The 72089-nt window shown below is 34.2% G+C and overlaps 4 protein-coding genes across 5 annotated transcripts; 2 read left to right on the top strand and 2 right to left on the bottom strand.

Annotated features, from left to right (window-relative positions):
- The first annotated feature begins 3534 nt into the window (after positions 1-3534).
- On the top strand, positions 3535-9491 carry LOC147386693 (protein FAR1-RELATED SEQUENCE 5-like). Of its 2 annotated transcripts, none has more exons than XM_086424250.1 (6): positions 3535-6324; positions 6417-6533; positions 7976-8066; positions 8569-8674; positions 8760-8846; positions 8928-9491. In XM_086424250.1, exon 1 carries the CDS (start codon positions 4009-4011, stop codon positions 6052-6054), a length of 2046 nt encoding a protein of 681 aa, XP_086280376.1. In that variant the 5' UTR covers positions 3535-4008; the 3' UTR covers positions 6055-6324; positions 6417-6533; positions 7976-8066; positions 8569-8674; positions 8760-8846; positions 8928-9491. The 2 variants fall into 2 exon arrangements, with proteins under 2 accessions (XP_086280376.1, XP_086280374.1); XM_086424248.1 differs by having other exon boundaries at positions 8485-8674; positions 8928-9490.
- A 5921-nt stretch (positions 9492-15412) lies between these two features.
- On the top strand, positions 15413-23773 carry LOC147386694 (cytochrome c-type biogenesis protein CcmE homolog, mitochondrial-like). The gene has a single exon (XM_086422565.1). The coding sequence runs from the start codon at positions 15700-15702 to the stop codon at positions 16444-16446; it is 747 nt and encodes a 248-aa protein (XP_086278691.1). The 5' UTR covers positions 15413-15699; the 3' UTR covers positions 16447-23773.
- On the bottom strand, positions 21595-31575 carry LOC147386695 (uncharacterized). Its single transcript, XM_086424600.1, has 9 exons — positions 31521-31575; positions 31120-31401; positions 29415-30530; positions 29011-29084; positions 27845-28066; positions 27516-27753; positions 26987-27321; positions 26542-26914; positions 21595-21731 (listed from the first exon to the last, which is right to left on the bottom strand). Exons 1-9 carry the CDS (start codon positions 31573-31575, stop codon positions 21595-21597), a joined length of 2832 nt encoding a protein of 943 aa, XP_086280726.1.
- Positions 31576-46605: 15030 nt separating this feature from the next.
- LOC147386696 (DNA double-strand break repair RAD50 ATPase) lies at positions 46606-50236 on the bottom strand. The gene is given in 3 exon segments (XM_086424201.1): positions 46606-48075; positions 48078-48291; positions 49692-50236. Coding segments are annotated over 3 exon segments (1791 nt in total). The 5' UTR covers positions 49944-50236; the 3' UTR covers positions 46606-46750.
- Positions 50237-72089: the final 21853 nt, after the last annotated feature.

Here is a 72089-nt window from a genome sequence, read left to right on the forward strand (position 1 = left end):
TTTTTGTAAGGATGATCTCTATGGTGAGGGAATCATCCTTGCAAAAAATCAACCCATTCCAAAACTTCTAACCCCATCAAAAATGATTTACAAAAATTAGACGGTCTAAAATTTTTCAACTTGTAAACATGCGGCTAGAAGTTTCATAATGGGCTGATTTTTGGCAAGGATGATCTCCTCACCATAAAGATCATCCTTTAAAAAAAAAATCAGCCTTTTCCAAACATTTTTGCCCATATAAGACAAAATGCGTTGTAGCTTTATGTGTATACGGATCCTAATCCTATATATATATAGGGTCCCGTTCAGCAACAAACATTTTGACAAAACATTTTTCAAAACATGGGTTAGAAGTTTTGGAATGAGCTGGTTTTTTGTGAGGATGATCTCTACGGTGAGGAGATCATCCTCACCAAAAATCAACCCATTCCAAAACTTCTAGCCCCAGTTTACAAGTTGAAAAATCGTGGACCGTCTATTTTTTGTAAACCATTTTTTATGGGGTTAGAAGTTTTGGAATTGGCTGATTTTTGGTGATGATGATCTCCTCACCGTAGAGATTATCCTCACCAAAAATCAGCCCATTCCAAAATCTCTAACCCATGTTTTGCCAAAATGTTTGTTGCTGAACATTTCCCATATATATATATATATATATATATATATATATATATATATATATATATATATGGGTCGGGTTCCGTATACCCTATTACGACTCACATTGCGACACACTGTTTTGCTTATATGGGCAAAAATGTTTGGAATGGGCTGATTTTTTGTGAGGATGATCTCTATGGTGAGGAGATCATCCTTGCCAAAAATCAGCTCATTATGAAACCTCTAGCCCCATGTTTACAAGTTGAAAAAATTTTGACCGTCCAATTTTTGTAAATCAATTTTGATAGGGTTAGAAGTTTTGGAATGTGATGATTTTTTGCCAGGATGATCCCCTCATCACAGAGATCATCCTCACAAAAAATCAGCCCATTCCAAACATTTTTGCCCATATAAGACAAAACGCGTTGTCTATATGGTTGTCGTTTGCGTTCGGATGCATTAGTTTTAACAGTAGTTTTAACAAAAGTTACCCGACCGTTGGATATTATTGAATCGGACGGCCGAGATTCTCGATTTCGTTTAACTTATAAGTTATGGGCTTTTTACAGCGCGCACCCTCATGTTTGGCGTTATTAGTGCCACCTCCCCGAGTGATTTACAACGACAGATCTCGGCCCTCTCGTCTGTTCTCTCTCGTTTGTTCTCCCTCGAACACCTCTCTCTCTCGCTCTCGCTCCGCTGAAACTCTCCTCTCTTTCCCTGCAACTCCATCGACGAAAACCTCTCTCTCCCTCTCGCTCTCGCTTCGCTGAAACCCTCATCTCTCTCGCTGCAACTCCATCGACGAAAACCTCTCTCTCCCTCTCTCTCTCTCTCGCTTTGCTGAAACCCTCGAACCTCCTCACTCTCGCTCCGACGAAGCACGAAAACGAACGGCTTCTACTAAGTTACACTCTCTCGCTCTCGCTGTCTCACGAGCACGAACGATCTCTCGATAACTGTAAGTTTATTTTTTTTATTTTTTATTTTTATTTTTTTATTTTTTTATTTTTTTATTTTGAAATCTCAAACACTGGTAAAATTATTTGTATAATTTGATTTCCGATTTTATGAAGACAAATAAATCCAGAATTATTTAGGTTTTTTTTTCGAATTTTTTTTTTTTTTTTTGGGTTATTTATCACGAACGGCTCCTACTAAGGTTTGATTTTGACCTTCACTTTGATGCTTCTATGATCCATGTCTTTTGTTAATGCATTTGACATACTACTGATTTCTTTATCAATTTGGGGATCCATATTTTCTTCGTTGATTCTATTGATTTACATGTATTATGGTGTTTATTTTACGATTTTTGAACATGTCTTTTCTATTTTTTGAATATTACCTTTGCTCTCCTGGCATTGGGCATGTTGTATGGGCCACTTTGATAATGGAAACCGTTGATACTGTTGTTCCCCTTTGATCCATCAAAAGAGAAATTCCCAAGTTTAAATCAAGATTGAGATCAGTGGCTACAAAACAATAATAAGAAACATACTTTAGATCAATTCATGTAAATGTGTTTTGTTGGAGGCTCACAACAATAGCACATAGTATCATCTCCATTACAACTAACTCAACAAAACTGGATTAATTACATTGACTAATACCTCCAACCTATCAAAAAATAAAAAACAATAAAAACAAAGTAATACCTCTATTGTTCCTCTCAAAAGTAATCTCCCTCTCATATGTGCTCAACTCAAAGTTGGTGACGGCTTCCTTTCCATTACATTTTATGGTCGCCTTGTCACAAGCCTTGATTTCCGTAATAATAAATAAATAAAATGACATTCACGTTAGTTTTTAACTCTATTAAGTTTGAGAATTTGAAAAACAAAAAAAAAATTGAGTATTAGGGTGATTGAAATTTATGATTTACATGTATCTATATTTTCAATTTGGGGATCTATATTTTCTTCGTTGATTCTATTGATTTACATGTATTATGGTGTTTATTTTACGATTTTGATATTTTTTTTGCCCTTAATCGAGTAAAATTATGTTTTTTCCTTTACAAAATTATGGTGTTTAATTTTTTATTTTTTAATATATATTTGATTTTGAAAAGTTGGATTACTTTTCCTATTTCAAGCTTTGTTAGAAATGGCTGAAGCAAAGCCATTTCTTAGTATGAGGAAACCAGTGGGATGTTTTTTTACCCTTAATCGAGCAAAATTATGGTGCTTATTATTTTTTTTTTAATATATATTTGATTTTGAAAAGTTAGATTACTTTTCCTATTTCAAGTTTTGTTAGAAATCATAAATGATTTCATTGAATTTGCTTCCAAATTCAAAAAGAATTATTATGCTTCCAAATCATAAATGATTTCATTGAATTTGCAAGAACATGGAATTCCTCCCAATTGATCACTCTATAAACCAATCCACTGTAATACAATCACTAAGGCCCACTTAACTTAACTTTATAAGTTAAAAAAATAAAGTAAATTCTAGTGATGGATCAAAAGCCATTGGGGATAACGAACTCTCGATTGGCGAATTTCGAGTTGGGTAGTTCAAAAATTTCCATTTTTGAGGAATTTCGATTAGAAATTGAGATACCCACTTCGAACACATTGAATCGAAATTGAGACACCCACTTCACGAATAACTGACGTTGTTTGTTTGCTCGGTAGTTTAGAAATTCTCATTTTTGAGGAATTTCGATTAGAAATCGAGATACCCACTTCGAAAACAGTGAGTTTTGAATTGGGTGGTGGTTATTTTTTAAAATTTTTTTCTAGTGGAGGAGGAAGAGAGCCTTCCACTTGATTGGAAGGCTGAGGAGAAGAAGAAACTCAAAGAGGGATTTTGGGGTTTCAAGTTGTGTACCCCTGGATTGGTTCAGAATGCTTTTATAGGGAAATGCATTGGAGTTTTGTTTGAGGAGTTGTGGTAGTTTATGGTATTAGTCAAGGGATGGGAGGAGGTTTTGGTAGAGTTGGTTATGAGTATTATTGGAAAGATGTTCAAAAGGTTCAGCCTTCTGAATCACAAGCTTATTTTGGAATAACTTTAATTCTTTAGATAGTTTTGCATTACCTTCAATGAAGGCATACGATTGGCATAACTTTGAATCTTCCTTTAATGCATTGATTGTGATTTAATGTATCAGTGAAAATATTTCATGGATACAATTGACGTTGACAAGTGTGGGGAAGCGAATATTGGTGAAACTATTGGATCTTCATCGAGAATCCAATTAGATAGTGGAGAACATGTTGATTGTGAGAGTCCTATAAAGAATGTTGAAAAGTTGAATGTACCGTATGTGGGGATGATCTTTGATTCAATTGAAGAAGCCAAGAAGTCTTATGAAGATTACGGGTATCAAGAAGGATTTTCCATTCGTATTCAAACAACTACTAAGGGTCGATGAGGTTCAAATGAGATAACTGGAATGACATATGTTTGCACACATCAAGGCAAATATAAGGCAAAAGAAAAAGATGTTGAAGCAACAATTGTGAATGAAAGCGCAAATAAGATAATCAGAAGAAGTTCTTCAACCGTTAAATGTGGATGTAAGGCTATGATGCGTGTTATACATGATTACAAGTGGACCGCAAAATGGAGAGTGTCCATTTTTGACGATGGCCATAATCACAAGGTAGTCACACCATCGAAGAGAATGAAGATGAGACCAAATCGTTGTATGCCTACAGTAGCTAAGGATTTAGTGGAAACATTCAGAAGAGAAAATATTCAAATCACTAAAGTGCCAACCATTCTTAGTGGAGATCTAATTGGCTTTGATGGTAGGGATTGTTACAATCACTTGAGGAATGTTAGGCATAGGGAGTTGGAGGTAGGGGATGCACAGTCAGTATTAAATTACTTCGTAACAAAACATACTGAAAATCCACAATTCTTTTATGCAATACAATGTGATGATGAGATGAGGGCAACAAATTTCTTTTGGGTGGATGCAAGGTCTAGATTGTCGTATGAATATTTTGGTGATGTGGTGACATTCGACACGACTTATCGGACAAATAAATATGATATGCCGTTCGCTCCATTTACTGGAGTAAACCACCACTTTCAATCTATACAATTTGGGTGTGCTCTTCTACAAGATGAGACAGAGACGACCTTCTTATGGTTATTTGAGACTTGGCTTAAGGCTATGGGAGGACGTCACCCAATATCGATGATCACCGATCAAGATTTGGCAATGAGGAATGCGATTGCCAAAGTTTTTCCCAACACACGTCATCGCCTTTGCATTTGGCACATCATGAAGAAGTTTCCTGAGAAGTTGGCTTATAAATACTTTGAAACTTGTGATTTCAAAAGCAAATTAGAGAGGTGTATTTGGTCGACATACACGGGAGAAGAGTTTGAAAAGAATTGGAAGAACTTGATTGTAGAGCATGGATTGGAAGGAAATGAATGGCTTGAACAATTATTTTATTTGCGGGAGTCTTGGGTGCCTGTGTATAATCGGGGTTATTTTTTTGCTGGCATGAATACTACGGGCCGTAGTGAGAGTATTAATGCATTTTTTGATGGGTTCGTTACATGGAAGATAAATCTAAGAGAATTTGTAATCAAGTATGAGGAAGCATTGAAAAAGCTTGTTACAAATGAGACCGATGAAGATTTTAAATCAGAACACAAGTTTCGATGTGTGAAGAATGACGAATTACTTCTCAAACATGCTGCGACAGTGTATACTAAAAACATGTTTGAGAAACTCAGGAAAGAATGGCTCCAAGTGAATCGACTTAAAGTTGAAGAAATGGGAATCGATGATAGATTTCATACGTATCGGATGACAACTAAGTTTGGTAAGTCCGAGGAGTTTGTGTTGAAGTTAAATTTGGATACTTACGAGGGTGCATGTGAATGTAAGAAATTTGAGTTCGTTGGAATAATATGTCGGCATTTTCTAAAGGTGTTTTTCCGTCTAGACATTGATAGTATACCGTCACACTTTATTCTTGGAAGATGGAAGAAAGGGGCAAACAAATTTAGGGTGATGGATTCAGAAGTAATGATCGATGGGAAAGAACCACCAATTGCATTGAGATTTGGCAATATGTGTCAACAAGCTGCTACATTAGCTAGTTTTGCATCAACTTCAATGAAGAGATACGAAATCTTCACGAATACCTTAAATGAACTATCCAAAAAACTTTCTGAAATTCAATGCGATGAAATGTTAGAACATGAAGTTGTAGTTGATGCATCCCCAGCTGTAGTTGATGCATCACAGTTGTTACTCTTGGACCCGAATGTCTCGCAAACAAAAGGTAGGAAGAAAGATGAGAAGGGCAAAGGAAAAGTTGAATGTACAGGTAGATTAAAAAGTAGTATCGAGTTGAGCCAACAAAAGAAGAAACGAAAGTGTGCATCATGTAAAGCATTCGAACACGACAAACGAATATGTCCTATAAATCCATATAAAAAGCGGACATGTTCTATAACCCAAGGTAAGTGAAATTATCTTTGTAAGAAAAAATATCACTTTAAAACATTTATTTATATTGTACAGTCTTATTTATAATTATTTTTTTTAATAGATAATGATGACATTCAAGAATTGGGTCAGGACATGGAAAGCGATCATGAGGCATTTCCGTTGAGTTAACAAACATGTTGGAGCAAGTTGCTATTTTTTGTTCAGTAAATCTGATTAGAGACATGAGTTTTCAAATTTGCTGTTTTTTTGCTACTTGTATTGCATTTCCAGGCCTTCCTTGTTCAAAAGGTTATCCCAAATATTATGTTCTGACATATCAAATTGTTATGACTATTGCCATGTCAAAATGGGTGTTGACATTTTATGTGCCATTTTTGCAGTCTATTTGATGAGTTTGGTCGAGATGGCCCGAGCCTATCAAAGCTTGTATTCGGGCTTATGAGAGGCATACCATTTTTGTTTTCTTCATCTTGCAGACCAATTTGTTATAATCCAAGGTATCACTTCAGTTAATTTTTGTTCCATGTGAAAATCTAGTGGTGAGTTGGTCCTATCATGTTCTATCCATTGTTACTTTGCATGAGAGGTGTGGGCTTATTTCTCACTTCAATTTCACAATTATTAGTGTTTTTCCAGCTCCATTTATTCCTTATTTAAGAGTTTGCAATCTTGGGATGGCCATGTTCAGTCTTGGTATGGTTCTGATCTAGGCCAACCCCTTGAGGTTACATTTGTGCAATTATAAACTGTGATAACTGGGTCAGTCCAAATCTGCCTAAGGATCTGTGTTACCCCAATAGGTAATAAACTAAAGTAAAGTCGATTGAAATGGTTTGGTTATATTCAAGGAAGGTCGGCTACTGCCCCAGTTAGAAGGAGTATGTAAGTTGAAGGTTCTAAAGACTAAGAGGAAGACAAAAAGGAATGTGGATTGAGATAGTGGATCCGAATATGAACATATTTGGATTTACCAAGACATGGCTTTACACAAAATTGAACAAGATATCGTTCATTCAGACCCAAAATTTGGGATAAAGCTTTGATGATGATGAGTATTGTTTTCACAGTGAGATGTATCTTTGCATATCAAGTGTACCATGGTTTTTCAGTGTATCACTGTATTGTACTTTTTCCTACGCTACATTTCGTTCCACCAGCTTGCCAATATGGTGAATGCTACTAAGATTTATCAAACCATAGAGAGGATTATTAGGGTATTATTTTTTGCTTGTGTTCCTATGAATGTGCATCTCTTTTCTAATGTAGTACTGTAGGTTCGGACCCACTCTAGTTATAAAGCTATAGGTTTGTTCTTTTATGAGGGCATAAGGCAGCTTCATAAAATCTGTGAAATATGATTTGTTTGGTAGATGCTTTTGTTTTGCATTGTTTTTTTATGTTAATATGAATATTACAGCTATTAATCTTCTAATTAATGTATCAAGGTAGATCATTTTAAACAATAGAAGTATTAGAACTCTTTTACGTTGAAGTTTTTCAAAAAGACTTCATCTAGAAATCCTTCTCACTTGAAGTGTTTCCTTCCATACTCAATTAACATCATCTCATATTTACCTGTTACAAATGTCAAGAGTAGTCACTCTTCTGAATTGGTCAGACTTATAAAATGCATGTTTTTTTCTCACTGTCTTACTCAAATGGATAATTAGGTATAGTAAGTAAATCATAGTGAATTGCACCTTCGCCTGATTTTTGAGTTATTTTGTTACAATGGCAATGGGTTTAATTTCTTCAGCATGTTCAAAATTTACATTGAGTTAAGTTGCACTCAAACCATTTTATCAACATATAACCCGCAAATAGTAAATTTGGAGATTTTTGGTTCTTTTCAATGGACTTAATTAGAAGTTCATGTTTCCATTTTTAATACCTTAATGAATTATTTTCATTTTTTAACTAATGCTACTGGACATGGCAGGGAACACTTACAGATGGAACTGTTTTCGATTCCAGTTTTGAAAGGGGTGACCCTATTGAGTTTGAGCTTGGAAGTGATCAAGTAATTAAAGGTGAGCATTAATGAATCATTGATTAATACTTTCTTACACTGGACCACCTTCTTTGTATTGTAAATAAATAATTTTTGTCACCTTCGTGTCTCCGTTTGTGTCATTCCAGCATTTTCCTTTCCTCTTGGGCTAGTTTTAGCTTCACTACTTTTAACTTCCAACACTGATAAAATTTTACGAGTAGATGGTGGGTTGATGCGATTATACGAGTAAAATTTTCAAGTAAAAATGATGTATTAAGAGCGACTATGTGATGCACAAGCACCCATCGAGCATTAACAAATTTTAAACCTGTAACATCCTAAGTTCCATATATTTGTGTTCTTTGAACTGAGCAATGCTAAGAATGGATTTTATACATTATTTTTATTTATGTATTCTGTTGTGAATGATTTGCCAACTGGGTTTATTTTTCAAGGGATCTAAGTAAGAATTTAATCCCATCTCCCTTCCACTACTACTAATAGAAAGAGACCATATTACCTAACTAGTCGTCCTACAGCGGCTCGACTAGACTGATGACTGCAAACAATGATGCACTAGTGAGGGTCTTCGACACTGAAAATTTTTCCTGCCTGAGTTGCTTTGCCTTCTCCTGGTCTATGAATGTAAGTACATTGTAGCATCATCTCCTCTTTACGATCTTCATTTGACAGCCACACCATGTTCTCACTAGCTTTAACATTTCTGCAGAACACTTCTGTTAGCCCCGATGGTAAATTGCTCACCGTTCTTGGGGATAGTGTGGATTGTTTGATTGCGGACACCCAATCAGGAAAAGTGAGTTACATGTTCAACTGGATTGGAAACTTCATTAGTGGTCTAGCAGTACTGAACTCTAATATATTTCTCTCTTTGTAGGTGGTGGGGAATCTAAGAGGACACTTAGACTATTCTTTTGCATCAGCATGGCACCCTGATGGGCGGATCCTTGCCACCGGAAATCAGGACACTACATGCAGGTTGTGGGACATAAGGAATCTATCGCAATCCCTTATTTGAAAATTTTGGGTTGGCTGCAGAAATCTTGATACCCCATTTAATTATATCCAAAGATATCTTGGGATCTTCATTTTTGCTCCCCTAGTTATTGTGGTCCTGTGCAAATTGCTAAATCCAATGTTGGGTTAGTACTATTAGATTTAGAGCAATTTGTTTGGGTGAATTTAGGTGACAATGGAGATGATTTATTATCTCCACTAATAATAAGATATTTGATGTTAATTTTGCTATCAAATGTGGTTGAGGTGGACGGTTCTCCTGTGTCTAGTTTCGAGCACAACCTTCCTTCCACGTAATGTAATTTACTTGGAAAAAACTTGGGCACACTTGGGTGCCACAACATCCAGTTTATTGTTTGGGGACTCAAGGGCACAATTGCCAGAGATCAGTATCTGTCATTGATTTGCTCCACCTAAGACTAAGAGCTTAAAAGCCTACTACATCTAACGTTTTGAAACTGTCTGAAACATATATTGAATTCTTTTGGAGAAGAAAAACAATAGATTGTGTTGTTGGTTTTCATTCATTTAAGTTTTTGAAATTGGAGATCTCTCTACTTATAATAGCACAATCACTTAGTAACGTGTAAGTTTTGAACTAAAATGTTGTTCATTCATTAAAGTTCAATCTTCAAGCATCAAAACTGGATAGAGGACTTGTTGGAATATAGAAAATAAAGTATTTTCTAGATAGAAAATAAAGGATTTTCAAGGGTTTTTTATATGGTCAAATTTGTTTGAAGAAGACAAATTTTGGGATAAAGGCAAGCTTCAGTTTGAAAATCAGTGAGAGGTAATACTCCCCACTGTAATTCCAAATAGCAACTCATAGCACAAGCTTCAGTGCTGAATCAGATCCACCTAAAATACTCTTACCTGATATTTCCCACTAAAATAACTTCTCATTCAGCAGTAACTGCACAAAACAAGTTTATATGCCAAAAAGGTGGTAAACTCTTCACTAGCTCGAATACAAAAATGTAATATGAGTTTCAATCCCTCATTTCTTCTCCACCAGTAATTAAGACAGACCGAGTAACATTCTTCGTAGCCATGCCGATATCATGATACTTAAACGATGAAGTTCATGAAAAAACATTAGATAACCATGTATGTATCTTCCAGAAGTTTCACTTATGTATCTTTCAAACCCATTTCTTAATGTCTCATGAATACCTTCAACCACATCATAACCTGTTCTTCCAAACATTTTTAGTGTGTTTCCGAAATACCCATTAAATATCATACAACATTCATCTGTAATCTTGATATTTGGTAATGAAACCACATGACTCAACGTGTTGGAATGCATATTAGTAAAGAAATCTGCTAGAAGATAACTGGTCTCAAACAAACAAGGGGTGGTGTTGAGGTTGGGCTAAAGACAATAAATAATTACATGCAAGATAGGCTAAAGGTAATAAATAATTAAAGTCAATATACAATATATATTCACTCATCAAGATCCAAAATCAATTATTCTCTTGAAATCTACTAAGTTCAAAGAAAATACATACCCATGACTAAAAACAATATGAAAATAACTATACAAATTACATGTAAACTCTTAAATACATTTGATTTTTTCTTGAATTCCACATGCTCCACTTCATAGAATTCTTGCTTCAAGTCATGGCATTGATCCTCTACTTCATGGAATTTCTCTTCAACTATATTACGATTACGCCTATCTTCGATAAAGTGCCTTGTGGCTTCCTCATACGATGAAAATGATTTGTAACAAGCTGATGGATATCTATCCACATACTGGTGACATTCTTCCCACGTGAAAAATATCCCGGTCTTTCTCCTTACAAAAACAACATAAAACTTGCCCATTTTGATAGCAAACCTGACAAAACCAATTGTGAATGATTTCACAAAATATGCATCAGAGATATATACATCAATGTAAGAATTGTAATTCTCTGTGAAGTAATAATAAATTCAAATCAGATCAAGTAAACCAATAACAAGAAAATTATCAAAATCAAAAGTATATTTGTGCACATGGCCGAAGAGGACCAGTAGGTTAAAATAGAATTTATAAATAAATAAATAAAAATAAAAGAATTCTTTAAGATTGGTGTGCAGCTAGTCGGTCCCTAAAAATATGAGACTCTAACATAAGAGTGAAATAGAATATGGATGATTGTTCGAGAGTCCTGCCTAACTACAAATTAATAATTCGAAAAGGGCAAATCGCTGCCAGAAATTTTTTTTTATAAAGAAAATAAAATAAATTGGACTAAAATTTGAAATTTTCTTCTTAATAACGGAAACGAATTGAAGACTACTTGTACAAGAAGAAGAAAAAAAGGAAAATAGTGTGTGTGTGTGTGTGTGTGTGTGTGTGTGTGTGAGAGGATAAAATCATGAATGAAGAAATACAGATGATGAAATAAAATTACTAAAACATGAATTCATCGGGAAAAAAAAAAACAGACCAATTAATATAATTTGTATTAGAAAAAAGAATGTGTAGATAACAATACTCTTAAAATTTGAGAAATCAAGCGTAAATTTAGAGAAATTCTTTTTTCCTTTTTTCATAGGAAGTAGTATAGAAGAAAATGAAATGTATACCTGATGGTTTTTAGGTGGTGGAAATCCAGTTCCAGAGAATGAGATAGCCGGCTAAATCTCAAACTCTACTTTTACATAGAGTTTTTCAAGCTCTTTGATGTACACTCTCCATTATTCTATATCAAATTTTTGTGGCTTTTGATCCATCACTAGAATTTACTTTATTTTTTTTAACCTAAAAAGTTAAGTTAAGTGGGCCTTAGTGCTTGTATTAAGGTGGATTGGTTTATAGAGTGATCAATTGGGAGGAATTCCATGTTCTTGCAAATTCAACGAAATCATTTATGATTTGGAAGCATAATAATTCTTTTTGAATTTGGAAGATAGTTCTATTAATTTTACTTGAACAATTTTATATGTTTTTCTTTTGGTTTTATTGTAGCTTTGATCTCTTACACCTACATAATTTTTACATATAATTGAATATATGGTTATACAAATTAAAAAGATGGATTGGTGAACATGAAATCAGTGTTCAAAAATCGTAAAATAAACACCATAATACATGTAAATCAATAGAATCAACGAAGAAAATATGGATCCCCAAATTGATAAAGAAATCAGTAGTATGTCAAATGCATTAACAAAAGACATGGATCATAGAAGCATCAAAGTGAAGGTCAAAATCAAACCTTAGTAGGAGCCGTTCGTGATAAATAACCCAAAAAAAAAAAAAAAAAATTCGAAAAAAAAACCTAAATAATTCTGGATTTATTTGTCTTCATAAAATCGGAAATCAAATTATACAAATAATTTTACCAGTGTTTGAGATTTCAAAATAAAAAAATAAAAAAATAAAAAAATAAAAAAATAAAAATAAAAAATAAAAAAAATAAAAAAAATAAACTTACAGTTATCGAGAGATCGTTCGTGCTCGTGAGACAGCGAGAGCGAGAGAGTGTAACTTAGTAGAAGCCGTTCGTTTTCGTGCTTCGTCGGAGCGAGAGTGAGGAGGTTCGAGGGTTTCAGCAAAGCGAGAGAGAGAGAGAGGGAGAGAGAGGTTTTCGTCGATGGAGTTGCAGCGAGAGAGAGGAGGGTTTCAGCGAAGCGAGAGCGAGAGGGAGAGAGAGGTTTTCGTCGATGGAGTTGCAGGGAAAGAGAGGAGAGTTTCAGCGGAGCGAGAGAGAGAGGTGTTCGAGGGAGAACAAACGAGAGAGAACAGACGAGAGGGCCGAGATCTGTCGTTGTAAATCACTCGGGGAGGTGGCACTAATAACGCCAAACATGAGGGTGGGCGCTGTAAAAAGCCCATAACTTATAAGTTAAACGAAATCGAGAATCTCGGCCGTCCGATTCAATAATATCCAACGGTCGGGTAACTTTTGTTAAAACTACTGTTAAAACTAATGCATCCGAACGCCTCCCATATATATATATATATATATATATATATATATATATATATATATATATATATATATATATATATATATATATGGATCAGGTTCAAACGACAACCATATAGACAACCATATAGACAACGCGTTTTGTCTTATATGGGCAAAAATGTTTGGAATGGGCTGATTTTTTGTGAGGATGATCTCTATGATGAGGGGATCATCCTGGCAAAAAATCATCCCATTCCAAAACTTCTAGACCGTCCGATTTTTGTTCAAAAATTATAGACCATCCAATTTTTGTAAATCAATTTTGATGGGGTTAGAAGTTTTGGAATTTGATGATTTTTTGCCAAGATGATTCTCTCATCACAGAGATCATCCTCACAAAAAATTAGCCCATTCCAAACATTTTTGCCCATATAAAACAAACACGTTGTCTATATGTGTGTCGTAATGTGTGTTGCAGGAACCCGACCCTATATATATATATATATATATATATATATATATATATATATGGGTCGGTTACTTACGACCCCTATTACGACTCATATTGCGACACATCATTTTGTCTTATATGGGCAAAAATGTTTGGAATGGGCTGATTTTTTGTGAGGATGATCTCTGTGGTGAGGAGATCATCCTTGCCAAAAATCAGCTCATTATGAAACTTCTAGACCGTCCAATTTTGAAAAATTATAGACCGTCCAATTTTTGTAAATCAATTTTGATGGGGTTAGAAGTTTTGGAATTGGATGATTTTTTGCCAGGATGATCCTCTCATCACAGAGATCATCCTCACAAAAAATCAGTCATTCCAAACATTTTTGCCCATATAAGACAAAATGGTGTGTCGCAATATGAGTCGTAATAGGGGTCGTAATAACGCTGTTATATATATATATATATATATAGGGTCGGGTTCTGTAGACCCCCTTTGCGACACACCATTTTGTCTTATATGGGCAAAAATGTTTGGAATGGGCTGATTTTTTGTGAGGATGATCTCTATGGTGAGGAGATCATCCTTGCCAAAACTCAGCTCATTATGAAACTTCTAGCCCCATGTTTATAAGTTGAAAAATTTTAGACCGTCAAATTTTCGTAAATCAATTTTGATGGGATTAGAAGTTTTGGAATGGGATGATTTTTTGCCAGGATTATCCCCTCATCATAGAGATCATCCTCACAAAAAATTAGCCCATTCCAAACATTTTTTCCTATATAAGACAAACGGTGGGTTGTAATAACGCCATCCATATATATATGACTAATTTTTGACGATACAGGGTGAAAAATGTGAGAAAAATGAATGAACTTTATTGGTTTTGTAGAGAACGAGGCTGTGGACAATTTTCTCTTTTGTGTCGGAAGTTGACGGTGAACCATTCGCGACGAATTCGAAGTTGAAAATCGGAGAAAAAATAAATTAAAAAAAAAAAAAAACAAGTCGACTGGTTTTGGTTGGTTTAAAACGATGAATAGTGAAAAAAATTAAAAAAATTTATTTATATAAATCTTGGGATGAAATTGGTATTTTGCCTATTGTTTCGAATAATGGTAATTTTGCCATCTGGACTCCAAAAGTGACGAATGAATACTCTATTTTATCTAATTTTTTTGTTTCAGATCTAATGGTGTGGTCAATTTCTACAAATTCTATCTCTAACAAAAATTTACATTTTTTGTCCGATGTGATCAGAAAATTGACGTCGTTTTCGTTTTTGACGATAATACGACTTTTTATATTCCAAAAATGATAAGTAAATAGTCTATGTTCAATAATTTTTTGTTAAGAACCCAATGATATAATCAAATCTTAACAATTCTTACTCTACCAAAAAGTCATTATTTTAACCTGGTTTGACTCGGTAATCGAAGATTTTGCAACTTCTCTCTTCGGATTCGCATTTGAGCGTACATACAGGATAAAATACATTTTTTGATCATTTTAAATCTAATGGTGATGTCAGATTCCATTAAAAATGATCAGAAACATCATAAAGTTTTACCCCTAAGTCCCACTTTCAAGATTTTCTTAAAATTCTACTATTTTTTTTTCTCAAGATACGAATTGAAAACTTGGGATTTTATAGAATGACTCATTTGAAAGTTTGGTAGTGTTTGTGTGTTATTTCAAGAAAATTCAAATGGATCGGTGTTCTATCATAAATTATTTGATGATAGTGCTTTGATATTTTTTATGAAAAGTTTGATGCTTTTTAAATGCTGTGTTTGAAAAACAAGTTTGATGCATTTGTGCAATGAAAATAAAATATACATAATATAAGTATTTAATTGATTTATTTTGATAAATATATATTATAATTTTTTAATCTTCAATTTTTAATAGGAATCAATTTTGAAGTAAGAGAGTTTTTTTATAATAAAATTGCAACATATAGGTCTGCCCGGTAAATCTCTTTAATTTGATGCCTAAAGTCTAAAATCACGGTCGTCCAATGTGTCTTTCTTCTTGCATTTTCTCTTTGAAACCCCTAATCTTGTGATCCTTGGAACCATAATATTTTTCCCATTTGAAGCAATTGGTTCACAAGTTCAGTGTTCTTCCTTCAAGCCCGAAGAAGCAATTGCATTCCCATACAAAAGCTCAGTCGATCGAACGACACGGCGACACGGCCACGAATGACCTATCGACACGGTTGAGATTTAACATCTGTTCTAATAGTAAAGAAAAGTAAAATCATGACTTCTTCAATATCCCGTTTCGCTCTTCGATCTCTTCTCCTACGCTCCTCTATTTTTCATCAATCACAACCGTTGATCTCCATCATCAATTCTCCACCATCGACTCCCTCTCCTGACTCTCTCCTTCCTCTATCACGATTCCTCTCAACGATTCGTCGCCAGCCAACTCGCTCCCGATCCGTTGATATCGGTTCCAAAGCTCGCCAACTCCAAAACCGGCGCCTATGGTCCTACGCCCTAACCTTCAGTTGTGTCGCTGGTTTCATCGTAATCGTCTTGAACAATTTCCAAGACCAACTTGTCTTCTACGTAACCCCAACTGATGCCCTAGAAAAATTCTCATCAAACCCTAACAAAAACCGATTCAGACTCGGTGGTTTGGTTCTTGAAGGAAGTGTGGTTCAACCCGGTTCATCTCCTGAGATGGAATTCGTTGTAACGGATTTGATAACTGATATTTTGGTTCGGTATCAAGGTTCGCTTCCTGATTTGTTTAGAGAAGGGCATTCGGTTGTTGTAGAGGGATTCGTGAAGCCGTTTGGAGACGATGAGAATCGAATAAAAGGGTCGGGAAAAGGGAAGGTTGTTTCGGAGAAAGCAAGGAGTTTGGATTGTTATTTTTCGGCAACAGAGGTTCTTGCCAAGCACGATGAGAAGTATATGCCGAAGGAAGTTGCATTGGCGATCGAGAGGAATAAAGCAAAAATTGATGCTTCGGTGGGCGCAGAGAGCGAGAGGGTTTGAGTTCTTTGGGTTGTGGTATGGTTTTGTTTCTCATTTTTGGATCATTTATAGATTTTTCTATTATGGTTGATATGTTAGTTAGTTGTAGAATTAGTGTTGAAGGAGATGCATCGATTATATCATTCTTGAGGGGTTTGTTGTTGTTGTAATGCGGCGTCGATCAATTATGCTCTCCTTATTCTTTTTAATCTCAATAAATGTGATACTAATTTTGAAGAATAAGAGGATGTTATTTAGAGGGGAATGTGGTGTGTTATTGGTTATTTTTGCCGCATTTGATTTGTAGTTGAAGGCTTCAGGTTTTTTCTATTATATAGTTAGTATGTTATTTATAGTTAATATTTATTTGGGTGGTGGTATTGTTATTTGATTGGTTCTCTCTTTTTGGAACATTTTTAGAATTTTCTATTATATAGTTAATATGTTAGTTAGGCAGTGTTTGTTTACGCTATTTTTCAGTGCTTATTGCTGAAAAAAATTAAATTCAGCACTTTTTGTCAAAATAACGCTTTTGTTTACTCTATAGTTTCAACGCTTATTGCTGAAAATAAGTGAAAAAAATTCAGCACTATTTTGATGCTGAAAAAAAGTGCTGAAGCGGTAAGCACTTCGCATTTTTCGACACGGACAAGTATGCCATTCGTTTTTTGAGCTTGGACAAGTACGTCCTTATTCTTAAAAGGATATTACCTCTTATATCCCATGGACAAGTATATAAGCACCCCACAAATTAATAAACCCACAGCATGATTAAATTATTTTGTCTTATATGGGTTAAAAGTTTTGGAATGAGTTGATTTTTGGTGAGGATGATCTCCTCATTGGTATATAAGCACCCCACAAATTAATAAACCCACACCATGGCTAACTGATTTTGTCTTATATGGGTTAAAAGTTTTGGAATAAGTTGATTTTTGATGAGGATGATCTCTACAATGAGGAGATCATCCTCACAAAAAATTAGCACATTCTAAAATTTCTTACCCTATCAAAACAAGTTCAAGAACCGTAAATCGTCCCTTTTTTTTTTTTTTTGAAAACTATTTTTGACGAGTTAGAAGTTTCAAAATGGGTTGATTTTTGGTGAGGATGATCTCTAAACCATATAGACCATCCTCACTAAAAATTTGCTCATTCCAAAAACTTTAACCCTTATAAAACAAAAAGAATTGGCTATGGTGTGGGTTGCCCTTATTAATTCATAGGGTGCTTTTATAATTACACATCCTTCATTTCCATAAAAAATTATTCATCCAAAATTAAGTTATTTTAATGTTGATTTCAATTTTGGTGACTTGTATGACATTATTATTTTTAATTTGAAATTTGTGGGCTTTTATAAATAGAAATTATTATTTATAAATTGAAGATTTGAGTATTATTTATTATTTAAAAATGAATTGTATTTTAATTTTATAAGAAATAATATATTTTATTGTGTTTGATAAGAAATAGGCATTTGAAACATGCAAACAATGTATAATATGATTGTAAGGGTAACAAAGACAATTTACCAGCTTCAGCAATGTGTAACAAATATGATTCAGCATCTAAACAAATAACTTTTTCAGTACTTAAATTCAGCGCTGATAAGTTTCAGCGCTTAATGCTATTCAACACTTATTTTTTTCAGTTTAACAAACAACACCTTAGTTGTAGAATTGGTGGTGAAGGAGATGCATGGATTCTATCATTTTTGAGATTTTTTGGGTTTTCATTATTGGAATGTGGCATCGGTTAATTTTGTTGTCTTTATTCTTTTTAATCCCAACAAATGTTAGACTAATTTTCATGAATGAGAAGATGTTATTTAGAGAGGAATGTGGTGAATATAATGTGTTTTTGAGATCAGAATTACATTCTTGTTTGTAGTTGACGGCTTTGGTGTTTGGTGAGTAGCTGATTTGCTAAACTTGGATTTTGGGTTGAAAAATCGAGGGGTTTCTACAAGTGTCAATAATAGAAATTTTGTTGTTGTAACTATTATTCTGATGGATTCTAAATTACAAGGATGATATGTTGGTATTGACATGTACGTTAACAGTGTTGTAGTCATGTAGTGCTTCATGTTGCTCGAACCTATTTCTATGGAAGAACTAATATCTAATTTCATGACTGAATTTTATTCTAGAGAGCCCAAGAGTAACACTAATAGGTGATTTACGCATTGCATATACAACGGTATGTCATAAAAAGATAATAAAAAAAGAGATAAGAAGAAATCATTAAAAATGTAATTATTATGACCCTAGAAAAATATTTTTGTAAACCTTTATTCACATTACATTTGCATATTTAACAAGCATGCAAGAAGCTAAGAATGCATAAACTCAAATAGAAGTACAAGTAGAATAGATACAAGAAAATTAGTAGAAGATCTATGCAAGCTTTAGAGAGTAAATTTGAGATTTAGAGAGCAAATGTGAGTCTTTTAGAGAGCAATAGATGTTTAGAGAATAGTAGGAATGGGTATTTATAGAAGTGGTAGAATTAAAAAGCAAACAAATTTTTTTTCCCTTTTCAGTGGCTACGTTTGGAAATCTGACTGTTAGATTAATATGCAATTGAATATTTGGTCTGTTGGCTAAGTCCAGCTTACCCATTCAAAAAAAAAAAAATGGTCTATAGGGCATATTTCGCATATGCCACTATGGCAATCATGGTTTTAAAACTCGTCTGAGACAGAGACGTATCGCCCAAGTTAACTCAGGAGTTGAACGAGACCAACTCACAAGTCACTTTATTGACCGAGATTTAGGACTCGCGTTCAATTTTTTGATTTGTCTCACGAGACGTCTCAAATGTATCGGAAAACTCGTCCGAGACGACTCGGTATAGGGCCTGGATGAGACGAGACGCGAAACCTAGTTTTAAAACCATGATGGCAATATGAGAAAATATCTCCAGAAATTGCATATGCTAAAATTTATACTTCTAAAAAATATGCATTTGACGACATTGGAAGGGAAGGGGCAATCACTTTCAGAAGTGATTATTATTTATTACCATTATCAGTGTTCTTACTTTTTATTTTTGAAGTGCAGGTTGTTTAAATAATTTAGGGGTTATCGTTTTGTGAATTCTTATTTAGATGGGATTCCATTTGTAGCCTAGACATTTGAGGCTCTTTTGGAATGGTTTTTCATCTTGATCACCAACTTTTCTTCATCATTAACAGAAATTATTCGTTGAAAAAAAGCTTGTAATGCTTTATCCACATACCATTTCACACCCACAGAAGACCACTCTTGTGAAACTACTACATTTTAGTTCACTCCCTGCTTAGAAAGTTGGAAATCAATGATCGGAGATGTCAATGGTTTATTATAGCTATATCCAAATCTAACCTGATTATAATTTTGGCAAAAAAGGTGGACTTGTTATCAACCTAGATAATATATAACCCATCAATATTAACTCCTCCTCTTGAAAGAAAATCAGCAACTACATTCGTTTCTCTCTAAGAAATTCCACTTTCAATGGCTCAAACTCATTCTTGAGTGCGCCAGTCAGTCTCAACAAAAACACGTGTTTAGAAGATGGACTAATTTCACCATTTATACACTGAATTGTATAATTTGAATCTGCTGAAACCACAACTCCATTGTAACCTGCAGCTTTGTGCATTTCAATCCCTCCACTATTGCTTTCAACTCAATGGACGCAATGTCTGTGATCGAGGAAGCCCATTTTCCTCTAAAAATTAGATGTCCCTATGATATTTGGCTACGAAACCTGTTGGGGAATTTTGGGATCTCCCACTCATCGATATCCGCACTGCAATTAATGCAATTATCCGGTTTTCTTCTCCGATGATCTTCTAAGTTTCTGATTGTCTTTTCCGGGGAACCTTCCTTTTTTGGATTGTCTTTTTCATTCTCCTTAACATGAAAAGACAACGATGTGGTGCCGGCCAAGGAACCTCCAACAATCAAGTTTGTGCTTGATATAAGTTACAGAGCAAGAAGAAGAAAATAAGAATAATATAGTTTTATGTGGCTTGTGCCTTGAGTTTGAGTGGGAGAGACATCCTTATTTATAGAGTGGACTCTTTAATGAGGGTAGTAAACTCAATTATAACTATTCACCCATGTTGTCTAGAATTTATGATAATAAAAGTTCATAATGCTTTGATGATGATAAAGACTCACTTCTCATGGTTCTTGTAACCTATATGAGGAGTGACCTTAAATATGTAACGATGATTGTTCAGTTCCTTGAGTTGACTCAGTCGAGTTATGTGTTTACAACTCTTTCAGGTTCCATGTGTGCTTTACCTTGGTCGTAGAGCATATTGTAATGACCTTTGCTACCTAGGTAGCTTTATGGTGATTAGTTTAGTACTTTGCTAAGTGGCTACTTGGGTAGCTTTACACAATTCCCTTAGTGTATCAATCTCCTTAAAGTAATTCCCAAAAGTAGTAGTAATAATGGCTACAATATTAGTATCAATTACTGAGTAGGAGCAAGAGAAGAAGGCGTATCATCAACTACTAAGCAGGAGTATGAGAAGAAGCAGCAGTAATAGTTGTTGACAGAACTTGGTTGAATCACTTTAAGTATTGGAGAGAAGGGTCAGATGACGTGGTAAAGGGTTAGCTCCTTGGGGAGGCCGAACCTATTTCAGATGAAATAACAAGGGGTCGAGTCCTTGAGGAGGCCGAACCTTCTTTGGATGAAATAGCAAGGGGTTGGGCCCTTGAGGAGGCCGAACCTTCTTTGGATGAAATAGCAAGGGGTTGGGCCCTTGAGGAGGCTGAACCTCCTTTGGATGAAAATAGTAAGGGGTCAGCTCCTTGAGGAGGCCGAACCTCCTTTGGATGCAAATAGTAAGGGTTCGACTCCTTGAGGAGGCCGAACCTCTGGTGGTTGAAAAAGAAACGAGGTCAACAAAGGTGGCCAAACCACTTTGAGGGAGCAAGAGAGGCGGGGTGGGTTGGCCAAAAAAGATGATCCGCCTACATTTTCGAACTTGGTTTACCGGTTGGATTGGATTAGAACGGATCTGATTGCCTTGATTTAGTATTTTAATAATCCTTTGGAAAGGGATATTTTTGGTTCCTACTGTGGACAACACTTTTTCATAAATGGATAAGGTCCGTTTTTACATGCTGGTCCTCCCCTTATATTGGAGTCTTTCTCAAATCATTACATGCCAATTGGCATATCATCATCAGAGTGTCTCTTGATACTCATCAACGCATATTCCTTTAGGTCCACTGCTTGATTCATCCTGGAGGCATCTACAGTTCCATTGTCCCATAGGCCTGGCGATAACCGTTTTTCTGTACTACCACGATTTCAGCCTCATGTTCATGTGACTAGCCTTCTCGAATGTTCTAACATTGCTCTGTTGACATCAGCTTTCGGCTTACGACTCTTGTACCGGCTCAGTGAACCCATGTGCATTCCCTTTCCCTGGCGTACAGATTTATTGTGCGTGGCATGTCTGGCTGTTATGCTGATCCTTGACGTGGCGTATACGTGGACGTCTAGGCTTCAGACTAGTTTCCTTGACATGGTGCCTACTAGGATTCCTGTTCTACACCTACAAAACCCAATCCTCCTTCACTCGTCAATGAACCATCTATATTCAATTTTATAGATTCTTCCTCTGCATGATTCCATTGGATTAGTCGAACTTCCTTGCTCCTCAAAACTACCCTACAGCCCCAATTGCTTGTAATCTGTTTTGCATTCAGATTCAGCACATATTCCTGCTTGACAAAAACACCTTGAATATCTGCTTTAATCCTTTTCAATAAGGATTGTTTAGTCATATTTACCTTTTTTGAAAAGTTGCTTGTTGTGTTCTATCCATTCATGGTATACTGCTGCACAAAAGGCCACGCTAATCATTGTTGAAATTATCGAGTCTTCTTTAATCCTCTAATTAATTTAGCTTCAGCAAATGCTGAGTCCACTATGGTTCAGTTGATGCCAAAGTTCTTGATCACTTCTCCCGAAATACCATCGCCGTATGGTCATTTAAACAACAAGTGCTCATTTTCCTATAATGCCTTTTTACAATGGATACACCTTGAGGTAAAAAATCCCCTGTTATTCAGAATCTCTACCATTAATAAGCTTTTTCTCACAATCATCCATCGAATGAAAGAGGGTCTATGGACCCCTCCTCTTATTCTTATTCCTAATAATTTTAGCTCATGGGACTTCTTTATCTCTCATTTTTATTGATTCACACACTTTTATAGTAAAACTTCCTGGGGGAGGTAAGTGCCCTCACAACTTCGTCTTCAATATCAAGCCGCGTCTGGGGATGATTTATGATCTTCTGAGAAATAGCTTGTGTCTATCTCCAATCATAATATGTAAATTCCATCCCTTTTCATCAACAAACTTAGAAACCAGTGCATTTTGATAACCATCTAGCTGAAATATATGTTGGTTATCCTAATTTTTCAATTGTTTAATATTAATCGTTTATATTAGTTATTTAAAAATATCATGCGTGTGAGGCTTATGCTTTATTCCTTGAGGCTTATTGATGTAAGACAATGAGAGAAGAAGATGAAAATAAAGGGGGTTAGGAAATCTGGTTTGGGATTGGGTTAAGGATTTGGGCTAGAATATGGTAAACTCTAAAGGTAAAATGAATTTTTTTTGCGATTATTGTATTTTTCAATAGGGTAGAGGAAAGGGTTAAGGTTTGTAGGGTAAGGATTAAAGGTTAAGGAAATATGAAAATGATTAAGGGTTGAGATTTGTAGGTTTCAAGAATTCAAGAAAGTTAAAAGAAAAGAAAATCAAGAAAAAAAAAAGATTAAAGGAAAAAGAGATGGGATAGAAGGATAGAACTTTAGAATCACACCAAGGGTTTCTTAGAATCACACCAAGAATGATGGAGATCTCACTTCAAGAAACTCACTCTTTATTCATCAAATTTTTCATTAAAAAAAATATCATAATACAATCTATGTATAAAGAAAATAAATTTAGGAGTCCTAATAAACTAAAATACCAAATAAATAACCTAGGGTTTCTTCGTTTGGTTCTCATGTTTTTCTATCATTTTGAATGGAAATTAAGTTTTTAAATATGATTTCGTTTAGGGTTTTCTTTATCTTGTTTGTATTTGTGTGTTTAGTTTAGTGATGGAAGAAAAAGTAAAGTAAGGGCTGGATGCAAAAAATGGGGAGAGCTTCTTTGTAGCTCTTAAAGATCTGCAGGTCCTCTGTAGCGTGCCCTGCCATCCCAAAGCCCTAAACATCGATTTCCCTCATTTTTGTGTGGAAAGATGGTCTCATAGTACGGGTTTTGTGCTTTTGGGGATATATGTGTGTGCGGAGATTAGGGTTTTGGTCATGGAAGATTATATCTTCTTGGCCCATCCCTTCATTTCTTCACCTATCTATCCTTTTCATCTCTCACAAACCCGCCTCCAATGGCCATTACATTTACGGTGTCTTCTTATCTTTCTCAATCGTTAATCGGATTTATTAGTTGAAGGACCCTTGTGGATGTGGTGGGACTTCTTTCTAATTAGTCCTTAAGTTTTAGGGTTTCTCTTAATGTTCCACTTACTAAAACATTTCTTTCTAACCAGTCCCTGAACTACTCCCCACATTTCTCACCATTGGAATGTCGAATATGTCCTAACAATTCAAACTCAACATTTTCATAAATAAAAAATGGATTTTTAGCATCTCAATTGAGTTTCAGATATTCCATTCCAACAAAAAGGATTTGAGAAAGAAAAATTCATTTTTAAGGGTTTTTTCAAATTTTTTTATTTATTTATGACGCACCAACAAAATTAGGAATTTTTTTTATTTTTTAATCTTATTTTGAGATGAAAAATGATCAACCATTGTTCTTTTGATATAAAATCATCTAGACAAATCATTATGTTAAGTTTTTAGTCGATCTTAACATGTATTTTAGTTGAAAATTTTTAAAAAACAAAAACTTGTATGTTTTACTAGTGCTGAGTTGATCAATTTTTATGGTTGGAGTTCTACATTTTTAATAGTTGACGAATTCAATAATAAAATGTTGAACTTGACAATAAAATATGGTAAGTTCGACAATAATGATGGATTAGTAAGAAATAAAAAGATTACTAAATGGACTACCAAGCTATTGCCCAAAACTTAGGAATTATTCATAAAGAAATCCCTCCATTAGGTCCTTAACACTGCGTTTGGATAGAGCTTCTTGACGACTTCTGCTCTTGCGGGGAGCTAGCAAACGTTTGGATAGATTTTTGCTTTGGTGTTGAGAGGTTTTTGCTCTTGCGGGGAGAGGTTTTTTGCTCTTTGTGGAGAAGCTTCAAGGACTTGCTCTTCCGCGGAGAGGTTTTTTGCTCTTGCGGGGAGTGATTGAGCTTTTGCTCTTGCACGGAGAGGTGTACCCACACAGGCCCCTAATTTTTGTAACTTTCTCTCTCCTAAATTTCTAACCCTTATAAACTTAAATAAAAAATAAATTAAATTTACCAAACTACCCTAAACATTATACTAAGACCCTGGGCCTATAAAACATGAAAATAAGCCAAAAAAACATAAAAATAAAATCCTAAAAAAATAAAATAAAAATAAAATCTACTCTTTGAGCTTGAATGCCCCATCACTTACGCCTCAAGGCATTAGCCATCTGAACGCCTTGTCTCACGCTTCAGCGTCTTAAAACATTGGTCTAGGTTTTAGTCTCTTATAAAAGACAGTCATGTTTCGATTTTATTATGAATGAGTGAATAAATATTGCAGATTTCGGATTTTCCCTGTGATAGGTGTAGTGTGAGTCCAAGATAAGATCTAGGTTCTTTATTGATTTCTCTATTGACGTAATTAAGTTTTTGATTTTTCTCTTGTTTTATCATCAATCTCCATCTAGATATGCTATGTTTGGTGTTTATATCATGTCTTCAGCCAATTCATATCCTAGTCGATCCAAAGAGTCCCAAAAATCATTTTATAGATCTCCACCCTCTAATCCTGCTGTCCCCATACCTGGCCACCCTTAGAACTCCAGCCATACTTTCTCCAAACCTTTTTTCCCATACCTCTTTGACCACCCCATACTGTTGCAATCCCTTTTTAGGAGCCCTAAATTGCTGCCCCACATCTCTTTTACCTAGCCAGACCGACCTTCATCCTTTTAGACTCCAATCAAGCCCACCAAAGACCTTAACACCTATTGTACATTTATTTAAGGAACATTAACCCAACTAAAATGCACTCTAGATTCTTTATCTTCCTGAATTGAATCCATCTTTAACCCCATACACCTTGCCAAGACTTTTCTTGCTGCCCAAATAATCTACAATAACCGTATTAAATCTAATTCTACACCAAAAACCAGTTGATGTAGCCACAAAATAATACCCAAAGAAGTATAAGCAAATATGAAAAATATAGAGAATAGAAGAAGAAAGAAGTCCACATTGTGGATCACGCCCAAACAAGTCTTGAGAGACTTCGCAATCTAAAACAACTATTGATTTATGAAACAAAATATGACAGGAGAAAAAAGAAGAATTCTGTATTTCTTTAAGTTGACAATACATAGTATTATATAGGAGATTACAAGAGAAAGAAATGGGAAACTAAATCATAAGAGAAAGAAATAGGAAACTAAATCATTCCTAAATCTGGAAGACTATCTAATTGAAGCCCTCAATTTAAGGGATTTCAAACAAATTCTCCTAATTTATTTACAGCTCATCTACAGCTCGACACTCCCCCTCAAGCTGAGGAATAGATGGCTTCCATTCCCAGCTTGAATACAAGATCATGGAACCTCAACTGTTCAGTCCCTTTGTTAGAACATCAGCTAATTGACGTTCTGATGGAACATAAGACATACATACTAACCCTTCCTCCAATTTTTTTTTTGATGAAATGTCTATCAATTTCAATATGCTTTGTCCTATCGTGTTGTATAGGATTATGAGCAATATTGATAGCTGACTTGTTGTCACAATAGAGTTTTATAGGACCTTCCCATTTAACTCTCAAATCATCTAGAATAATCTTCAGCCAAAGTAGTTCACACAATCCTTGAGCAATGGCCCTAAATTCTAATTCTGTAGATGACCTTGCTGCTTCTTGCTCCTCTATGTTACTAGATTACCTCCAAGAAAAGTACAATACCCTGTAGTTGATCTTCTATCCACTAGGGAACCTACATAGTCAGCGTCGGTGTAAGCTTCTAGAGCAAGAGTATCGTTCTTCTTGAACAAAATTCCTTTCCCAGGGTTGCCTTTCAAGTAATGCAGCACCCTGTAAGCAGCTTGAAGATGAGGTTCTCTTGGATCATGCATGAATTGACTAATCACGCTCACAGAGTATGCTATTTCTGGCCGAGTGTGAGCAAGGTATATGAGTCTACCAACCAACCTCTGGTACATTTTTTTTATCAACAACTGGTTCTTCTTTAGTTTTTCCCACTTTGTGGTTTGGATCCATTGGGGTAGAGATTGGCTTACACCCAATCTTCCCTGTTTCTGTTAATAAATCAGTTACATACTTTTGTTGAGATATGAAGATCCCTTGTGTGGAATATGCCACCTCAATACCGAGAAGTACTTCAGTTTCCCTAGTTCCTTTATCTCAAACTCCTTTACAAGTATCTGCTTCAATTCATGCTTCTCTCTCTCATCATTTCTAGTAACTATGATATCGTCTACATAGACTAGAAGAGTAGGCACTCCCCCTGCAGCTGAATGCTTAATGAAGAGTGTGTGGTCACCTTGACTTTGTTTATACCCAGACTCCTTCATGACTTTTGCAAATCTTCCAAACCATGCTCTAGGAGATTGTTTTAAACCATAAAGGGCCTTTCTCAGCTTGCACACCTTGTTATTTGTGTTTCCTTCAAATCCTGGTGGGATGTTCATGTAAATTTCTTCATCTAAGTCACCATGGAGAAATGCATTCTTAACATCATATTGTAAGAGTTACCAATTGAAGTGGGCAGCCAATAATAACAGGATTCTCACAATATTCATTTTTGCAACTGGAGCAAAAGTCTCATGATAATCAACCCCATAAGTCTGAGTGTACGGGATCCATCAGCCTTGTATTTCAGTGTGAAAATCCACTTACAATCAACAATGTTTTTCCCTTTCGGTTTAGCAACAATCTCCCATGTTTTATTCTTTTCTAATGCACTCATCTCCTCTCTCATAGCATCCCTCCATTCCCTTTTTGACAATGTCTCAGAAACAGTGTTAGGGATGGTAATGGTGTTTAAACTTGCAATGAACTTTTTGTGGACTGGTGACAGGCGCTTAAGAGAAACATAGTAAGATAGTGGATAGAGTGGTCGTGCATTCTCTGGTACCTTTTCTAACAACAATGGGAAGGTCTAAGTTGTTTATTGGGTCAGTGGATGTTTCACCAGATTGTGTGTGTAAAGGTGAATTGGATCTTACCATAATCTCATTCCCAGAGTCTGAGTTGGATTCTTGGACCAGTATCAGTTCTAAAACGGCCTTTCTCCTTGAATACACATCTAAGATATTTGGAAAATTGTGAGTGACACTGGCTGGGACAGGAGATGACACGGGAACACGGGCTAGAACATGATGAAGGTCAAGGGTTTTAAGCGGTTTAAATGACTCACATGTACTATCTTCCATCTCTGAAATCTCCCCCTGAAAAGAGGACTTGGAGAAAAAAGGGTATTTTCTGTGAAGGTGACATGCAAAAATGTAAAATTTTTTGGATGAAGGGTGGTAACACTTGTATCCCTTTTGAGTGGATGAGTAACCAATGAAGACACATTTGATTGCTCGGGATCGAGTTTGCCTCTATGTTGGCTGTGGACATGAACAAAGGCAGTGCACCCAAATACCCTAGGAGTGAGCCCATTTGAGGTTCTGAAATGAGGATAGAAACTATTAAGGATCTCTATGGGACTTTTGTTGTCTAACACACATGAGGGAAGTCTATTAATCATGTATGTGGCAGTAAGAACAGCCTCTTTCCAATAGGATTTTGGAACATTCCCTTGAAAGAGTAAAGCTCGGGTGGTGTTGAGTAAATGCCCATTTTTCCTTTCAGCTACCCCATTTTGTTGAGGTGTGTTAAGACATGATGAATCATGGATAATGTCCTGTAATTGAGAGTAGGGTGACAAAATCTGGTTGAAGTAGTCTCTAGCATTGTCTGTCCTAAAGCTTTTTATTTTAACCCCAAATTGGTTTTGAACCATTGAGTGGAAATTAGGTATAACAGTGCTAACATCAGATTTTTGTTTAAGAAGAAAGAGCCATGTAACCCGAGTGCAATCATCAATTAAGGATACAAATCAACGAGCCCCAGAAACATTAGGTATAGTAGAAGGACCCCATATGTCACTATGAATCAAATGAAAAGGATGGGAACTTCTTTTATTGCTAATAGGAAAAGATACACGAGTATGTTTTGCCAATTCACAAATATCACAATGAAACTCAGAAATATCTAGTCCTTGGAACAAATGAGGAAACATGACTTTTAAAACCCTAAAGGATGGATGACCTAGGCGTAAGTGATACAACCAAATGGTATCTTTATTCGTGGAACTGAGAAAAGACAGAGACAAATTGTTCCTAACTTTCTGAGATGATTCAAGGTGGTAAAGGCCGCTTCTTTCCTTAGCAAGTCCAATCCTCCTCCCCGAGCCCTGATCTTGAAAAACACAATAAGAAGGGAAAAAAATAGCATAACATGTAAGGTCATGGGTAAGTTTTTGAATGGAAACAAGGCTGGCTGACAGTTTTGGTACATGGAGGACATTTTTAAGGATAAGGTTAGGTGTGATATGTATATTTCCGAACCCTGCAACAGTAGCCAAAGAGCCATTGGCCACTACAATTTTTTTGTTACTTGGGCATGGGGTATAGGTGTGGAAAAGTTGAGATGTGGGGGTCATATGGTCTGTGGCACTTGAGTCTATTATCCAAGAGTAGGTATAAAATTTGTCTGAGGCATTCATGCAAAAAGGAAATGAAGATTTACCTGAAAGAGCCAAAGAACAAGCTCCAAAAGGCTTATCAAGAGATCCCAACAAGCATCTCAGCTTCTCAATTTCTTCACTGTTGAACCTCCCTGTTGTTGAATTTTCCTCAGTTTTAGGCTGCTTTGCCATGTGTGCTTGAGGCCTCTGCTGCCCCCCACGGTTTCCCCATTCTCGGCTTGGTGGCTTACCATTCAACTTCCAACACTTCTCTTTTGTGTGCCTCTGTTTCCTGCAATAAGTGCACCACAGATTGTCCTTGTTCTCTTTCCACTGGTTTTCTCTACCCGAGTGTTTAGACAGATCACTCTTTCCTTTCTCTTGATACCAATGATCTATTTTTGCTACTAGGGCTGACCTGTCCACAGTTTGTGGTTCAAACATAACACTTCTTCGGCTTTCCTCTGCTCGGATCAATGAAATTGTCTCCTCTAGAGACGGAATGTCCTCTTTGCCAAGGATTTGAATCCTAACCTGATCAAATTCAGGATTCAATCCAGCCAAAAAATCATATACCCGATCTTTTTCAATGAAGTTCTTCAAAATGGCAGCATCATCAGGGCACTTCATCTCAATTACTCGGTAATGGTCCAGCTCTTGCCACAGATTTTGCAACAGGTTTGCATATTCTGTGACAGATTTGTCTCCTTGCTTAGTGGCTCCAGTTTTGACTTTGATCTCATACACTTGAGCGGCATCACGGGCCTTTGAGTATGTGCGGTGAATACAGTCCCAAATTTCCTTTGCAGTTGTCAAGAACATACATGTGTCATTGTTCGTTGGTTCCATGGAGTCCCATAGCCAGGACATAATCATGGAGTCTTCCTCCTCCCATGTTTCAAAGGCTGGATCCTTTTTTTCTGGTCCTGTTCCAAGCAGATGACTAAGTCTCCCCTTGCCCTTTAGGTATGTGCGGACAATGTGGGACCATTTGAGGTAGTTCTTCCCATTAAGCCTATTGGATGCCCGAATATTTTGCAATTCTCCAATCTTCGGAACAGAATTAGATTCTTCGGATAGGTTAGAGTTGCTAGAGATGGTGGTTTTGGAGGTTGACATGGTAAAGGAAAGAAATTCGCAGCAATTAAGGTTGCCCAAACAGGAATTGGAGAAGAAAACTGAAGAAAGTAAGAAGGAATGGCAGCAATGAAGGCTGGAACATGTAAGAAAAAACAAACATGTAATACTCTGTTTTGGTTTCAGAAAACATAGCAAAATTGAGGGAAAAATCCAACTATAAAGGCTAGGAAAAAATGGCAATGAAGACCAAATGATTCCCAGGTTTTAGAACCTAAGGCTCTGATACCATGAAACAAAATATGGGAGGAGAAAAAAGAATTATTCTGTATTTCTTTAAGTTGACAATACACAATATTATATAGGAGATTACAAGAGAAAGAAATAGGAAACTAAATCATAAGAGAAAGAAATAGGAAACTAAATCATTCCTTAATCTGGAAGACTATCTAATTGAATCCCTCAATTTAAGGGATTTCAAACAAATTCTCCAAATTTATTTACAGCTTATCTACACCTCGACAATTTATTCCTTCCTAACCCCCCTGGTTATCGTGCATTGTATCTTCAAACTCACTCAAAATAAGCAAATTAGATCCTTCTACTATTTTAGCTTCCTATATCGATTCCTCCTTATGTGGTACAAGTATGATCTTACTCCCTAGTGTGAATGTGTAGGTATTTTCGTACCCATCATGTATGGTGTGTCAATCAATTGCCACAGTTGTCCCAACAAGATGCACGCATCCATGGGAACCACATCGCACCCAATCTTGTATTCATAGGCACAAATAGAGAAGGGAACGAGGCATTTTTTAGTTATTGGAACTTCATTCCCTTTCTTAAACCATCCTGTTCGGTACAGTCTTGGATGTATTTCCATGTGCAGCTGGAGCTTATCTACCATATCTTCTGAAATTATATTCTCACAGCTTTCGCCGTCAATGATCACATTGCATGCCTTTCCGTTGGCTAAACAACGTGTTCGAAAAACATTGGTTTGCAACCAATCCTCACGAGCAAGGATTCAAGGCGCTGTTAAAATATGTCGGATAACCAACGTTTGAACATCTACAACTTCTGTGACAAACTTGTTCCTCTTCTACTCTTCCTCGTCATGTACTCGGTCTTCATAGAACTAGTCATCTTCACGGTCATATACTTCATTCTCTTGTGCTATTTAATTCACATTCTTTCGTAGTAGACATTCATTGGATCTATGTCCGGGCTCTCCGCAACGATAGCAATTGAAGGAGCCGGTCAAACATAGGGATTAGAGCTCTCGGCTTGACGTCCACCTCGAGTAACACGTGGAACTGTATTGATAGTTCTTTTTATCAACGTCTTTTGAGACCGTTCTAGGAGTGGAACGATTTGATGGTTGGCCTCGACCAATTGAACGACCTCCTGTGATTGATTGTGGAGTATGGTGAAGTATGGTCAATTGTTCCTCCTTTTTAGCGTGTCTTCTGCTTGCATTACTAATCGATAGGCATCATGCACTTTCAAAATCCGTTGAAGAGCAATCTCATCTTAGATAGGTATACGGAGGCCAATATGATAACGAGCTACGACTTGTTTATCACTTTCTTATAACTTCTTGCGGGTTTGTAGGCGATAAAATTCCTCGGTGCACTCTTGCACAGTGTGGTTGGCTTGTCAGAGATTCTGGAATTCGTTGAAAAGAGTCTGCTCGTAATTTGCCGGGTAGAAACTTCTCACGTAGTCTAGTTTTCATCTTCTCCCACAATGAAATCTGTGTTTTTCCTTTCTTTATCCATGATGCTTGAACTTGATCCCACTAGGAAGAAGCAAATCCTCGTAATCCTGTAACGACGAGTTTCACCCTCTTGTTTTCTGGGAGATCCTTCCAATCAAAGAATTTTTCAACTAAACTTACCCAATTTAGGAACGCCTCTGGATGAAGATCCCAATGGAATTAAGGGAAATTCAATTTAATACCATAGTCGTTCGTTTGTTCTCTAGCACATTTATTATCCTGGCCTTCGAAGTTTTGATAACCCAGCTTGTCACGCGGAGCACGGAGATGGTCAGGGCCCTTTGAAGAAGTTTCTGCATCATCCAAATCATTGCTATCATTGTGATCTGAAAGTCCTCGTCTCTTTAGTAGTCGCGTCAACTTGTCAATATCTGCTTTGAGTTCTCTATTCTGATTTTGTAAATCTTGGAAAGCCGTTTGCCATGGTGGATTCCCGACTCCTTGTTGGTTGTTTCCTCTCCCAGTTGCCATGTGCTCTGATACCATTTTGATGCATGTACAAAATAATACCCAAAAAATTATAAACATATATGAAAAAAATATAGAGAAGAAAAGAAAAAAGAAGTTCACATTGTAGATCATGCCCAAACAAGTCTCGAGTGACTTTGCAACTAAAACAACTATTGATTTATTCCTTCCTTAAAAAAACCTCCAAAACAAGGACCCATACATTCTGTATATATAATATTAGCAATTAGACTCCTAATAAAATAGGATTTTCCTAGATAGACTAGATTCCTAGTTGACTAAGAAAAAAAATCCTAATTAAATAAGAAAGAAAAAATTCTAAAACAATTATATTTCTTGCTTTAATACAATCATACACAATTAAATATTCTAAGAAAAAATAAAAAACCTAGTCTAATAGTCTAATAGGATCTTTATGCGAAAGAAAATTTTTTCAAGATACATTTGGAAGATGTAAAGGAAAGGGGAACTACAAAATATAATTTACAGTCGGGATTTCTTTTCAAGGGAAATCGGCTATGTATTTTCGAAAGTTCTCTACGTCATGCCATCATTACCAAACTACATGCAGAAGGGTTTGCTGGGCATTTTGGTTGTGATAAGACCTTAGCATTTGTCGAGGACAAATACTAATTGCCAAAGCTTCACTAAGACATTATATGGTTTGTTGAAAGGTGTCAAATTTCTAAGGGACATGCTCAAAATAGGGGATTGTAGACACCTTTACTAGTTCCAGAAGCCCCATGGGTAGACGTCAGCATGGATTTTGTACCAGGTTTACCTCGTGCTCAGCGTGGAGTTGACTCGATCATGGTGGTAGCTGACCGATTCTCTAAAATGACCCACTGCGTGGCTTGTAAAAAAGCCATGGATGCAAGTCATTTTGGTTATCCTTACTTTAAGGAGATTGAGGCTTCATGGTGTCCCAAAGACAATCACATCAGATCGAGACATGAAATTTATAAGTCACTTTTGGCGAATTTTATGGACAAAACTAGGGACCAAATTGCAGTTCTCTAGTGCGTATCATCCACAAACAGATGGACAAACGGAGGTGACAAATCAAAGCCTAGGTAATCTTTTGAGAAGCCTTGTAGGTGATCGTGTCAAACAATGGGATTTTGCTCTACCTTAAGCTGAATTTGTTTGCAATAGTTCGACTAATCTATCTACAGGAAAATCACCCTTCGAAATTGTGTATGGACGAGTACCAAATAATGTTCTTGATTTGGTTCTATTACCTACTACAAAGTGGGTGAGAGGAGATGCAAAGACCCTTGTTGCTAACATCAAAGAAATTCACAATGAAATTCGAAAAAGGTTAGAACAGAAAAATATGGAATATAAGACAGTGGCAGACATACATCAAAGGCAAAATATATTTTAAGAAGGTGATTTGGTAATGACTTATTTGCGTAAAGAAAGGTTTCCAATGGGGACGTACATCAAGTTGAAATACAAGAAGATTGGACCCTGCAAAGTTCTTTGAAAAATTAATGATAATGCTTATCATATTGAACTTCTTGAAGAATTTGACATTTCACCAGTATTCAATGTCTCAGATCTGTACACTTACCATGGTGAAGATACCGAGGGAGAAGATTATCAATGCAAAAATTCGTTTGGGGTCGAATTCTCTCCAATCGGGGGAGAATGATGCTGCTAGAGACATATTGGTCGTTTTTTTATTTTTTCTTAGAATATTTAATTGTTTAGGATTGTGTTAAAGTAAGAAATATAATTGTTTTAGAATTCTTTCTTTCTTATTTAATTAGGATTTGTTTTCTTAGTCAACTAGGAGTTTAGCCTATGTAGGAAAATCTTGTTTTATTAGGAGTCTAGTTGCTAATATTATATATACAGAACGCATGGGTTACTATTTTGGGGTTTTTTTTTATATTTAAAGAAGGAATAAATCAATAGTTATTTTTGGTTGCAAAGTCTCTCAAGACTTGTTTGGGCGTGATCCACAATGTGGACTTCTTTCTTCTTTTCTTCTCTATATTTTTTCATATTTGTTTATACTTCTTTGGGTATTATTTTGCGGCTACATTACCAGCCCAAACATTTTCTTCATTGGCCCTAGCTATTTGTGATTGACTTTACTTAAGTTGCTGAACTTTATTTATTCTTTAGACCATTGGAATTGAATTAGAAACCCCATTGAATGTTAGATTGGACCCTAAGCTAGAGGAAGACTAGTTATACATTGGTATCCATCTCTAAAAACTTTGAGGATTAACATTGTAGGATTATGAATGACCTCAGGATCACATTTGAATACCTATTAGATTTCCTTGTCTGCCTTTGGTTGTTTGAACATTTAACTTATGTTTACATTGCTTATGGTAATTAAGTATGGTCTCAGAATCATTATCCTAAGGTAGTCATCATTTGTGGTCCCTACATCATGTATACTCCAAATGTTAGGCAGATTTTTTTTTTCCTGAGTCGTGATAATCTGACTTACCCATTTGGCATACTCATTTGACACCCTGACATGACATGTTTGGGAACTGTAGATCTGTACTCCTCAAGACATACAGTTCCCTCGGGATACATTTTTTTAAATGTGGAAGTGCAGTTATGTATCCCGAGGCGTACAGATCTATGGTTCCCGAACATGTCACGTCAGGGGTGTCAATTGAGTATGCCATGTGGGCAAGTAAGATTATCATGATTCTTTTTTTTTTTTGGTTACTAGTAATTTTTTTGGTGATAAAGCCGGTCAAGATAACCAGCAGAAAAACAGAGAACAAAACAACAACTAAATCATGCCCCTGAACCTGAAATACTACTAACCATTTCCCAACAAACCAGAAAATCCTCAAAATAGATCCCACTAAACTCTTTGGAAACCTTTCACCAATGAAAGAGAAAATCCAAAATAGATACATCTTGAGAGGCAAATTCCTTCCCCTAAAAAATCCTGCTATTGCTTTCCTTCCAAATACCCAAGCAACCACGAATGGTGTCAAGCTCGACAAAAGTCTTTTGGAGTGAAGGAAGAACCCAACTGAGCCCAATACCCAAGCATTGATCTAACTGAAACTGCTATGCTGCACTCCACCCCAAACTATGTAGGAAAAAGTCCGAATCTCCCTAGCTTCTCCACAATGAAGGATAAGATAGTTCCCAGTTTCTTCATCCACTTTACACATGGGACAACAATTAGCACCACAGAGAAGCATACCTTAAGAGGGGACCTTGGGCGCCCACACGTCCACAAAGGGGACGAAGAAGACCCAACCCTCGCCAAGTCGTGATAGGAGGTGCTAACAGAGAACAAACCTTCCCTTCTTCCCATCCAAAGACACTCATCCTCCCTATTCTCCGGACTACTAACTCCACTAGCTAAGAAATTAGCCACATCCGGAATCTCCCAATTGTTAAGTGCACATCTGGAACCCAGATCCCAACCAAACTCCATTGTTCCTATAACAAAACTAAGTATGGGCAAATTCTCCTTCCTAGAAATGGCGCACAACACTAGCAACTGCTATTTCGAAACCCAGAGTTTGTTTTTTGTGATATAATAAATTTTTTTAATCATGCTTTTTATACAATTTGCATAAATATTGGTGCATTTTTCAGAGGTTTTGACAATATTTCTTAAAACTTACCTGAAATAACATTTGATTTTTCAACACTTCTCTATCTCAAAGCAAAATTCTTTGAACTAGTTTCGACTGTTTGACTGAACAAAATTTAGAATGCAATCTAGGGTCTGTACCTTGTAACCATGTTTTGAACCATACATGTAAAACTTGTTGAGACAATGGTTTGCAGTTCTCCCTTTCTCATGTCGTGCATTTTATTTCTCTAGTGACTACTTGCTTTCTATCTGAATATATCTGGTATCTGAACTTTGGAGGTGCACAATACACTCAATAGTTCTCGTCCATGCTTTTTGTAAGTTCCCCATGGGACATTGGAAGCTATGGTCTTGGCAACTAATATCACATATTTTTTAGTTCCTTTTTGAGGAGAAACAGAATTATTATTATTTTTTGAAAGATTATCCGGGTTAAGGCAAGACCCAAACCAGAAGACACACAGAGAGACACAACTACATCCTAAGGTACAAGCTACATTCTTGTCCTGCAATAGGATGTTTCAAAGCTCTAGGTTTACATCAGTTGCATCAAATTCAGTTAGTCATTCTGATAAACTCTTGCACACCTCTCCTTCCGTATATATATGATATACGAAGGCAGCCCTCTTTATGGTTCCTAGGAAGGAATCCTCCTTAAAATGATTAGAGGTCCATTGAACCTCGTCTTCCCAAGTCCCTAATCTCCCATGGATCAGATATCAGACTAATCTTCAAAATGTTACCCCCCAAACTTCTGCTGCAACACACACTCCATGAAGAGGTGATCAGTTGTTTCATCATGATTCCTGCAGAACACACATGTTGACCTATTAGTGACCTTCCAGTCCTTCAACTTCCTTAAATGTTTTTGATCTCCTCATAATTGCCAGGCACAAGTGATGATCCTAGGTCTGGGAATGCTCCCTTTTGACCAAACCAAGCAACTCTAATGAACACTTGGGCTATAGCAGATCTCAAAGAATTTGCAAGTCTTTATAGAGAATTTGGCCCTCTTTGAGAATCCCTAAATGATGCCATGGGTCCTCCCATAGCATGGTGTCTCTCTCATTCCCTATGAGGTGAGTGATATTTAGCTTGGTCACCTCCCTTGCCTCCAAGATTTTCCTCCCAACACCATGAAGCTTCAAAAGGAACTTTCAAGGACCAAAAGTTCCCGTAATTAATCAGGTTGGCCTGCACCCATTCAAACCACAGGGTCTTCTGTTTATAGGCAGTCAACCAACTGTGTCGAGCACTCGAGCTATAGCACACCCATGTTCCAATTCTTTAGATCAATCAATCTACCTCTGATTTTGGCTTGCACATGTTACTCCAGCTGGCCAGGTTCTTCCTAACACACAGGCTCTCGATCAACTTGGTTTCCTTGCTTGGAATTATTATTATTATGCCTTGGGGGGCGCTGTTGGAATGGTCCAAATAAAATTTCATTAACTTGATATTAGAGAAGTATGCAACTGGTCTGAATATTTTGGACCCCAATATAAAAGGTGGCTGTTTATTAGATGGTTGGGATAGATGTCAATGAGGATTAAATCTGTCCACAATTATTATAATTGTGGGTTTGTGGTGGGTTGGTGAGGATGATCTCTTCACCATAGAGACCATCCACTCACAAAAGCCCATTTCGAAACTTCTAACCCCTATTTTGAAAAATATTTGGCTCTCTTTGGGACCTTCAAATGCTCCCCATATATTCAAATTCAGATGGATTCCCCGTCGGTTTGGGAAATGGTTGATCCAAAATCAATGAAAATACTGTCAAATCAATTTGTTTTTTTTTGTTTTTTGTTTTTTTTTTTTATGAGTAAAATCTGGACTTGAATACACGACCTAAATGTTGTTTTGCAATGTGTAAAACTAACCGAGGCACGGGTCTTAAGCCCAAATTGAATTCTTATAACTCAAGTTACTTATATAAGAACTAAAATCCTTGATCTGGACCCGTAGTTATTGGATGGGAATGAATTCGACTTCAAGTCTGATCTGTTCCATTGACTTTAAGTAACAAAATCAAAACTGATGTATTATATAGATTCTGAATTATTTTCAGATGGAACTAACCATTGAGACAGACACACACACAGACACTCATATTCGTTTATATAAAATGTTCTCGTAATGTCAATGCTTAAAAAAGTGGATTGTTAAGTTGCCAATCAAAAATTAGGGGGTATTAAGGAAAACATATATTAGGTTGTATTAATTCAATCATTCCCCTTGTAGCATACTGATGTTTCAATCACTCCCCAGGTTGTGCCTTTGAGTCTCAATATGCCACTCCACAGAAATGTGATAGATTTTACCTGTCGCAACACATGCCGGGTGGGTTGGTAGAATAGTCTCACCTTAGGTGGGGATACTCCCTGGGTTACACCTAAAAAAGAACCACTTAAATGTATTACTTACTCCTATATATGGTCACTAAGAAAGATTTATGATAATAGAATTAACTGCAGTAAGTAAGTACACTCCACTTTAAACAGCAAAACTTGGATTTATTCCAACATCCCTGGGTCGTGAAGCCACTGATTTCTAAAGAGGACCAACTGTTTCTTATCTCCTTTTTTTTTAAATTTTTTTGATAATTCATTCCTTCAAGATATCTTCCTGATTAAGATTTGAAGTTCAGCAAAGTTCCCGAGCAAGACATGCACCAGCAACCAATCAGTCTTGTTATCTGATTAATTGACATTATTATTCATAGGCATTTTACCAATTCCCTATGAAAATGAATTGGATCTTTCTTCATATCCAAATCATTTATATATTTATGACCTAATACTTGAAGAAGCTTTTAAGGAAATCCAAAGAAAATATATGTCAAATCAAGAATTCTTGCCAACTTGTCAGAGACGAAAGAAGGCAAAACAAGTACCTAAATAAACTCATCTCCCCAATCAAAACGCACGCCAAGTTGCAATCAAAAATATTTCAAGCAATCACTTTGGGATTTCCTTTTTGTTTTTTCAAGTCCAATGTAGCTAAGTCGGCACCCAATCCAATAGGAGGAGCTTAATCTTGACCAATCATAAAGTAAAGTTACCTTTTGTTTATAGTTACTGCTAATAAGGTTACTAAGAATCTAGGTTGAATTAAGTGAGTTTTTTACATTCTTTCTACCTAGAGTATAATGAAAAATTGGATTTGATGAACTTTGACTTTTTTATTCATTTGATTAGTTGATTAGAAAAAAAATAAAAATAACTGATTGAATATATCGTGAACAACAACTATTGAATTAGATTGGGTATCTTGAAACGGACTGCCTGTTTTTGTTAGAAAAAAAAAAAAGTGAAAAAAGAGTAGAAAAGAAAAAGATCTCTCGAAACGAAAAAGAAAGAAATATTCAAAAGAATTAAAGTAAAAGAATTTCAAATTTCAATAGGGAGAAAGTTGTCAAGTGTAAAAATGTGAGTACACTGAAATATCACAGATAAAGTATTTTCGAGATATTAAAATGGACATCCACACTTCTCACTACCCCATACAGGATGCTAAGTTTTGAATTAAATCCTAAGTTAATCAAACTATTCCTGGGTAGATTGAAGGTTTTTTCGAACGTACTCTAGGAAATCGAATCTTTGAAGTTTATAAGTTAGAAATATTATTTCTTAAAGGTCAATTTAAGTCTAAGTTTGTTCATAGAGAAATAAGTGTTGGAATTCTATAGCAGTGTGACTTCCAAGTGACTGACAAATCGTAAATAACATGTGCTTTTAATATAAGTTTTGATTTTGATCATTGTTACTTTAAAAAGTTATTTTGAATTTTGTGGGTATATTCTTTGCAAACCCTCACTAGTCAAACTCGTCTACTAGGGGCAACCTAATGGTTTAAGGATTTACTGCATTCGTTAAATGTAGTTGAGATGCCTACAACTAGAAAGAGGTAAGTTTGGGGGTGTGATCAGTGTCACAAAACACTGATTAATCCGCACTTTTCTTAGGCAGTTATCTCGAGTTTCGTATTATTTCATTAGATTAGGTAAATAATCATCCCAAGCCTTAAATTATCTCATTACATATCCTACTATGCTAAAGAGGCTTAATTGCATAAAATTAATGTATTTATTAGAAGACTGATTACATATGTTCATCGTATAGGTCAAATATAAAATAATCAAAGATAAACCACCAAATCAATCAATCAAGTGTGCATTATAATCTAGAGGACCAATCAAACAACCATGCAAAATTAGAGATCCAGAAGTCTCAGTATCAATGTGACAAAGTCAAAAATCAATGTAGCGTAGTGGATTTCGATTGGTACGTCCTAAATCTTTTCCTTTTATGATCTGACACGCTCAAGACTGATGGCGGTTTTGTTGGGTCCTTCTAGAGCACTGAATGTCTATGGATAAATCTTTTTCCCAAGTTTGGGAGGGACCTTGTCCCTTCTCTATTACTTCTTCTAATGTCCTTAGCATTTTCTCTTGTAATTTTTCATTTTTAGATAGTTTACCTTTCTGTAATTTCTCTAAAAAGAAGATAACATACCTTGGTTTCTCAATAAATACAAGTATTGGTTTCATTACTTCTTCTTGTCTCTTTGTAATGACCATAGACTAGACTTCCTCCATTAGTGAGAAGAGAAAGCTTAGGAGTAAGCTTTTAATTTTGTATTTTAGTTCTTATCTTTTCATATTTCTCTATGATTATTGGGTTCTCTTCAATATTTTATCCAACTCTAATGGATTAAAGCTCTAGATGAATCTTTACACATTTTATGTTTAACTTAAATGTTTTATATTTAGATTAGATCAAAATAAAATATACTTAATGTAGATAATTGATAGTAAGGGCTTCACACATTAGTGAGTGAAGGAGCCCTAACTATTGTGTTATTCAAGCTTCATGTTATATCTTTCAACCCAATGAATTCACATCAAACCCTTGGAGTTGAGTTAAAAGAAGGATAGAACTTAGATGTGACTTTAATTGTTAGTCCTAGGTTACTCTAATCACTAATAGTATTCTTCTCTTGTTTCTTATTTTAATTTTAATTTATATTATTTTATTTTCCAGCAACATTTACTTTCATTTTTGTTACACAAAATACAAAAATAAATTTTAAAATAGTGACTTAGATTAACTTCATTTTGCCTTAGCTTAATTAATTTCCTTTTTCTTGGGTTCGATCCCTTACTTGCCTACAAGTCAAGGAAAGTTATAAACATATTAATTTCTATGGGAAGGACAACGATAGTCTCATCAACTCTAGGTTGGATGATTTTATCGTTAAAAGCCATTGAAAAAAAGACAAAGTTAGGTGAGTAAATAATGGTGGCTGAGACAAGCTTGGAAGAAGATTAAGGTATGTGTAGAATAAGATGAGAGTTGTAAAGACTTTTAAAGATAGGGAAGTCATGTGGAAGATGATTAATCAAGTTTTCTAAGAAAATAAATCTTCTTAGTGGAATTGCAGTGGAAATTAATTTTTTGTGAAAAAATTTGAAAGAAAAATAAAATTCCTAGAAAGAATGGGCGTAGGGGTTACCTCCCAAGAGTGCTTAGTTTAATGTCTTTAGCTAAGCCTAACTGAGTTGAGCTTTTATGAGCTTGAAACTCAAAACTCATAGGTTGCATCCCAAGTATTGCTAAGTTTATTGTCTTTAACCAAACAAAAACATGATTTAATCCCAGTACACAAGTTGTACCGAGAAGGACACTTGTTCCTTAAACAAATAAAAGTCAAGATGTGGTTTGAGACGTTTGCCATTAACCTGAGAAATATTGCTATCATTAGGATTCAGGACTTCAATAACACTATGTGGGTGTATATTATGGAAAATATATGGTCCAACCCATCAAGATTTCAATTTGCCCTAGAAGATATGCAGCATGGAGTTCTAGAATACAACTTTTTGACCTAGGTGAAATTCTTTCCTAAGGATGTGCTTATCCAAGCTTTGGTATGATCGTTGTAATTCTTAGTACAATCATATACATCATTTATCAACTCCTCCAATTCATCAAGTTGAAATTTTCTCTTTTCACTTGACTTGTCAAGGTAAAAAATAAGGTGTTTTACTGCCCAATAGACTTTGTACTCCAACTTTACAAGAAGATGACATACTTTGCCAAAAATTAGCTTGTACGGAGACATACCAACTGGGATTTTGTAGGCAATTTTGTAAGCGCATAACGCATCATTCAAGCGTAAAGACCAATCTTTTTTCGAAAGATTGACGATTTTTTCTAAGATTGTATTTGTTTTCCCGATTGGAGATTTTCCCTTGTCCACTAGTTTGTGGATGATATGGTATGATGGCTTTGTAAGTTATGAAATATTTGCACATCAAGACCTCGAAAACGCAATTATAGAAATGGGTACCTCCATCAATAATAATGGCACGAGGTGTACTAAATCTAGTGAACACTGTCTTTTTAAGAAACTGAATGCCTACCTTATTTTATTAGACTTCAATGTTGTGGGCTCTATCCATTTGGATACATAATATACGGCTACAAGAATGTATTGAAATCCATATGTGATGGGGAAATGGATCATAAAGTCAGTGCCCCAAACATTGAAGAGATCGATGATTAGAATTGGTGGGCCATTTCATTCTTTTTGATAATCTTTTTAAGGCGTTGAAATCTATTACAAGATTTGAAATAGATATGCATCCTGAAAAAGGGTAGACTGGTGAAAATCACATTGTAAGATCTTGACAGTTGTTTTTCCCACCGAAGTGCCCTCCACAAGCATGGTTGTGGCAAAATTCCAATACACTTTTCTAATTCCCATTTGGGATACATTGTTGACTTATTTGATCGAGATACTATTTGAATAAGAATGGATCATTGCAAAAGTACCATTTGAATTTGGTTAAAAATTGCATCCTTTCTTGTTTGTTCCAAGAGATGAGTGTTTGTCCTATCACTAGGTAATTGACAATGTCAACATACCAAAGGATATCAGGGTTGGAAATGGATATGATTATCTCATCAAGGAAATTCTCAGAAATGGGCAACGACTTTGATTAGGACTCAATGACTAGCTTGGACAAATGGTTTGTTGCCACATTCTCAATTACTTTCTTATCTCGAATTTCAATATCAATCTCTTGTAATAGTATGATCCAATGAATCAAGCAGGCTTTAGCATCCTTCTTACTAAGAAGGTGCTTGAACGCAGCGTGGTCTATGAAAATCACAACTTTTGATCTAATTAAATAGGAACAAAATTTGTCTAATGTGAAACAACAACCAACAACTCATTTTCTGTAGTAGAATAGTTGAGTTGGGCATCATTCCCATACTAATTTACATAGGGAAGTTTGTCAGCTTGTTGGCCTAAGATAACACCCACAATCCCACTGACTACTAATATCAGTGGCCACGGACCGTAGGATTAAAACGTTGTTTCGCAAGCCTTGTTCGGGGAGGAGGGAATAGTTGGTGCGCGTAAGCTGGCCCAAATACCCTTCTTATCAACAAAAAAAAAGAAGAAAAAAGACAACACTTACAACATAGTCAAAAGCATTGTACATTACCTCGATGGGAAAAATTCCAATTTGATGGTTGAATGATGGGTGCTGAGGTTAGCTTAGACTTGAATTTCTCAAAAGCTATGATGAAGTCAATGGAACTATCCTTGGCCAGTAACTCACAAAAGGGCTTTGAATTTACCCAAAATCCTTTATGAACCTTCTATAAAATACAACATGACCTAGAAATGATCGAACTTCCTTCACCATTTTTGGTGGTGAAAAGTTGGCAATCAAATCGATTTTTTCTTTCTCTACCTCGATGTCTCTTTTAGAGATGATGTGTCCTAAGACAATTCTGGAGGTTACCATAAAATGATACTTCTTCCAGTTGAGAACTAGATTTTTTTTTTCTTTGCACCTGATTAGAACCAATTTGAGATGGTGTAAACATTGACTCGAATACTGATAAATCATTCATAAAGACTTTCATGAATTTTTTTACTATATTAAAAAAAATACTCAATATGCACTGCTGAAATGTAATAAGTCCATTACATAACCTAAAGGGCATGTGAGATATCCCAAATGGACACGTAAAAGTTGTCTTTTCCTTGTCCTCAAGGGCAATCGGGATTTAGTTGTATCCCAAATATCCATCTAGAAAAAAGTAATAGGCATGTTTGGCCAGACGTTCGAGCATTTGGTCAATAAATGAGAATGGGAAGTGATCATTTCGAGTCATAGTGTTCAACTTCTTGTATCTATGCATACTAACCAACTTGTTTGGATGCGAGTAGGGATCAATTCGTTATCTTGATTTGTCATGATTGTGACACGAAATATTTTTGGAACAATGTGAACTGGATTGACCCACTTGCTATCAGAGATGAGGTATATGATGCTAGCATCTAGAAATTTTAGAATCTCCGTTCGAATTACATTTGTTAAGACTAGATTTAGCCTTCTCTGTGGTTCTCTTGATGGCCTGGAATTATCCTCTGGGTGGATCTGATGTATAATCATAAAAAGGTTGATTCCCTTGATGTCTATTATGGTCCAATTGATAGCTTCACAATTTTCTCCTAACATATTAAGTAATTGTTTCTTCAAGGTTGGGTGAAATGATGACTAGGAAAGTCTCATCCTCTCCCAAGAAAGCATACTTTAATGAATCAGGAAGTTCCTTCAGATCAAGTTGAGGAGGTTCAATGTTAGATGGGACATATATAGGAGTAGGTACAAGTATAGTAACAAAAATCGTCGTGTTTTACCTAACGATTAAAACGGTAAAAAACAAAAAAAAAATACAACTTTTTCCCATTTATTTATTTTTTCCACTGGGACAAAATTCTAAACATTTTCTCTATTTTTTTAAATGCGGGATTTGATGCATAATAGAATTTGATGATTCATAAATGTAAAAATATGGGATTTGACGATAATAACTTGATTTTGTAAATTTTTATTAGATATGTATTTTTTTTTATAACTTTTAATACATTTTTTTTATCATTTATTTTCATCGTTTTTTTTTCATCCCATTTTTAACGTTTTTTATAAAGTTTTCCCTTGCCGATTTAATCCATACTCCGACTTTGTGACTATGGGTACATGGAGACTTTAAACTTTTGGTTGCCATCTTTTAGAATCTAACGTAAGGGTGGAAGTAACAATGCATTCATTTCCTTAATAGATTCGTCTATATCGAAATCTAAGCCAAACTAGGTCTTGTGAAGTATTAATACAGGAAGAACTTGATTTAGGCTTTTCCAAAATATACTACATGAATGCATGATGAAAATATAAAGAGAAAATTCAACAAAAAGAGGAGAATCCATCTCATACTCTTGGAGTCCAAGATTTTGTTGTATGGAAAGGATAGAGGCCATGTTTTTGGGGTTCTGGATGAAGTATAGCCATCATCTTAGTAAACTATCAATGGCAATGGCCGCTCATTTTTGCCCACTTCAATCTATTAATGCAGAGTTTTTTGTCTTATACTTTCTTATCTTATGGAACAATTTTTGTTCTATACAATTATTATTCTTGAGGTCAGTAAAATGTCATGAGTCATTGGCAGGGTTTAACTGGGTTTGGTGGCTGGTTGTGCCAAAAGTGGAAGGTATGGTATCATAGTCACAAAGTCGGAGTACGGACTCAAGTCGGCAAGGAAAAATTTCAGAAAACACGTTAAAAATGAGATTAAAAAAAATGATAAAAATAAGAGATAAAAAAAAATTATATATATCTAATAAAAATTCATAAAATCAAATTATTATCATCAAATCCTATATTTTTACATTTATGAATTATCAAATTCTATTATGCATTAAATCCCGCATTTAAAAACATAGAGAAACTGTTTAGAATTTTGTCCTGTGAAAAAAAAAAAAAAAAAAAAAAAAGTTGGCGATTTTTGTTACATAAGAAAAAGTTCGCACTTTTTTTTACTGTTTTAATCGTTAGCGATGCAAGTCGTGTTTTAAATGTGACTTTTTCAAAAAATTGCCAATTTTTGTTACTATGGGTCGAATACTTGCAGTCTATTTGTCTCTTTTATTGTTTTTTGTTTTTTGTTTTTTTAATTTTTCCATAAGTGAAGAAATATCTGTGAAGGAACAGAAGAAACAGACCTGCTTTGAACACAGACAAAATGCAGAAACAAATTATGCTCTTCCAGTAATTTATTTTGTTTTATGGGCGTGGTTAGTTTGATATTTATTTTAATATTATTTAGGGTGATTAGATTTTAGACATAGATATACCCCTCCATGTGTCAGATCTCAAACCTTTTCGCCAATTACAATTACTCCCCTAAACCTCTAATAAAATTTCCCCTAAGATTCAAAAAACTCTCTTCAAACTATAATTTAAAAAAAAAAAAGGAAGAAAATTTATTTACTTAAATGTTGAAAGTTAAAATCTTCTTTGTTTGAACTTCTCTGGATCAAATGATACATCCTTTAATTGCTCCAAAGAAGATAACAAAGACATTAATGACAGAGAAATGATTTGTTTCCTTTTAAGCTACATTTTTATACCTACACATAACCTTACATCTAAGAATCTTATCATGAACATAAAACCCAGGCATCACCATGATCTTAACCTCGACCGGGGCTTGAGATCTCTGTCGTTCTACTACGATATTCTCCATATAGAGAGGATCAAAGCTTCTGTTCTCTTCAACCCTCATTATCCCCAACGGTGGATTGAAAGAGAATGCAAGCAAATGAAGCAACCAAATGCACTTAGCGGCAACGAAGAATGATTGAAGCAGCTGTTCAGGCCAAGGCCTTGTCCAATTCAATGTGGAAATAATGCAACTCATCTTCTGATCACAAAACCTACTGAATTCTTCGCTATAATACTTCGTACCCTTTCTTAGAACTTCGTTCCAACTTAGATTTCGCAAGGAAACAAACGACGAGAACTGAGTCTGGCGGTCTTGATTTGGATCTAACACCTTCGGCGATCCATTCTTCTGGAAGACACAATTCTCGAAGTCTTGGTAGAGAGATTGGTTTATAAGAGCTTCTAAATGGTACAACACCACCTTCGAATGTTTCGAATTCAGATTCAGTTTATATGGTTGAAGAAGCAAATTTAACTTCTCCGTCAAATTACTATCAGTTTCTTCGATCTGATTGATTAAAGTCTTGCAAAACTGCTTAACTGATAATCTTGCTTCCGATACTATTTGTAAGAAACCTTCCACCATTACATCATGAGTGAGAGGCGTGAAGCTCTCTCTATTTTCGTCGATCGATTTCCCTCTCTTGGGGAGACTATTGAGTCGTTCGGAAAATTGGGTATCCTTTATTAATACTGTTTGCTTAAGAGCTTTCTTCAATTCTTCACAATAGGTCTCCAAGTATTCTAGCTTCTGTTTTAGATCACCCAAAGAGGATTTCATCTCGGAAACCTCCATCAAAGCCGCGTCTCTATTTTCGTTGGCTTCGATCAACTCTTTCTTCAACGATTCTAACGACATTATACCCAAATCCTTGAAAATTTGAGACACGACTTCGGATTCTACTCGAGGTGGTGATGTTTCATTCTTGTGTTTCTTCTTTAACCGAGGAAACAACCATGAAAGTATCGGACCTCGGCTCTTTGGTTGCGACTGAAGTACTGACGAGTGAGAATCCGATAGAGGTACAATGCTAATCGAATTCTTGATGTTCTTGTTAGTATCGATTTCCGTACTAATAGTTGCCGGCTTGCATCGATTACAAGTCATGACGGATTTGAGGTCCCCTGAAGTGGTTCTCCCACTCGACTTGAAAATGTCAGTCCCCGGAGATGTCTGAAGAACAGTAATGTGGTTCGCACAAGAACTTGTGATGATTTTTGATCTTCGACAGGACCAATGGATGGCTCTCGGCTCAGTAAAGAATTCGACAATCCCTTTTTCAAGGAAGAAATCTTGATTTTATTGTCTGATAGATCGGCTTCATCGTTGTCTCCTCCTAGTAGACCAAACCCATCCCAATTTTCTATCGAATTCGGATTATCGAATTGGATATGGTGATACCCTGGCACTGGTTCCACTTCATAACTCTGTATCAAATCTTTCCAATTTAGTAAACCATAACACATTGGGAATAAGTTTTTGGGTTGTCATGGTTTTAAGATGTAAGACTTAGAAAAATTCCATTAAAGGTAAAATTGAGCTACAACAGTACAAAGTTCAGAACAGTAAAGTTACCCATTTAGAATTTCTATGTTAATTTGACGAAAAACTGATAGGTATCTCTAAAAATTCATGGAAAATCAAATTAAAATCAATGATAATAAGTTCTTGGGTTTTGATGATTTTAAGCTATGAGACTTAAAACTTCCATTAAAGGTAAAATTGAGCTATAACAGTATAAAGTACCAGAACGGTTTAGAATTTTTAAGTTAATGTGATGAAAAACAGGAAACCCATCTCTAAAAATCCATGGAAAATCAAATTACAAGTCCTTATTTAGTTTTTTTAAAGAAAAAAGAAGAAACTTACAGGATTAACAAAGTACAGAAAAGTAAAGTTACCCATTTAGAATTTCTATGTTAATTTGATGAAAAAATGAAAACCCATCTCTAAAAATTCATGGAAAATCAAATTAAATTCAATGAGATTAGGTTTTGATGATTTTAAGCTGTGAGACTTAAAACTTTCCATTAAAGGTAAAATGGAGCTATAACAGTACAAAGTACAGAACTGTAAAGTAACTCATTTATAATTTCTATGTTAATTTGATTAAAAATTGAAAACCAATCTCTAAAAATTAAATTACAATGGCAAAAATAAAAAAATAAAAATTACAGGAATAACAAAGTACAAAACAATAAAATTACCCATTTAGAATTTCAATGCTAATTTGATGATAAAATGAAAACCCATATCTAGATTACAAAACCAAAATTAAAAAAAAATTTTAAAAAATTAAAAAAATTAAAAAAAATATTAAAAAATTAAAAAAAGAAGAAGAAGAAGAAGAAACTTACAGGAGTAACAAAGTACAGAACAGTAAAGTTACCCATTTAGAATTTCTATATGAAAAACAGAAAAACTATCTCTAAAAATTCATGGAAAATCAAATTAACTTCAATGAGATTAAGTTTTTGGGTTTTGATAATTTTAAGCTGTGAGACTTAAAACTTTCCATTATTGGTAAAATCGAGCTATAACAGTACAAAGTACAGAACAGTAAAGTTACCCATTTAAAATTTCTATGTTAATTTGATTAAAAAAATGAAAACCCGTTTCTAAAAATCCATGGAAAATCAAATTACAATGCCAAAATTTAAAAAATAGAAGAAGAAGAAACTTAAAATTAAAGTTACCCATTTAGAATTTCTATGTTAATTTGATGAAAAACTGAAACCCATCTCTAGAAATCCATGGAAAATCAAATTACAAAGCCAAAAGAAAAAAAATTTAAAAAGAAAGGAAAAAAAAAGAAGAAGAAACTTACGGGAGTAAAAACAGGGTAGTCTTGAGCAGAGAACTGAGAAGAAGGGTGTGCAAGAGAGGGAGAAGCAGAGATGGGGAGTTTGAGATTTGAAGGGCTGTTTCCTTGCATCAAAGCAGCATGAAGAGCTCTCAGCTCCACAGCTTTAGCAATGGCGGCTTGGATTTCTTGCTTGCTTACTTCATTGTTGTTGTTGTTGTTGTTGTTGTTATTGTTGATGGTCTGACAGATTTGAGGAGTAGCAGTAGCAGCCATGGAGGAAGAAGAAGAGAGTAAAAGAACATACAAGAAAACCCACTAAGAGAAAATAAGATATAGTTGAAGAAATTCTAAGAAGAAGAGGAGAAGAAGAAACTGAAAGTTGGGTATTTAACGGTTAGATTTGATTTGCAGAGGGAAGGACCATATCTGGTGGAGAATTTAAGAACCAGAAAAAAGAAGTTAGAAAAGAGAAAATTTTAATTCTGAAATCCAAGGAGTTTTGTCTTTGTTCTGCAGATGGGTTGAGACTTGAGGGAGTGAGAGGAGATGCAAATTTCATTGTTGTTGGCGTGATAAGTGAAATTACTGAAATGCACTTCATTTGCTTAATTTTCACTTCTTTTAATATTACTATTAAGGGTGTGTTTGGTTGCATAGAAAACGGTTTCTACATAAAATCCATTCTGGAAAAATGAAAATAAGATGATGGATTTTCTTTGAGGATGTTTAATTTCAATTAAGAAAATTTCCAAAAAGCAAGTATGCTTTTAGTTTCAGATTGGTTCCTATGACTCAGGAAGAATAACTCGTTGAAAAAAAAAACACACGATATTGACCATGTAAACATGAATTGAACTATCAAAATTTATTCTCAAAATAAATACATTGAGACATCTTTTATGAAGATACATATAAATCCCAATTGTTGGATTTTATATTTACATGGTGGTTGGGATCATTTGTTTCTTCATGAGTCACTGGAACTCGACCCTTAAATTTATTTTTTTATTTTTTATTTTTTATTTTATTTATTTTATTATGGTGCGAGGGGATAGTGGGGTTAATCTTCATATGATAAAATTTAATTTTTTTCATGGATTTTTTTTTTTTTAAATGAGAAAATTTTCTTCAATGAAAATATACAAGAATCACATTTTCTTAAGAAATTCATTTTTTGCGCCAACACAGTTTAAAATTTTGATTAACTAAGCAAACTAGACCATGTTGGATTTGAGTTAATGCCTTTGATAAATTGGTCACAAAAATAATTGAAAAAATTTATATTTAAAACTCAACACCACATAAATATGTGGGTCGGGATCCACATACACGTAAAGCTACTCATAAAGTCATAATGCGTTTTATCTTAAATGGTCAAAAAAGTTCGGAATGGACTGATTTTTTGTGAGGATGATCTCTATGGTGAAGATATCATCCTTACCAAAAATCAGTTCATTTCGAAAGTTTTAACTCTAGTTTGCAACTTAAAGAATCGTGAATCATCCAATTTTTATAAAATCACTTTTGAAAGGATTATAAGTTTCAGAATGAGCTGATTTTTTGCAAGAATGATCCCCTCACCATAGAGATCATCCTCACAAAAAATCAGTTCATTCCGAACATTATTATCCGTATAAGACAAAACACGTTATAACTTTATCACCCTACATAATTAATGATAAAAAAGGGCGTTACATCTTTTGAAATGTAAACTAGAATCACACCAAGTAAAGATTCATGATCAAGATGAAGAATCCTAAGAAGAAAGGCACCAAACCACATATGATGACACTTCAAGATCACGCTTGGACAAAATATCAGCTCACTATTACAAACCCCTCCTGTTGCGGATAAATGATAATTACTCCAAGGGATGTCACCAACTTATTGAGACATTTCATTAAGATAAAGAGAATTTGAAGCAAAGTTGAACATCAAGAACATTTTATATTTTCGAAAGAAAAAAAAAAGTTATTTTAATGTCATTCGGTTGGGCCATTTGAATGTTCCCTTCATTGTTAGGACCAAATGAAATGACTTTTAACATCATTTCGTTAGAAAGCAATGTGCACACATTTTCCATCTGATTTAGATTAAATCTTTCATAATGATTCGCCTTCGAAGATTCAAATATTTCTTTCATTCTATATTGTTGAAGAGAAAACACTTGAAGCATATAAGATAAAACAATTACTTTCCATGTATTTATTTCTAATAATTTTAGAGATATATATATATATATATATATATATATATATATATATATATATATATATATATATATATATATATATATATGGATTTTTCTAATGATCCGATCTAAGAGTCAATTTGGATAAACATAAAAAATTACTTTTTTTTTATTTTTTTATTTTAAACTTTTGATAGTTAAAAAGTTAAAAGTTTATTTGGATTTATGTTAAAAAATTACTTTTAAAAAGTAAAAAATCTGAATTTTGTAAAAAAAAAAAAAAAAAACTAAAGGAAACTACTTTCTCAAAATTACTTCTCCTAAATCTACTTTTTTCTTAATTACTTTCTATTTTCTATCTAAACGGGCTCTTACCTCTGTTAGAAATATATTATTGATATATAATAATTATTAGATACCTTTTAAAATTTTATTTGAATTTATAAACAGTGCGTAATTATTGATATTTGATATTTGAATAAAATATTTAATAATAGGTATTGTCAAGGCAAGGAAAACTCCTAGCTCATACCTAACTAGAAAATCAACTTACTAACCGAAGTTCTGGTTAATTTCACAAAATTATTCTTAGGACGCGAAGTTTAGGGTTGAGAGTTTCTGAATAATGGTTACATCCATTGCTTCCCAATAATGGTTACATGCATTCTAAGCAATGAATATTCATTGATGTAAGGAGAGAGCATATGCCAAAGGAGTCTAATAATATGGAAAACACACCACCAACAATAGTTGACTTGTGTTCAAGAATTTATAAAGCAAATCTAATAGATTCAAATATCTGAGAAGCGACATGGGATGATTTTGATTTAATAACTAAAGATTGATTCTCATAAGAGCAAGCACAATATAACCAAGGTGTGCAACCATTATAAAAAGGAAGGTTTTACATGCAAATATGCAATTTTTTGTTTAAGATTTTATTATTTTGCAAAAAGTATAATTAACTTGATTGGCAGAATGTGATCATGAAGTCCAAAGGATAGAAGAGTAAGCATAATTTTTAGAGAGAAGTGTTGTCTAATAATAAGAAAAGAAAGAGAAGCACTTCGTATACCATGTTAGATGTTAATTTCAAAATTTTCCCTATGAAACTTATAAAGTTTTTTACACTACATTTCACGTCCATAGTTCATACAGAGGAGAATCGAGTTAGAATGGAAATTTGTATCAAAATTTTGCCACCTCCTAACATGTAAAGATATCAACGAGGCTCTAGCAAAATTATTTTCCTTGCAAACTGATTCAAAAGTGCAAAATTATGCCATATTGAAAATTTTAAGGGTATGGAAAACACATTGCTCTAAATATGATTCCCAATAGCATTAGTTGGATGTCATGGGAAGGAGTCTAAGGATAAGAGAACATCCAAGTCTATCTCTTCCAAATAGAGGAAGACATACGGGTAAGCCGTTACTCATACTAAATACTAAGCAAATGGATCAATCTCATGTCTAACAAAAACAAAAAGTACCTTGAACCCTAGACGTAACGGTGAGGTAAACTTAATCTCGAGTGTGGACGAAACAGTAAAAGTTATTTAGAGCTGCCAACCACTTGACATACAAATCGTGTCCTCCAACATAATTGAGATGAGGTAAACTTGACATCGAGTGTGGACGAAAAGATATGATAGTTCTTCACTGCCATATAACCCATAAATGGGAGACTGGATAAGATAAGATACGAACTTCATTCTCTATCTTTGACATCAATATTCTCTTAAAAAAATTGAATTGGACGTCGAAGTTTAATGTATAGGCACAACTTCACTCAAGTTTTGAAGGGATAAGGCTAGCAAGAGAATTGGTAGAAACTTTTATAATGTTGAAAGCACATAAAAATAAAAAAACTTCACATTGACAATGTCAACTCATGGTAATGATAGTAAAGGTTTTTTTTTTTACCACAACATAATTATAATTCTCAGTGGTAATGCACGTGAAATGCATGTGGCAAGGAGTGTCTAATGGGTGGATATTATAAAATTTCTTAACAAAGAGCTTTAATATTTAATGTTTGATAACCAGTAAACTTGTGCCACGTTTATCATAGAAAACAACCTCATCAACTTTTTTTTTTTTTAAAGTTGATTTCCTAGTTGATGATATCTGATTGGTCATTGGACACAAAAAGGTCACATAAAAGCCATTATCCTAGTGTAAAAAAGGTGAACCTCAAGAAGGTTAATTTTATTTATTATAACTAAAATACCTTGAGTGTGTACAGCTTTAATACAAATCAAGTAAGTCATTTAGCCTAAAAAATATACAAGGGCAATTTCGTCAATTAAAAATACCTGGCTGGCATAGCCGAAAGTACTGAGGCGTGGGACAGAAGAATCCAATAGCTTCCAAACAGTGGCTGTCGTTTCTTTTTCATAAGCAATGAATCTCTGGTGAAAAGTGTGGGGGACCATATCCAATTTTACAAAATTACCCTCTTCTTAGTAGAAAATTGGTAGGAGAATTTCAAGGATTATTATTAATCAAATAAGTTGTTCCAGAGGAGCCCCCCACCCCCAATGGAGATGACAAAATTTAAAAAAATAAAAAATTATTATTATTATTAATTTGAGAGTTGATCTGGAAAATATTGATTTACTTCCTAAGTATAATTCTTAAATCTAATCTACAACATAAATCCAGAAGGGCAGAATTGTCACATGAACTAATGTAGCAATTCATGTGGACTTCAATTTTCTCACTTGAGCCAACTTAGTAATCCATATTGGTCCAAATAACATCTCGATTCTTTAGAGTTCATGGTCTATATGTATATATATAATCAGGGGGTGAAGCCAGGATTTTCTTTTAATGGGAGTAAACTTATAATTAATTGGGGGGGAGGGGACAAAAATTGGAGGAAGAAGAGGGAGTGGGGGTAACATGGTCAAACAGGACATGCCAGTAGTTAAAAATAAAAAGGTATCTCAAATTTAAACATAAATTTAAGGGTATCTAAAATATCCAAAAAAATTGAGTGGGGGCAATTGCCCCCAATATGTCGTTACTAGCTCTGCTCTTGTATATGATCAAACGATTGGAAAATGGACGACTATTGAATTTTCTAATTTAAAATGGATTTATAAATGATGAAAAGCTATCATTTATTATTATTATAACTATTAAAATATTGTGTTCTACATCCACATGGCACCTTATCATAAGTTTTTAAGTGCCACGTGGGTGTGAGGAACATATAAACAACTGGACTTTGGGTCCACGTAGTCCAATCTAATCAAGTACTAGGTGAGAATTCTCAATACTTACAGCTAAACATTTCTGCCACTTAATTTCACCAAAGAGTGGGGGTGGGACCAAGACGTTCATGGAAATAAGTGGCAAGAAATTGAAAGTGCTCCCACATGACCATACATGGGTTCAACCAACATTAATGACAGCCTTTTTGTGACCCAGCTCGACTTTGGTACGACTAGCCTTATTCAACATTTTGGTAAACCACTCCTATTTACATGACATGTGGTCCCTTAATATTTTCAAAGTCATGATATGCCCCCCTTTACAATTTTACCTAATTTTTGAGGTACCTTATATTTTCAAACTGATGACATGCTCCCTTTGATTAATTGAAAAATAACCTCAATGTCCTCATCATCATTGTCGGGGCAGGTTTAATTCCCTAATTGTAAAAAGATTCGAGTAAGAGAAATTGACAAAACAACATAAAGAACAAAAGAAAAAAATATACAAGAAGAGAAGAATAAAAGAATTTTTTATGGGGTTTACCACAAAATGGCAGACTACATCCTAAGGCCACTGGTGAGCTAATCCACAAAGGTATTACGATTATAATTTCACTATTTCATTTTCTATTCCCAAGCTTTTTACATAAATTTTTCCTTTCTCCACCCCCTTCTTTACATCATACCTCTTTAAATAGAGCAAAAAATTCTCTCAAAAAAGGAATCCTCGTTCTTTTTAAATAGAATTTATGAAATCCTCAATTTCTCATATACTACTACAAAGAGTTTTTTATTTGGGATTACCTCCTTAATTAAATACGATTCCAAATCTAAGGAGCTCGGTCTTGACTTTCCATTCTTTTCCTTTGGATGGTTAAACTTTGACTTTCTTCTTCTCCTCTGATGTCTTTTTGATCAGTCAAGAGTGGAGAAGTGGTCGAGTTCGGTTTCAGGCCGTTTTGGGAAGATTTCTATTTTTGAATTTTTTCTTCCGCTTACTACTTCCAAACCTTCTCGAAAGTAAGATGCCACCTATGTCGAAAGAGTTGGCTTTAAATTGCATTCTTTTATCTCCTGTTTCGGGTTCGTTGATCCATTCTCTTCCCTTGCTGACTTAGAACTTTCATGTCTCTTTTTAGATCGAATTTTCTCTATTGGGTAAGATGCCCCCTATGTCGAAAGACTTGGCTTTAAATTGCATTCTTCTATCTCCTGTTTCGGGTTCGTTGATCCATTCTCTTCCCTTGCTGACTTAGAACTTTCATGTCTCTTTTTAGATCGAATTTTCTCTATTGTTGATGATAAACTGGCAGGACCATCCTTCTATTGAACTTTACTTCACTCGCTCGATTTCTTCTTCTTCTTGACAGTGGCTTGAATCTTCTCTACTTCTTTGGAGTTCCTGAGCGATAGAGGATGTGAGGGCAAGAGGTAGAAGCCCCTGGCGTGGAGTTTGCCAATGTTCCTCCGACGATCTTATTAGTATAATCTTACGAAATAATAACAAACTTAAGAATACAAGAAAGATGATGAGCAATATAGTTATAGAGTGTTATATTTACTAACTCGCATTCATTTTTCCAATCCAACAATTTCTCTTCTACTTCTACCTACCAACCTCCTCTCTAAAGTCTCTACTTAGTTTACATAATGGAGTTTTTCCAGACAAGTATTGTTTTTCTACGGATCCAAGTGTACTTCTATAAATCATATTAGTTTAGGTTTGCTAGAATATTTTGGACAAGAAACCTATCATGTTAGTAGGGTTGGACTTGATGTAAGTGTTGCAAGTTCTTAATTGTGGATAGAAATATCTCTGACTTGTAGTGTTTGTCAGCTAGATTCAAATTTTTCCTGAGATTATCTTTGACATGCTTAGTCTTGGGTGTTCAACTCGGTTTTCGTCTGTATACTTCATACATAAATTGCTAGTATAATTATGGTCTATATCCTGAGCTCGGTCCATGTAAAAATGGTTACTTGGTTTGTCTGTAGGTCGTTCTTATATTTTTCATCTTCTTGAATCTTTTGTGTTTTACTATCTAGATGTTCTTAGTCTATACTGTACTCCTAGGATGAGATGTGATTTTCTATTCTTCTACGTTTACGCTCCTCATGGGTCTGGTTCTAATTTTGGTGATATACTTCTCAGTTTATACTTTTGTAGAAGTCTAGTTAAGTTGGATCTTAGTTTTTATTTTTACTACACATGTGCCTATTGCGCGGTATAACAAATATGGTCCCCATAACCCCCACAATCATCATCATTATAACAACATTAACATCTGAAAAGCGCCCTCGATTCGCTTTTGACCTTTGAGGTTTGCCAGTCGCCACCTAGTTATTATGGTCTAGGAACCGATCATTGACTCTAAAAACAAAGACAACTAATCTACGAAAGAAAATACGGGTCCGGGGATCACGTTACGGAGTTGGAAGGTGTTAGGCACCAACCCCGCCCAGCAAACGTTGGTCTCTACTAATTTCCAAATAAGGCTACATTGCTAAAAAGACCTAACAGTTAAAAAAGAAAAAGAAATGTATACTTTTCCGAAGACAACGGTCTTGTTCCCTCAGATCTGGTAGAATAGTTCTTTGAACAACACTCTTTGCTTCGTTCTGTCACCGGATTTGCTTCAGATCTCCAAGACGAGGTACTTTTTTCTTAGATCTGAATTTTTTGACTTTTTTTCTAGATTTCTAAGTATTTTTGAAGAGCTTCTAGGTGTTTTTTGAGCTAAAGTTAGGGTATGGATGTTAGGTAAGGAGTTGAGGCTTCAAAACTAGGGTTTATAGGAGGCTAGGGTTTATTTTTTCATACGAAAATAGGTTGTAGGGACCTTTATTTATAGATTTTTTTAAGTGCTTGTTCTGATAGAGTTAGTGTTTAATTATAATTCTTTAGAGAGAGTTATTGTTTATTTAAAATTATTTTAAATAGAGTAATTATTTAATTATGATTGTTTTAAATAGAGTTATTATTGAATTAGAATTCTTTTAGGGTTTTGACTTTTAGTCTCACTTGATTGACTTTAATTGTAGGATTTTGACTTGAGTCTTACTTGATTGATTTTAAGATTTTGACTTTAGTCTTACTTGATTGACTTTAAGATTGACTTTAGTCTTACTTGATTAACTTTAAGATTTTGACTTTAGTCTTACTTGATTGACTTTAGTTTTACTTGGTTGACTTCAAGATTGACTTTAATTTTAATTAGGATTTTACTTTATATTAATTAATGTTTTAATTATTAATTTTGAAAATTTTAATTATTAAAATTGTAAAATTACCGTTTTGCCCTCGAAGAGGATTTTTTGCATTTCAAGTCGTTTTTCAATATTCAAGGATGTTTCGAAATCAATTTTTCATAAAGAATTCAATGGAAATATTGGTTTGTGTCATTTATAAAAAATTTTGTGCGAAATGGACATGAACTTTATGAGGGGCATTTTCGTAATTTTGTCAAATTTTATGAAAATTGGCAAAATGGTTTATTTGATTTTGATTTGTTGTTTTATGTGTTTGAAAGGATTTTCCTAAGCGTAACGTAGGTTCTAGGGATGTTTTGAGGTTATGGGTATTTTGATAATTTAATCATTTTTTAGTGATTTTTATCATGAAGCTTTTTTTTTTATCTGAAAAATGATGATTTCTATGTTTTTGGGGGTTATATTTTTCTAGCGTAGTATGATTTCTACAGTTTTGTTTGTTTGAGATACCTCATCTGAATTTCTGAAACATATTTGGTAACAAACGGAGCATTAGAATAAACATCCATCATTGGGAATCGTTGCGATCAAGTTGACGAGTTAATTAATCAGGCAAGTGCAAAAATGGGGTGTCTACAACATCACATTGTTATCATCGCCATCTAGGGGTGTCAACGAACACCCATCTAACTAGAATTGGAATGGAAAACTCCAATTCCATATCCCTTATTTCTATACTTGATTATAGTAAAATTTAAAAGAATCGAACTGATAGGAATCGAGACTAGTAGTAAATGGAACCAATTCAATTCTATCCAACAAGTACCCTCAGGTATCTGAAATCAACTTATTTTACCAATAATTTTTATATTGTAGATACTTGAAGTCATACTTATTATTATATTTAATAGATGTTATATAAAGTTCTTCAAGTTTCATATGATTTTAGAGTTAAAACATGTCATCCTTTCTAGAAGTTCGTTTTCAAAGTACGATGATTCCGGCCCTAGGTATCTTTGGAATTGGAACTAGCCCATTGACACTATCATTATCAACATCATTCTCATCGTCGTCATTATATCCAAGAGGTTGAAGAAGAAAAGTCAAAGGTTTCTAGGTCATTTTTCATTAGTTAATAGGAGAAGACCGAGGTCAAGGATTATATCAAACATAGGGTAGGTCAAACATCCAAGAGGTTGAAGAAGAAAAGTCAAAGGTTTCTAGGTCATTTTTCATTAGTTAATAGGAGAAGACCAAGGTCAAGGATTATATCAAACATAAGGTAGGTCAAACATTCACAAAGACATCGATGCTCCTTGTATCATGTGAAGAGGAAGGTTACTCTTAAATTTTGAAGTGGACTCACGTTTCTTTACTATATTTTATTAGCAATCTTAATTCTCTCGACTCTTACAAATGAAATGGGATTCCACAAAGAAGTGTGTGCGATTAAAGTGTTTTTGTGTTTCCCATAACAACTTTTTCACAACTTTTCTCTTAATTTTTATTTATTCTAAACTTTTTAAACCAACTCCTCCAACGGCAGGTGAGCATTGTCAACATCCACATGACAAAAAGGCATTTTGTTTTACTTATTTTAATGATAGTAGTTTGGCAAAAGACCAATTTACCCCTATTATTTTTAGGGCAGTTATAGTGGGCCTTCACCTTAATATATATATATATATATATATATATATGGGAAATGTTCAGCACCCTAAGTTTTACCACACACTTTAACAAACGTTTTTTGTCCTACATGGGTTAGAAGTATTGGAATGAGCTGATTTTTGGTGAGGATGATCTCTATGATTAGAAGATCATCCTCCCAAAAAATCAGCCCATTCCGAAATGTTTAGCCCCATGTTTATAGGTTCAAAAATCGTGGACCGTCCATTTTTTGTAAATCATTTTTGATGGGGTTAGAAGTTTTGGAATGAGCTGATTTTTGGTGAGGATGATCTCCTCACCATAAAGATCATCCTCACCAAAAATCAGCCCATTCCGAAACTTCTATCCCATGTAGGACAAAACGCGTTTGTTAAAGTGTGTGGTAAAACTTAGGGTGCCGAACGGGACCCTATATATATATATATATATATATATATATATATATATATATATATATAGAGGGTCCCGTTCGCCACCCTTAGTTTTACCACACACTTTAACAAACGCGTTTTGTCTTACATGGGTTAGAAGTTTCGGAATGAGCTGATTTTTGGTGAGGATGATCTCTATGGTGAGGAGATCATCCTCACCAAAAATCAGCTCATTCCAAAACTTCTAACCCCATCAAAATTGATTTACAAAAAATGGACGGTCCACGATTTTTCAACGTGTAAACATGGGGCTAAACATTTCGGAATGGGCTGATTTTTGGGGAGGATGATCTTCTAATCATAGAGATCATCCTCACCAAAAATCAACTCATTCCAATACTTCTAACCCATGTAGGACAAAAAACGTTTGTTAAAGTGTGTGGTAAAACTTAGGGTGCTGAACATTTCCCATATATATATATATATATATATATATATATATATATATTTTAAAGAAAATAATTCAGAACTACACCATTGTAACACCATTAATCAATGCTTAGTGAATCTCCCCAAGTTTTGAAGTTAAGTTAGAAAATCATTTTATAGCATAGTTTTAAAACTTGTTGAGTCAACTCAAAACTCGTTCATGTTGATTTGGGTTCAAATTCTTAGCATGAGTCCAAGTCCAGCTTATCCAAAAAAAAAAAAAAAACACTCTGAGAATCTTTGAACCAAATTGTCAAATTGGTTGAGAATACCCTTCACTCTTAAATTTAGATCATAATCCTCTCCCACAAAGAAACAAGTTCACATGTGACAATTGAAAATCATTCGATGATCAGAGAATCATATATTCATAATTTTAAATATTTACATGTAACTTTAAATCTATTTCAACAATTTGTGATAGTGAATGATGAATAGAGAACGACATCTTAATTATAATTTTGAAGATTTAGTTATAATGTTTGACCCAATGATTTGGAACAGAGATGACGAACAAAAAACATTATACTCATAATTTCAAAGATTTAGATATAACTTTTGATCCATTTCGAGGATTTGTGACAACGAATGATGAATGGGGAAGAGTATCATACTTATAATTTTGAATATGTAGTTATATTGTATCCATTTCACCATTATAATATATATTTCTTGTAGGTATTTGGGAAATATCTATCCAATGTCAAGCTCAGAAACGTTGAATCATTGAGATTTGGGTTTGAAGTTTGAGAACGATGCTTCAAACATAGATCTCAACATTGCATATGTTGAGCATGAGGTTCAAATTTTTTAACCTCAACAATGAATATATCTTTCTGAAATAATTGAAATGCCTATAATGTAAGAGCGAAACGGACACTTTATGACTAAATTTTCAAAATTATGAGTATATTGTTCTTCATTTGTCATTCACCATTACAAATCGTCATGATAGATTACAATCACCATTGAAAAACTATTGTAAGTTAAAAGATGTGAGAAAATGACTTTTTGTTCTTACAAGGACATTTAGCTCCCAAAAATTCAGTGGCAAATGGACCAATTTCCCCTATTAATTGTGAACTGACAGCTTTTCCTTATTATCATATTATTGTGGTAATAAATAATCCTTATATTTATCATATTTTATTAGGTTTGGTTAAACATCTAATCAATAAGTGGGATTAATAATTTTCTAACAATTGGATTAGATCTGTTTTTTTTTTTTTTTTTTTTGTCCGTCGATCTTATCACTTGTGGATAAATTCCAAGATCGCTAATTAGAAATCATCAATCAAGTTGAGTTTTGGTTTGAGGGTGGATTATAGTTTTGACCAAATATCCATGGCACAGCAAGGAAACACTGATTTGAAAAAGAATACATCTAAGTACAATATTTCCATGACATTGATAAATAAATAAATAAATAAATAAAAAAGAATCGTGTTGGAGTGACCTCAAGGTCGTATCTCAAAGCACACTTTCCTGGCATTGAAGTGTGTAGGAACCATAGATGCTTTTCACAGTGTGCAGGAATCATAAATGCTTTTTCACTCGTATCTCGATGAAAAACATCTATGGTTCTTGTATACTTCCACGTTAGGAAAGTGCAATATGAGGTACAATCTTGAGGTCACTTTAATAATATTCTATAATAAAAAATAAAAGAAAAAGAGACCGGATCATATGCACTTAGTATGAAGGAGCGAAACCCTCCTTCCACAACTCAACACATGCTACATAAGTCATAATTTACTGAATTAATGCCTAAAATTTGAATCCTCCACCCAAGGTGCATACAATGTGGACACAAAAAAGAATGTCAAATATCACAATCTTAAACTCCCACGGAATATGAATTTTGCCCAACCCTTTTGTGGACCTCCCTCATGTTTCACTATGGGCTCATGGTGCTCCAAACTCTCATGCTAAACTCCAATTTAGGCTTTGGATTATATACTCCAAGGAGACATTGATTTGAAAAGTATACATCTTATTACAATGTTTCCATAGCCTCAATACACAAAATGTCAATGTCACATTCTTATGCTCCCATGGACTATGAATTAATGTTTGCCCCCCACCCTTTTGTGGACCTCTCTCATTTTTCAATGTGGGCTCCCTCCCAAGGCTTGGAACTCCCATGACTTAATTCCAATTTTACATTGATTTGAAAAGAATACATCTCCGTACAATATTTCCATGACCTCAGATACGTAAAATGTCGAATGTCACATTTCTTATACTCCCATAGACCAGGAATATTTACCCAACCTTTTTGTGGACCTTGCTTATGTTTCACAGTGGGCTCTCGGCCAGGCTTGAAACTCCCATGATTTTAACTCCAATTTTCCCTTGGTATTATGAAGTCCAAGGAATTGAGACTCTAGGATCCACAACTCCCAAATTGGGTGAAAACGTAACACCTGAAAGGGTAGAAGTTACAACTCCATCCTTTCAACTTTGTCTTGACTATCCAACCACCTATGTGTCATGGTCGTACTCATTGAGATAGTTTACTATGCGACACTTGAAGGCTTTGACTAGTAAGCAAGCCTAGAGAAACCAAAGAAATACATGTGTGCAAAGCAACACGAGAAGGAAATGGTTACATAGTGTACATCCGTGAGCAATTTTATCAATGTGATGACACTTACAAAGATAACATAGAGTGCAAGGACTCGTTACAAGGCAACTAGTATGCTCGTGACAAGTTTTTTGTCATTTTGGTTTGGCTATATGCTTGTCACATGCTAAGTGAAGGCCCTATAGCAACATAGGCCATCTCATAAGCATGTCTTGGTTCAACCCAAGACTTGCTTGGGGTAATCTTGGAGGGGATTGTCTTGAGTTCTCATATGCAATTGGGTACACTTTGAGATAATGTCAGTGTGGGAAGCTAACACTGCAACACTCGTAAGGCCTTGGGGTTCACTGCATGCACTCGTTATGTCCTTGTTATGTAACATCATGTGCAGGTCAAATGTGTAGCATCATCAGAAAGTCCCTATTGGTAAAATTTTCAATCCTAGACCATGTGGGATGGGTGTTCCTCAATGCGCCTGCTGTCACAATATTGCAACATTGTGCCCTGATATGATATGCACCTTACAAATCCTTATGTTTCCTCAAGACGTTTGAGCCACAACCTAAGGATAGTGTTGTGACCTTGTGGGTGTGGGGAACCCATAGATTGTCCTCATTCCTGTGTGTTGTAGGGGTACCAAGGCATCGTTCCACATATGGCACACAAAGGCTTGTGTTAGTAGTGATGCGACTACCGTGCACCGCATGGTCCCTCCATTGTTGTTCCTATAGGGCCATGACACTATGTCATTGAAGTCAAATGTGTCTTGGCCACCCACATCACCTTTTCTGATATATGATGGCTAATATCAACATTCTATGTGGGTGCCCTATGCGAATTCTAACTCTTATTGAACACAATACTCAGGGATTTTTGTTCGGTGCAAATCAGTTTTATTAAGAAACTAAATTAAGTATAGAATTAAATGAGAAGTTAAGTTGAATCCAAATCAAATATTATGAGAGAAAATTAAAAATATAAACTTTAAAAGAACTCATCAGTTTGTAGAAGCAAATTAAGATCAAGGCTTCACGTTGAACGAGATGTCCTTAAGATAGATTTCGCCCCTACTTCGGTGCCCATAGTTTGTAGACGTCTGTCTCCCAGGATACAATGATCTATAACAGAGAGGATATCACTCCAATTTCTGTATATGGCAAACCCTAAAATATTTAGTACCCTTTTTTTAATATATCTCACAAATAATAAAAAAGAAAATAATTTAAGCATAATCGATTGGATGATTTTAGACTAAAAAATCTCATAATATTCTCTTCAGAATAAATCAGAAAAAAGAAAATTAATTTATTTCCTTGGATTCACTCCAATAAATAAACAATGAGAAGTTCCCATTATTTCAAAAAAGTGTGAATAAAAGGTGTTAAAAATTGGGGTGCTAATAAACAAAATTTGAACCAACGCATTGATTTGAAAATAACATCCCAAACAAGAAGACGTTGGAAGTGTTAAAAGAAGTTATAACTTCTTAGGGAATGATCCCATGGTTAGAATGTAACTTATTAAGTTATTTCCATCTAATAAAAATAAAAATAAACTTTGATTTTCTAATTCATTTTTATTAAGTTATTTTATAAAAAATTCAACAATCCCTTACATGAATGCAAAAATAAAATAATGATCAATAAAATTAAAAAGTATATTTATATAAAGAGTACACGATGAAAATCATTTGTATCGGACTATGTATCTTTTGAACTTGAATCTTTCCTAGTGAAGACCAATCGGATTTACTTGGCTATTTAGTGAACATGGTGTCTTGAACTGACTAACCGCTCTTGTAAATCAAGATAATAAGTTTCACGCAAAGTCTTTTCCATACGATAAGTTCTTACAGTTGTGTTCATTACGATCTTGAACAACTTCTGAATTCATAACTGTTTTAGAGAATTTAGCCTTTAAGAAATAATTCTCATAGAAGCGACCACACTTCTTCACTTATATAGGTGATACCTATTAGGAGTATCCTGCTATACTCCACTTAAATTAATAAGATATAAACATTATTAAAATAACTAGTATTAACCTTACATAATTGGAGTTAGCACTTTTATATCATAGAATTTGGATATAGAGATTTTTCTCTATTTAATGTTATCTTAGAATTACTCATATCTTAGTTGTCTTATTGAACCTAAATTTTAAGATCTCCAGTCAACTAGGTTAGATTTCCATTAAAGTAATTTATTTATAGGTTTTAAACCTATTCCCCTCGATGTATTATAAACTTGCTCTTTAGATAATCCTTTAGTAAAAGGATCTACTAAATTATCTTGAGATCTCATAAAATCAATAGAAATAATTCCATTGGAGAGTAGTTGCTTTACAATACTATGTCTTCGACGTATATGTCAAGACTTTCCAATATATACATTATTTTGTGTTCTAGCAATTACTGCTTGACAATCACAATGTATACAGATTGCAAGCATTGTATTTGGCCAAAGAAGGATATCCTCCAAAAAATGCCTCAATCATTCGACTTCTTTATTAGTCTTATCTAGTGCAATAAACTCTGATTTCATAGTGGATCGAGCAATACAAGTCTATTTAGAAGATTTCCAAGAAACAAGTGCACTCCAAGAGTAAAGCATACCACTAGTGGATTTAAACTCTTCTGAGTCTGATTCTAATTAGCTTTACTATAGCCTTCAATTACAACAGGATACCTCAAATAATGCAAATCATAATCAAGAGTATATTTTAAATATCTTAATACTCTTATTGATGCTTCCCAATGATCATGTCATATGGTATTAATGTATCTACTTAATTTATTAACAAAATAAATTATATTAGGACGATTGTAATTCATAATATATATTAAGCTAGCAATCACACGGGAATATATTAATTATGATTCAATATTTTTTTTAAGATTACAATTTATATTAAAAGGATTTCTAACATGTTTACAATCAAATTGATTAAATTTCCTAAGTGCATTTTCAATATAATGAGATTGTGATAAAATAAGACCATCAATATTTTTAAATATTTTAATACTTAAAATAATATCTGTAATACCTAAATATTTCATATCAAAATTCTTTGATAAATTCTTTTAGTATATTTAATAATATCAAGATTAATACCTATTATTAATATGTCATCTACATATAAACAAATAATTGCATGTGAATTATTTATCCTTTTTACATATATACAGTTATCACACTTATTTATTTTAAAATCATTAGTTAACATTACATTGTCAAATTTTTCATGCCATTGTTTACGAGTTTGTTTAAGACCATACAAAGATTTAACTATTCTACAAATTTTATGTTCTTGACCTTTAGTTACAAATCTTTCAAGTTGATCAATGTATATTTCTTCATTTAATTCATTGTTTAAGAAAGCAATTTTAACATCTATTTGATGAATTTCTAAATTATACAATGTCAATATTACTATTAACATTCTAATTGATCTTATTCTAGTTATTGGTGAATAGGTGTCAAAGAAATTTATTCTTTCCTTTTGTCTATACCCTAAAGCTACTAGTCTAATATTTTATTTATCAATAAACCCATCTAATTTTAATTTTTTTTTAAAGATTCATTTACATTCTATTGTTTTACTGTCAAACAATAAGTCCACTAACTCCCAAAAAGTATTTTGTATTATAGATTCAATTTTACTATTAATAGCTTCTTTCCAATAAGGACTTTCTAAAAAATTATTTTTTAAATGATTGGCATTCATTCTCAGTTAAATAAGTTAAAAAATCATGTCCAAATGAAGTTTCTATTCTAATCCGTTTACTTTTTCTAGGTTTTAAGTTATTTTGATTACTACTTGAACATTCTTCTAATTTTATTTTATGAGCAAGTCTAAAATTATCTTTCTTTACAAGAAAAATATCTTTAAAAACTTCAGTATTTCTAGATTCAAAAATAGTATTTTTCTCAACACCTAATACATTAGATTTGAAAATAAGAAATCTATAAGCACTACTTTTGTTAACATAACCTAAAAACGTACAATCAATAGTTTTAAGTCCAAGTTTTATTCTTTTAAGTAATGAGACTTTAACTTTTGCTAAACACCCCCACACTTTCAAGTATTTAAAAGATGAAAATTTTCTTTTCCAAACTCATAAAGTATTTTATCTAATTTTTTTAAAGTAATTTTATTCAAAAAATAATTTGTTGAGAAAATTACTTATCCTAAAAATTATGAGGAAGTCTTGAACTATTTAACATTACATTTATCATGTTTTTTAAAGTTTTATTCTTTTTTCTTCGCTATGCCATTTTGTTAGAAAGTATAAAGTGCAGAAGTTTGATTAATCATGCCATGATTTTCACAAAATTCATTTACAGAATTAGAATCATATTCTCCACCCCTATCTGATCTATGATTTTAAAACTCGATTTTACATCTCATCTCATCCAGGCTCAATACCGAGTCATCTCAGACTAGTTTTTCGATACGTTTGAGACGTCTCATTCAAAAAATCAAAAAATTGAATATGAAGTATTAAATCTCGATAAAAAAAAAATGACTTGTGTGTTTGTATCATTCAACCTTGATACCAAGTTAACTTGGACGATACGTCTCAGTTTTGGACGGATTTTGAAACCATGATCTGATTGAAGATATTGAATTTTCCTTGAAAGTTGATTTTCTACTTCATTTTTATAAATTCGAAATTCATCTAGTGCTTCATATTTATCACTTAGTAAATAAATACAACAAAATTTAGTGCTATCATCAATAAACGTAATAATATATTTTTTACCGTCTTTAGTTTGAATAAATTTAAAATCACACAAATCATTATGAATTAATTCAAGAGGATCGCTAGTTCTTTCAATAGAATAAAAAAGTTTTCATTAAAATTTTGATTTTATGCAAATTTCACATTTATGTTTCTATCTATTCAAAACTTAGATAAAAATCCTAAATTAATTATTTTTTGCAAAGATCTAAATTTACATGTCCCAGTCTAACATGCCAAACATTAAATAACTCATGAATATAAACAAAAGAAATAATTTTATTATTTATTTTAATGGATACATTTAGTTTGAATAATTCATCACTCAAATATCTCTTTCTAACAAATATTTTATTTTTGGTCAAGATAAATTTGTCTGACTCAAACACTAAGTTAAAGTCTTTCTTACTCAGTAATGATCCAAATGCTAGATTATTTCGAATCTCTAATACAAGTAGAATATTTTCAATGTGAGAATTTTTTCTAAAGTAAACTCCAACACAATCTTTCCATATCCTACAACTGACGAAGCAAAAGAGTTTCCCATGTACAATTGATCTCCACTCTCTACCTTATAATATGTAGAGAATAAAATTCTATTAGAGCAGATGTATCTAGTGGCCTTAGTGTCCACCCACCAATCTTTGTTTTCATTCACAAAGTTTGCTTCTAAAATAACTACTACAAGATTTTCCTTTTTGGTCACACTCACTTGAATAGGTTTGTTAGTTTTAAAAGAATCATGTTCATTGCACTTTCGACAATCGTTTACTCGATGTTTGGGTTTCTTACACAAAGAATTTACCTAATATTTTCTTGAAATTTTTATTTTTAAGACTATTGTTTTTCCATTTTTTATTTTTATGGGAATTGAGTTTGAGTTTGGATGAATATTCTTCCACAACATTTGCTTTGGATTCTATGGATGAAACCATAGATTTCTTCTCATTATTTCTGTTATTTTCTTCGATTCTTAACCTCACAATCAATCTTCTATAAACATCTATTTACATTTATACTTAAGGTAATTTTTGAAATCTTTCCAAGTTGGTGAAAGTTTTTCAATTATAGATGTAACTTGGGAAAACTCACTGATTGACATACCTTCAGCATGAATTTCATGAATTAAAATTTGGAGATCTTGGATTTGATTTCCGACTATTTTAAAATCTAAGAATCTACCAACAACAAATTTATTTATTCCTGTATCTTCCGTTTTGTATTTTTTGTCTAGGAATTTTCAAAGTAGTTTCGTAGTTTGAATCTATGAGTACACTTTGTACAATATATTATCTAGCCCATTCATAATATAATTTCTACATAAGAAGTCTAGATGATTCTAGGCTTCTAATGCAGCAATTGTAATTTCATCTCCTACAATCTCATTAGGAATAGGAGGATCTATTTTAAGAAGATGAACCAAATTCAAGGTAGTAAGATAAAACAACATTTTCTGTTGTTGTCTTTTAAAGTCACTACCGTCAAAATTTTCTAATTTCTTTTGATGATTCATTTTATAAATAAATAAAAACTAATTTACACTTAAAGAAGTTTGTCTTAAGATTGTTGGGTGCAAATCAATTTTATTAAGAAATTAAATCAAATACAGAATTAAATAAGAAGTTAAGTTGAATCCAAATTAAATATTAAGAGAGAAAATTAAAAAATATAAACTTTAAAAGAACTTATCAATTTGTAAAAGTAAATTAAAATCAATGCTTCACGTTAAACACGATGTCCTTAAGATATATTTCGCCTTTGCTCCAGTGTCAACAATTCATAGACGTCTATCTCGTATGATACAATGATCTATAACAGAGAGGGTAGCACTTTAATCTCTCTTTATGGCGAATTCAAAAATATTTGGTAGTCTCTTTTTAGTATATCTCACAAATAATAAAAAATAGAATAATTTAAGCGTAATCGATTGGATGATTTTAAACTTAAGAATCTCACAATATTCTCTTCAAATTAAATATATCTCCTTGGACTAACTCCAATAAATAAACAATGAGAAGTTCCCATTGCTTCAAAGAGGTGTTAAAAATTAGGGTGCCAATAGGCAAAAATTGAACCAATGCATTGGTTTGAAAATAACGTCCCGAACAAGAATACGTTGGAAGAGTTAAAAGAAGTTAGAACTTCTTTAAAATGATGTCCCAAACAAGAACACGTTGGAAAAGTAAATAAGTTATAACTTATTAAGATACTTCCATCCAATAAAAAAAATTGATTTTCTAATTCATTTTTATTAATTTATTTTACAAAAAAATTCAACAATTTCATTTTCGAAGTTATTGTCAACTTTCAAAACTCCATCTCACACACTCCACCACTGTATTTGGCTCATGAACTTGTAGGGGTTACAACTCCCCAACCCCTTATCAAGTTTAGTAGAGTTGTAATACCCACCAACAAAGGTCAGAGTTGAAGTTATGCTCCCTGAAATCATATATGTTCATGTTTCCCCATTATTATTTATTCTTAAGAACAAGTCCAAAGCACGACACATAACATGTCAGGTTTTGGGTCTTCCAAATCTCACGATCGTAAATCCGTCGCTCCTTTCACCTTCCCCATTTTTTGGAGGGAACCGAAATCAAATGGTAGGAGTAGGTTTCCAATTGTTGGTAGGTTTTTGGCAGTTGGAGCTCATTGCTTTGTTTAAAACCCTAGAATCAAAGCTTTAGCAACACCAATCGGACCTCCATGAACCTCTTGTAATGGTGTCGACTCACAATGAATCTTTCTCGTTCAAACCAGACTATTGTGGACGACGATGGGATTGGCTTTTGGCACTCCCAATATTTACTTATTTACACCCCATTTAAAAATAAAGAAAATTAGTGAATGGTGAGATTAGTAACAATTAGGGTGCCAATAGAAAATTAATTTGGACTAAAAATATAAAAATATTTATGGATAACAAATTTGGGTAGCTCGATTGGAGTTAAGGCTACAACTTGGGCGGGCTAACCTAAACTCAACCCAATTGATGGGCGAGCTTAGGTTGGGTTATATGGAAAATGAGTTGAGCCAAGGCTAGGAAATCTCAACCTGAATTGAAGTTGGGTTGAGCTTGGGTTGAAGCTCCGAGCAATCCGATTCAACCCAAACCCGATGTTAAATATTTACATATAAATATCTTTATTTTTATTTTTTTTAAATATTAGTTTTCTCTTTATAAATATATTTGTAAAATTAAGAAAAAAATATAATATAAAAATTAAAGGATTTGGAGGTTGTGGGCAAATTTATTTACTAGTGATTTTATTTTTGTATATTGTATTTATTTTTAAGATATAAAATAAAATTTATGTAATGATCAAAACGAAATTAGAATTGCTCAATGAGCCCAATCCGTCCAAAATTACCTAAATTGAGCTAACCAAAGCTCAAACTTGGGTTGAGCTTGGGTTAATGGGCCTGGTCCCGATTGTTGGGTTGAGTTGAGCTTGTGTTGAGGGTTCTACCACTTAGGTTCAGCTTGGGTTTTGCAGCCCTAGTTGGCGTGCATTAGCATGGATATCCATAATTTGCTACCCATAAGTGGTTTGAGACTAGTATTTCCCCAGTTATTTAAGTCCTTCATATTTTATTAAGAGATATTCTATTGCCACACCAACTTTTTGTTAATGCCGCTCCCAATTCATATGTAAATCACCAAAGATTGAGCACACATTGGAGTGCCATTAGTAAAATTTGGCATGGCAATAGAAGCTCTCTTGCTTAATTTCCTTTGAAACAATATTTTATTGTAGACTTGTAGTCTTGTATTGAATAAGGTAAGGTCATTTTCTTTTCAGCTCAGCTTTGGCTATAAAGGAAATAAAAAAAATAAAAAGTGAGAGAGATGGCATAGTCACTATCTTTGTTTTCGGTACTGGTTAGGAATAAAACCGGGACCAAATGGGAAGATTCCTACTTGCTGTG

This window comes from Akebia trifoliata, chromosome 14 (assembly GCF_017979445.1).
Source record: "Akebia trifoliata isolate Shusen 1 chromosome 14, ASM1797944v1, whole genome shotgun sequence".
Taxonomy (NCBI): domain Eukaryota; kingdom Viridiplantae; phylum Streptophyta; class Magnoliopsida; order Ranunculales; family Lardizabalaceae; genus Akebia; species Akebia trifoliata.

Excerpts from the sequence above, each read along its gene's own strand:
- LOC147386694 (XM_086422565.1), top strand. The coding sequence starts at position 15,700 with ATGACTTCTTCAATATCCCGTTTCGCTCTTCGATCTCTTCTCCTACGC.
- LOC147386695 (XM_086424600.1), bottom strand. The coding sequence starts at position 31,575 with ATGACTAGTTCTATGAAGACCGAGTACATGACGAGGAAGAGTAGAAGA. Across the intron at positions 29,085-29,414 it reads TTGTTCTTTGGCTCTTTCAG|ATCAGGGCTCGGGGAGGAGG; the intron begins GTAAATCTTCAT and ends GTGTTTTTCAAG. Across the intron at positions 28,067-29,010 it reads ACCTTGAATCATCTCAGAAA|GGGGAGATTTCAGAGATGGA; the intron begins GTTAGGAACAAT and ends TCCTCTTTTCAG.
- LOC147386693 (XM_086424250.1), top strand. The coding sequence starts at position 4,009 with ATGACATATGTTTGCACACATCAAGGCAAATATAAGGCAAAAGAAAAA.